At 39.4% G+C, this 72,089-nt stretch overlaps 1 long non-coding RNA gene across 1 annotated transcript; it reads right to left on the reverse strand.

The window, feature by feature from the left end:
- Positions 1-29,639: 29,639 nt before the first annotated feature.
- On the reverse strand, positions 29,640-30,718 carry LOC307164014. Its single transcript, XR_013822189.1, has 4 exons — positions 30,511-30,718; positions 30,059-30,179; positions 29,774-29,910; positions 29,640-29,666 (listed from the first exon to the last, which is right to left on the reverse strand). It is a non-coding gene; the product is annotated as an uncharacterized lncRNA (long non-coding RNA).
- Between the last annotated feature and the right edge of the window lie 41,371 nt (positions 30,719-72,089).

Below are 72,089 nucleotides of genomic sequence, written 5' to 3' on the forward strand. Positions count from 1 at the left end.
AGACAACAATCTGTTACAGTTTGTTCGATAACATGTAAAAGACATTGAAAGTATCAACAATGAATGAACCCATTAGGATTGAGTTATATTAGATTGATATTCCTCTGCTCATGTGGGTTTTGTATAATTATTTGCCTGATTTGTTCTTGTTCACAGAGGCATAAAGTTGACTGCAGTTCTCCTGAGCTCCAGCTTTTGCTCCTCTGATGGAAGCATAAGTCACTTTATCATCACAGCGAACCTGAATGAACATCACAGTTGTTTCAACCCACGATTATTACAGCATGTTGTTTGAGCTCAATTCATGAAGAACTGCATATAATCACACAAATCAAGAAGAACTGCATATCATCACACAAATCAAGAAGAACTGCATATAAGAGGAAAATACAAACTATCATGTTGAGAGAAGCTGGACAACATCGAGGAAGTGTTCGCTCACCTTGTTCTTTTTGCTTCGTTTTTTACTGAACGCAACGACTTCAGTATAAGTCACATCATCTGTCTGCTCCTAAACATCAATGGAAATATGGAAAAATCAAGCTATTAAATGCCATCCATCAATGATATAAATGCCAAAACGCAAAAAGTTTTACATTTTTGGTTGAAAATGGTGTCGCGTGAACAGCCCCTCAATTACAACAAACTGGCAAAACATGAGGGAAAGAAAAAGTAGGCAGTGACTTGTTGTCTCGCTGTCCTATCAGACAATGACTTTGCAGGCTTTTACTTCTGAGGCAGTGTTACGGTTTAATGATCTACAGAAAAATAGAGCAAGCTTTGGTGAAATCTGGTGAAAAGTGAATATTTAATGACACCAATAGTAATTTCTCAATAGAAATGGCATCATAAGTGAAAAACATTGATAAAAAAAATGTACATTTACTAAGGCTGTAACGATATGCGATATGAAATCGAAATCGCGATACGAAGGTCCACGAACCTGTATCGCGATGTGAGAAGACAGAATCGTGACACACCCCTTCCAGCTCCCATAGTTATCCTTCCTGTCCAGATCCAATGCTACCACATCTTTAAATTACTATTAGTATTATTTGAAGTTAACATTATAAAATTCGTAGACCTACACCACAAAACTAGTTGAGGATAAATTCTTTAATTTTATCTGTAAGCGTCCTCCAATTTACGTGTGCTACCTTAAGGTTTCCAATCATGTGACGCGTCACGCGAGCTAGTTGAAGAACGTGAGGAAACATGGCAAACAATCCAGAGATCGCGGACCCTCCTAATACTTTTAAGTCAGCAGTATGGCAACATTTCGGCTACCCGGTGGAGAACAAGGATGGTAACCGTGTAGTTGACAAGACCCACACAATTTGCCGTAAGTGTTTCAAGAAGCTTCCCCAACCGGCCGGCAACACAACCAACATGCAGATGCATATCTTAAGGCACCATCCCGACATCAGTTTAGCTCGTGCACAGAAAACAACCCAACAGCAGCAGCCTACACTGCCTAGTTTATTCCAAGCAAAGTTTCCAGCCAATTCAGATCGAGCACAAAAAATTACTGATGCAATTGGAATTTTTATGTCACTGGATATGCGCCCCTTTTCGGTTGTTGAAAACGAGGGATTCAAGTATTTACTTAGTGTGCTCGAGCCCCGTTATGCATTACCAAGCCGGGCGCATTTCTCTCAAAATGTGCTACCAAAACTTCTGGAGAAAACAAAGGCTAAGGTGGAGGAAGGGTTGAGTACTGCTGAATCCATCGCAATCACCACCGATGGATGGACGTCCCGTGCCACAGACAACTATATGACCCTAACCGCACACTATTTTACGGCCGATTGGAAAATAGCAAACCCCGTCCTCCAAACACGCGCTGTGTATGAGAGCCATACAAGCGACCATTTATCGGAAATACTTAAAGAGGCTGTGATAGATTGGAAAATCAGCAGAACAAACGTCCCCGTTCCCGTGACAACAGACAACGGCAGAAATATTTCCAATGCTGTCAAAGCGGCCAGATTTTCACCGCATATACGATGCTTTGCTCACACTGTTAATCTGGCTGCGCAGAGAGGGATGGGCGTTCACCACATGTCCCAACTCCTCGGCAGAGTGAGGAAAGTGGTCACGTTTTTCCACCGCAGCACAACAGCTGCAGCTGTGTTGAAGGAGAAACAGGTGATGCTACAGCTGCCCTTACACAAGCTGGTCCAGGATGTGGCTACTAGGTGGAACTCGAGACACGACATGCTCGAACGCTACCTTGAGCAGCAGGCTGCTGTTTTCTCTGCATTAACAGACAAGAGTGTCAAGAAGAACATTAAAGACATCGTCACTCTGTCTGATGATGATGTGAAACTAGCTGAGGACGTGGTCCAGGTTCTTAAACCTTTGAAAACCGTGACTACCCTCATGAGCACTGAGCAGATGCCAAATATTTCAATGATCGTGCCATTGAAACACAGAATCCTGGCCTCCATGAAGCACAGTGTCTCTGACTCAACAGTAGTGAAAGACATCAAAGCTGCTATTGCACATGACTTCGAGGACAGATACCCTGATTCGGATAGGGCACTAATTCAGTTTCTTCATATGAGCACTGCACTTGACCCCCGTTTCAAATCTCTACCTTTCCTTGATGAGACCACCCATGACACAATCTTCAAGAGTCTGACTGAGAGAATTCTGGAAGATTGTTCACAGATTGTTCAGGTATTTGATTGTTTTAATATTAATATATTAAATAAAGTGCTGTGTAAATCAGTTAGGCTTATTTAATTAAAGTCAGTATTTAAATATAGTCAGATAAAAATACTTAACTTTATTAAACTAACTTTATTCGTGTAATTGTCCTGGATTTCATATCCTCCATTGTATCTAACATTATGTTGCAAATGCAATTGTGTAATGGATTTTGTCTGTTAGGCCCAGACTTCAATGGAAGAACAATCAGAGATAGCCTCAAGCTGCAGTAACTGTCCTCCTCCAGCCAAAAAAGCACCAATGATGGCTGAACTGTTTGGAGACTTCTTTTCAATGGAACAGGCATCGTCCTCATCCAAGCCTTTGTCTGCAGTGGTGGATGAGGAGGTGCAGCATTACAGAGCAGTGCAGAGCCTCTCATTGGAGTCAAATCCACTTATGTGGTGGAAGGACAACCAGAACCAGTTCCCCCATTTAGCCAAGTTGGCTAAAATGTACCTTGGAATCCCAGCCACATCTGTCCCCAGTGAGAGAGTGTTTTCCACTGCAGGGGACATTGTCACAGCACAGAGAGCAAGCCTCTCGCCAGATAATGTGGACATGATGGTGTTTCTGAAGAAGAATTTTCAACTCCCTTAAATCAAATCCACAACGAGTTTGGTTTTCTTAAGAGAAAGAAGTTGTTTATTTGTTTAATGTTTACTTACTTGATTTGTGGTTTACAGCACAGACAGTAAGCCTCAGTTACCTCAGTGTGAAAAAACAGTAACCATTTAATTTTCTTTGTAAATGTAAGAAGAAGAATTTTCAACATGCTCGAATCATCTCCACTATGGACTTTAGTTCTGTTTGTTTTTCAACAGTATTTTATTACAAAGGAAACAGAAGTGTTATAGCTTTGGCTATATAATTTATTTTACTTAGGTATATTGTTAATAATTTTCATAGTTAATATTGTTATTTGGTGTTCAGTTTATACAGGTTTTTCAAATGTTATTTAATAAAAATATTAATTTTTTCCTCAAAATATCTTTTGAACTGTTTTGTACGGGAGATATTAAATAGTGCGCTCGACTTACTAAATAAAAACCCTCACGATTTTTACTCTAAAACACATTAAAGTATTATTAATTGATTAAATATTTCTTTCTTTCGTAAGTGACCATGGTATAAGCGGGTTAATGCCCTTCGAGGTGTCCATTGTCAGGTATTAATGGACTTCGGCGGAGGCCTCCGCTGCGCGTCGGACGGTTCACGCCTCGCCGTCGTCCATTAATACCTGATAATGGACACCTCGTCGGGCATTAACCCTTACATGGATCAACCTGCAATACTTACCACAGAGTCACCAGTCTCTCTTCTGTTGCCTGAAACATAATGTCACGGGAAAGTTTATGATCAAACACACACACAGTCTCTAATGCAGATGACAATCAGTTTTTAAAAGAGTCTAGAAGAATCTAGTGCTGTAGAATATGAACATTATTTATATTAACTCATCGATTTCTCTTCACTTTTAGAGAAAGAAATTTGTCTAAATTACATATTTATTTTATTTAGATGTTTTTGTCTGTTGTTACAAAATATGAAAAACTCACCCGCTCTTGTTTTACGAATCACCCAGAGAATAAGAGCCAGAAGGAGAAGAGCGAATGAAGCGGCAACAACAACAATCACAATCACAGAGAGAGAGAGTAGGCCTAGAGAGAGACACATTCAGCAGGACTATATTACTGTGTTTAACCAAATACATAAAAACGGCACATTTAATAGCATAATTATCCTTATTTATCATGTAAATTGATGCTTGTGATGATGATTTTATAGAAATTGATATGTATTAAAGCCATCTGTACACTAACAGACTGTACCTCATATGTTCACTAAATGAATGTGACATGATTGTTTAGGATTGTCTGGATGAGAATGATGTGTCTGACATTTAATGACAGTTACTTTTTACATTACGGTATTAGTTTTCATGTTTATGATTGTTGGTGATGTACAAGAGAAAGGAATTAGAAAGTGATGTAGATTACAAATTAAACATGACTTGAGTCAAAATCTGTGATCAGCTAATCGAACAACTCCAGAGAAGGTTCATGATTCTAGAAAACTCCACGAGACCTTATTGGTGTGTGTGTGTGTGTGTGTGTGTGTGTGTGTGTGTGTGTGTGTGTGTGTGTGTGTGTGTGTGTGTGTGTGTGTTCAGATACTGATTCTAGAAAACTCCAGAGAAGATTCATGATTCTAGAAAACTCCATGAGTCGGTCAAATGAGGATGATGTTCATACACACCTGGATTCGAAGAGTTTGCTGTGATATCTGGAGTTGTTTCTATAGTTGATGTTACAACTATTAAAAACAAAATGGAAACAGAAATAGGTCATATTTTAATCCATGAACACAATGTCAAGGCATTTTTTTTTACAAACTGCTGTATGTTTAATAAATCCTCACAATGGGCCCTATTATACACCCCACGCAATACAGCGCCAGGCGAGACGCAAGTGTGTTTTGCTAGTTTCAGCCTGACATTTTTATATTTTCACGTCCTGCGACACGTTGTTTAAATAGCAAATGCATTTGTACCCATCGGTGCGCCCATGGGCTGCTGGTCTAACAGAACGAGCACGAGGTGTGTGTTCAGGCGCATTATCGGTGTGTTGCTATTTTGAGGAACTGAATTAGACTGAGCCATTGACCAACTGAACCCTGCTCTAAAGTCAATGGTGCAATATTTATTTTTTTTATCTAAAGAGGGTCCACAACACGCGTGTACACTTATTACACACACTCTGCTTATTACACGCACAGGGACGTGCAGCAGTCAATGCCAAAAATGTTAAAAAAAAAAAGACTACAATGTAAAAGATTATTATTGTGTACATAAAGATATGGTGAATCCGGCTTGTCCCGTAGATTGTCCCTTTAACCACATGAGGTGGGACGTACCGAGTTTAGTTTTTAATTAATTTAATGCTCGTGGGTAATGTAGTGTCCAATTATATTCCATGAGGGAGCATATAAAAGGGATTCGAATGCACCGTTTGTGTGTGTGTGTGTGGTCAACGCCTGTGCGTCATTGCCGCCCATTCTGGTTTGTTTAATCCCTTCCGCTTGAGTTATGTGTTTGGCTAACTAGTTAGCACACAGATTTGTGACTTTATTGCGCTACTAGGTGAACTATCCCTTTCAGTTTAGTTTTGCATATCATATTTCTCCATTCCCATCTAGCAAACCGTCAGGAATGCTCAGAAAGCTTTCAAGTAACTTCAAAAGTACGTTCTTAATTCAAACTACTGGTGGTGTTGTACGACATGAAAGTGTTTACGCTTGTAAAAATCAATCACTTTAATTCCCAATTCTACCCCATTCTGTACCTAAACAACTCTTCTAACTCCATGAGTTAAGGGTCATCACGTACAGTATTAATGCACATCAGACTTACGTGACACTCTCCAAACCTCAAAACTTAACCACATTACATAGTTAGCACATAGATTTGTGACTTTATGTAACAGTCATTTGGTTTATAGCGTTATGGCGGATGGTTTGTTGCTGGGGGTTGTTGGCGGCGGCTGTTCATCTGACCTCTCCTGCATTCCCGTGCTTCTGTTGGCATGACGATAGTCTTCTGTGTGCGTGACTTGGACTTGCGACCCGCTATGAAATGAAGGTACGTGTAACTACCGCTACTGCGCAACGTTCATTCATAGTTATGTTGGGAGTAATTTTCTGTTTAAATTCTGACAGGAATAATCTGTTCTCGGAGACCGTGTGTTCAGTGAGTCCTGCGGGGCAACACTATTGATGCTGCTGCTTCGTCGATCCTGGTTTCTCCTGTGAAGAACTCGCTCGGTTCATGTGTTTGTGACTCCTGCTTTCCAGCATATATTGTTTATGTGATCGCTGGGTTGCTGGTGAAGTATGAAAGTGGAGTGAATATCCACCCAGTTTTGGTGGCCAATTCTTAACCTCAGCGTGATTTGATGCATGATTCTCTGCTTTATTAATTAAATGTTTTTCTTCTGTAACTTTATTTAAGTTTCAGTTGTTGTTGTTATTTGTTTTGTTTATTTGGAGACCATTTTGTTAATTTTGTTTCTCGTTAAAGGAGCCGAGGCTTCAGGGCCGGCCGCTCATAGGCCCTCGAGTGCGGTGGTGGGATTCTGTCACGGAGTGCTGTGTGTTCATGCTTGACCTTATTGGTGTGTGTGTGTGTGTGTGTGTGTGTGTGTGTGTGTGTGTGTGTGTGTGTGTTCAGATACTGATTCTAGAAAACTCCATGAGTCAGTCAAATGAAGATGATGTTCATACACACCTGGATTCGGAGAGTTTGCTGTGGTATGTGGAGTCAGTGTTGTTGCTGTAGTTGACGTTACAACTATTAAAAACAAAATGGAAATATAAATATTTTTCATATTTTAATGCATGAACATAATATCATGGCATTTCTTTTACACACTGCTGTAGTCTAGAGCAGCTCTGTATCAGTGTGACGCTCAGTTCTGGTGCTGGGATGACATACTAACATGTTATGAGTTGTGTTTAATAAATCCTCACTATGATTTAATTAATTTATCATGTAAGTGGCGTGAGTTACACTAGCTGTATATTATGATTATTTTGCATCAGACAACAGACTGTACAAGACCGGTCATATGTATCAAAACTCACTGACAAATCTGACTAAAGCGCTTTTTTTGATGCTAATATGTGTGATGATAAAGCAGTCTGTGAGAGCCAGTGCAAACCACTGAAGCGAGAGACTGATGATGTGTGACAGTGATCATGTGATCATGAACCTTGTGTAGAAGCTGCTGCTGTAGTTCGGCTTGATGTCTTCTCAGAGTTTGAGCTTCTGACTGGAGTCAGTGTTGTTGAAGCGACTGGAGCTGCAGAAGATGAATGTTCAGACGCATCAGGACATTAACATCATATTTTCATATTGATCATGACATGCAGTTTGTGTTCAATCATCACAGCTTACAGTGGCAGTAGTTGAGAAGAGAGATGTTACTGTATCATTTATTCCTGGTTTATATGAGAGTGAAACACAGTGAGCTGCTTCCCATAAACCTTCAGCTTTCCTGAATCAGTGACATTATTAAGCCTTAGAATTCCTAAAACTGCAAACAAATCCTTATAATTCCCAATATTGACCTCCCTCATGGGTCATACATGAAATATTGCATAAATCAGAAGAGTCTATTTTAGCCTAGTATGACCCATAGGAGGTTAATATTGGGGATTATAAGGATTATTATGCAGTTTATGACTTTGACCACTAATATTTTACAATTGCCAAACGTATGAAGCCATCAGAAAGAGTAGAGCCAGTGTGTGAAAGTTTCCACAAATCTGTCAGAAAAGAGTGTTTTCTCACCTGAATACTTGACAGTGTATCTGACTGAGGTCTGGAGTTGATTTCTGTGAGTAACCCGACATCTCCACTCTCTGTTGTTATCTTCATTCAGGAGTGTTGTAGTCAGAGTGATGATGATACAGCGATATTGATCTGATGATGATGATGATGATGATAATATCTGATATCTGGAGTCTGTCTTCAGATCAACACCAGCCTGATTCACCCACAACAGCTCAACTCCCTCAGAACTGACCCATTGATCACAGGAGAATCCAGCATTTGAATACAACTGACAGGAGAGAGTCACAGAGCGGCCTGGACTGATCTCAGTCTGTGAGGATGAAGATGATGATGAAGATGATGATGATGATGATGATGATGATGATGACACTGAAACTGAACACAAGACACAAATCACAGACTCTTCAATCATCATCTGAGTTTAAAGGGAGAATCTGACCTTTTAAAATTGACCACATAATCATAAACTTACCATGAATAACATGCAGAAAAACACGTGCTTCAGATTCTGGTTTCTGTCCGTTCACATATTGTTGGCAGATGTATAATCCATAATCTTCTTCTGTGACGTTCTTGATGTTCAGAGAGCAGTCAGACTTCAGACTCAATCTCTCATGTCTCTCTGTGTCTTTTTTCTTTATCCCTAATTCAATCAATCCAACTGCTGCTGAATGTCTGAATCTGCTATATAACCATGTAGTTTTAGATTTGCAGTCAGAAAGAGCATTATTACAGGACAGACGAGCATTTTCACCAGAACTGATGAACACATGATCCTCCACTCCACTGATACCTGAAACACAGTATATCTCAGTGATCATTATGATATTAATAAATGAAAATAATAAACCACACCAGCATAAAAAGCAGAAGATTCAAATCATACAGACTTTTTCCGGTGTTTATATTTGTATTCCTTTACACCACCAGTACAACAAAACAAACAAACAAAAGATAAAGGTTATTTGTAGTTCTTTTAATATCTATTGACATCATTAAACACAGACTCATCAGTCAACATACAGTATATTAGAGTAAAATGCCAGCATTACCGTAGCAACACAACTAACACGCCGAGAGCACCTATAGTGAAGATATTTTAAGTTGAACTAAATAGTATCCACCTCTTTTATTTTTGACAGATTGTGGGACATCGAATGCAAGAGCTGTATACATTAAGCGTCACAACCTTTCAGTTTTGGATAATAATATTCTTCCTTTTAATGATCTCTCATTAACCATGAGCTCAATCAGGCCTACACGAAAGCTTACTGGTTTTAAATGTGTTCGTTTGGGAATAAAGGCTACATTTAATCCACAGCACATCTCAACATTATCCTACTGTATATAGAAAAAAATCAATTTCAAATAAAGTTAAAGAAGTTACATATAAGGCCATTCATTTGATTTATCCAGTGAGAAGAGCTCAATATTTTTAGAGACATGGAGACTACATGCATCTTTTATAATTTAGAAGAAGAATCCATAAAACATTTATTTTATGAATGTATATTGTTTTGGATTGATATTGAATATCTAATATTTCAATTCACAAAATCAAATATTCGACTGTCTGGTAAAGATATAATTTTGTTGAATAAAAATAAGAGTTTTGAGCAAAATGTGGAGATTAACTTAATAATTATGTAAAATACCACAAACAGAAATGGACCAATAATAAACAATAGCTCAGACTCGAAGAGCCAACAGTGGTGTGTGTCAGATCGTCTCACACACAGTATTACAGAGAAGAGCTCGTACTTCAGAACGCTAGAGGCTGAAAGACCTGTAAAACGATAGTTATGAAAACTTAAGGGAGGCACTGACAACAAAATAGGTCAGGTAAACTTTATTTTAATATAAAACACACACACACACACACACACACACACACACACACACAAAAGTGAACGGATGTATATAATTTTTGAATCCTTTTTAGAATTTTGTATTAATTTTCCACTGTATCGTTTTTTTCTTTAGTTTCCTTTGATGCTCTAATGAATGTAATAGATAACAGTTGAACACACTGTGATCCTCTGATATGTGTATGTTGTTCTTGTAGCATTTAAGCAGATTTAAACTATCTCATGTTTACCAATATCTTATACAAGATGTTAAGGATATACTGTAAATAAATGCTGTTTTACTTTTGTTCTTTACTTATGTTATAAACATTAACACTTAGTACAGAAATGTAATAATGAGAATTGTCTATGCAATATATTTGTGAATTTTACAAATGCTTTTTTTTTGCTCACTTGTTCTTATATTGTACTTATCTTATATTATTTGACTTTTATCCTCAAAACCTTTAGTTATATTTAATTACAATTCTTTCTAATTATATTTAGCTATATATAATTTGTTATATTTGTAATTTTATGCTACACAATGAATATCAGAAAATCTACAAGTAAAACTAAAAAATGGCATATAACAACTAATTAAATTAAATTAAATTAAATTAAAACAATAACCGTAGCTGCATTTGATCTGTTTGTCAGTTTCTGGCACTGTCATGTGAAGTTTCTCAGTCCTGATGTGTGATGATAATGTTTTCCAGCAGGAGGCGCAAAATATATATTATTGAAAATTATTAGTAACAGATTGACTAAACAAATCACTGAACAAGCTCTGGTAAAACTAACTAACCAACTAACTAACTAAATAAATAAATAAATAATATATATATATATATATATATATAATTACATGGCTTGGTTGAATTCCAAAGTAGAATGTCTGTTATTTCAGACCGCTGCGAAGTATAACACACCGTTGCCATGAAAAACAGAGCGTTGCTATGGACGCAGGATTATAACCGTAGAGTCAGAACGGACTATTTTCTTTAGCGGAAGCAATACAATCGTTTTTAAATCAATAAACTCCTTTTTAAATCAATATTTTGTGTCAAATTATTAATTTATTTGGTATATATAGTGTGCGTCTAGTGTTCTGTAAACACTGAAAATAGTTTTTTTTTCTTTTTAGCTATAAGTGTCTCACCAGAAAACGATCCTTGGTTACTCACGTAACCTCGGTTCTCTCTAGAAGAGGGAACGAGTATTTTGCGCAAGCTAGCTTACGCTACGGGAAAAGTCATCTTTTTCTCGAGATACTGAAGCCAAAAATTATCCTTAATTTTCATTTATTGTCAACGCAGTGCAGCAGGCAGCTTAGCAGAGCTAGAGCGTGCTTGTGTGTAGACATGAACACTGGGGCGTGGGCATATTTACTACACTCATAACACTGTCAGCGTGAGCCGAATGACCAGACATTATGCTCTTTTTGCGATTTATCTGGGTCGCCGTAAAAACGGCGTTTGGGTGCAGGCGAGCGAGTTGTGGAACTGGCTCGTTGGCTGCGGAAAACACTACTGCAGTAGCATTTACTAAGGGGACTGGCAGAGGAAGGCAAATGAGCTTGGACGGTGGTCCGGCCGCGGCGGGACTCAGCCGTCTTTTCCTCCCAGCGTGTGCTAGGAGGACTTCGCAGGCTCAGGTTTCAGCGAAATCCTAGGCTGGGGACCCCGCGGGGGATGCGGCTTGTGCTGGCTGGTTGAACGCGACCTGGGGCGGCCACGCTGATGCTGCTGCGAAGGCGGAGGGTGAGACGAGCGCTGAGTAGAGCTGCGTGCAGGAGGCTGTGTTTGAGAGCGGCCTGCAGCGGAACTCGAGCGGCGAGGCAGGAAGAGATTCATGGCCTGCGAAGCTTTCTGCACCTCCGAAAAACGATCCACAAGGCTGCTCACTGCAGGGCCGAAGAGGCCGGTGGGGGAGAGCGGGGCGTTGAGGAAAACGGACCGCTCAGCTTCTCCCATGTCGGCGAGCGTTAGCCAGAGGTGGCGCTCTGTGACGGTGAGCAAGGCCATGGAACGCCCGATAGCCTGTGCTGCAACCTTTGTAGCGTGAAGGGAGAGGTCCGTCGCGCTGCGCAGGTCCGTCAGGGCGGTCTGATCCGGGCCCTTCTCGTCCAGCTGACGGAGGAGATCGGCTTGGAGGATCTGAAGAACCGCCATCGTGTGCAGGGCTGAAGCGGCTTGACCAGTGGCGGAGAAAGCGCGGCTGACAAAGGCTGAAGTGGCCCTGCAGGCTTTAGACGGGAGGGCAGACTTTGAGCGCCATCTCGCGGATGGGGGGCAAAGGTGCGCTGCGACCGCCTGTTCAACCGGAGGGATGTGGTTATATCCCTTCTCCGCGGCTCCGTCCACGTGCGAGAGGGTCGACGAGGCTGGAGAGCGGAGTCTGGCTGAAACCGGAGCGTCCCACGACTTAGAAAGCTCGGCGTGGAGCTCGGGCAGGAAAGGCGCTGGTCTGGACGCTGGCGAGTGGCGGCGGCTGGGGAGGAAGAACCCGTCGAGCCTGTTCGGTGCGGGCACCACAGGCGGGGACCATTCGAGGCCCAGGTTGTCGACGGCCATAGTGAGGAGGCGGAGAAGCTCGGCGTCCACACTGGCATGGGTCCTACCAGACTCGCGTGTAGAGGAAGAGGCGGAGCGGTGAGAGCCGGACCACCCTTCTCTGTCTGACGCCAGTAGAGAGCAGCTGTCCAGTAAAGCGTCGTCCTCTGCTTCATCCCCTGAGACGACGGCATCGCGGGCGAGAGCTGGCGGCTGCGCGTCGGGAAGCGGGGGAGGAGAGGGAGAGAGCGAGGCTCGCGGGAGGGGCTCCGGCGAAGGCCTGACTCGTGTCTCGGGCTCCGGTGGTCTCTGTGAGCGGCGCTTCTTCTTGCGCGGCCCAGAGACTGGAGCGGGTTCTGTGTTGAACAAGGCGAGTCGAGCCCGCAGGGTCGACATCGGCAGTTCTTCGCAGTGTTCGCAGCCGCCCGTAGACATGGCAACGGCTGCGTGGTCACGTCCCAGGCAGAGAGCGCAGATCACATGGCGGTCTCTGTCGCTGAGGTGAGAGCGGCACGAGCCGCAGGAATTACGAGGCATTTTGAAACAAACGCCTCTGCTCTTTTAGTAGTGTCGCGTGAGCGAACACACGCACGCAAACACAAGCAGAGAAAAGGATATATGTCGCCGGATAGCTGAGCTGGCACGGCAGGCTGAAGGCGGCGAGAATTCGTCCTCAGGCGCTGTCCTACGCTGGCTTGATGCTTTCTCGACGGCGGCGGCTTCTCTCGGAGAACAGCGATGCGGAGAGCTTCACTGAAGAGACAGAAATCAGAGTTTTAGCCTCCGAGCCCTCTATATATACGCTCTGACGCCGCCCACTCTGGCGAGCTGTGACGCGTCAGGGCGCGCGCGCCCTCATTGGGCGTGACGTCACGCCGGGCTCACTTGTAGGTTTAAGCAGTTGCCGCGCGGCAGCCAATGAGCGCGCAGCGCAGTATATCCCCTCTAGCTCTGCTAAGCTGCCTGCTGCACTGCGTTGACAAAAAATGAAAATTAAGGATAATTTTTGGCTTCAGTATCTCGAGAAAAAGATGACTTTTCCCGTAGCGTAAGCTAGCTTACGCAAATACGAGAGAACCGAATTGATAATTATAGTCATGTTTGCATGAGTTTTAAATTGGGAATTTTCCAGGAAGTTATGTACAGTAATTAACTGTATTGTTTAGTTTTTTAATTATATATGCTTTTTAATAATTGTATATGCTTCAATTAACTTGTGTACGTGGCATATTTGATTGTAAATGTGCCTCGTGTGTGTCTTTACAGGTATGTTTGGGCTTTAGTTTGAGTCCTCGGGCCCTATTTTAACGATCTGAAACGCAAGTGTCAAAGCGCAAAGTGAAAGTAACTTTGTGGGCGGGTCTTGGCGCTGTTGCTATTTTCCCGGCGGGATAAATGACTCTTGCGCCAGGCGCAAATCTAAAATGGGTTGGTCTGAAGTTGCTTCATTACTCATAGGTGTGGTTTGGGCGTAACGTGAAATAAACCAATCAGAGCGTCATCTCACATTCCCTTTAAGAGCAGGCGCGTTTGTTCTAAAGCGGATTCCTATTATAACGGCGGATTTGCCATCTATCTATCTATCATAATAATGTATGATTTGCAAAAATGAAAACTGCTGCTTCTGTGTAGATGAGAGAATCAAAGTGTATGCGCGTTGTGCACACGCTACATTGATTATGGCCAAGCATGCGCCCTTAAAATAGCATATGAATAACATGCGCAACGCGCCACTGACTTTAAACTATTTTTTCCTGGTTAGTTGCGCAATTGTTTTCTAAACCTGCAAAATAGCATGAAGGAACGTTTGCGCTGGAACACGCCTCCTTTTTTGCGCTGAACCGCCCAGGGAGCGCAAGTTCATTCAGTTTAGCGACGTGCTTCTGTGGAGGGAAAAGCACGCTTTGCACGGGTGCAAAATAGGGCCCTATATGTTTAATGATGTAAATAAATAAGTTTTTTTTTTTTTTTTTACTGGTGGTGTAAAGGAATACAAATATTCTCCTAGTACATGTTTAATCATATTTTATTAAATTATTTGTTAATGCATTATTTCGTCATGCCTTTACTTGCCCAGTCAACACTTTAATCTCACAGTGATCTCAACATGTGGTCACAACGTCATCAATGTGAGTCACAGTGAGCTAAAAGTGTAACTCTAATGGGCTGTTTACACCAGGCCACTTCATGCGTTTTCTCAGATCGGATAGCTGATCTGATTTATCAAAACGAATCCATTTACACCTGGTCACATAAATGTGTTTTTGCGAAACGGATTTGAATCCGATCTTCAATTCCCGCGCTATATGCAGATTTAATGGAGTGCACGTCACCGAAAGCAACCGATATGAGCTGCATTTTATAGATCATCAGCTAAAATTTCAAAATCAAAGACCGCAATAAGAGAGAGCGGCAACAGCCCTGGTAAGATCATTGGTTTCTCTACTTTTAATGATGATGATTGTGTGTTAAGCGTCTGCGACTTACTTTCACTTTGATTTGCGATTGTTTGCGCGTTTGGCTTAATGAAGAGATGCTGAGCTTCTCATCTGCGGCGATGCGTGTCCCATTAGTGGCGTCATATCTGGCTATAACATTACATATAGCCTATAACACGCTCTCACACGTTTATTTTTTAGCATTTTTGGGAGGAGTACAATTTACATATGTGGTTTCAACAACCAGATGCATTTACACTTGTCCAGTTTCATCTGGAATGCGGCGCAGAGCTCCTCCTGAAGTGGTTTGAGTGCGATCTGATTCAAATCCGTCTCGAATGCGTTTATGAGGGCATTTACACCTGGACTTTTCACGATCGGATAGCTATCCCATCTGAGAAAACGCATGAAGTGGCCAGGTGTAAACGGCCCCTAAAAGTGTAACTCACAGTGCACTCTCTGTGGCCACAATATGAGCTCATCCCAGATAGAAATGTTGTTGTTCTATCAGTGCTGTTATGTTCTTGTAATGGTTTCTGTAGATCATTTTATTTTTGTTACCAGAATGTTCTCCTAAAGGAAGGATAACACTCTCTAAAACATTTTAAACATGTTTAGTCCTAACATTGATAGAACATTATCCCCTAACATTCCTAAAAAGTTTTAGCGGGAAGTTTCCCAGCAGACACAGGACTGAACCTCTTAAAAGAGGTTTAGATGTTGAAGATTGTTTGAAAGTAATAGTTTGTTTGGTCACCATTATGGTGATCAGTGTTTGCTTTGGTTGGGCTCTTTGGCCTTGACTATTTGATGTTAGTTTTTCTCTGGCTGCTATAATTGTTTATTATAGCAAGAGAAAATGTGATCAAGTATGCTGGCTACTTGTTGATCATAATGTGACGGTCTGATTTCACCCAGGGACTAAATCTTAAAGGCTGTCTTAAAGCCTCCTGTCCACTATCTAGCCGGGATCATTTAGATGCAGCCTTGGCACTTCACCAGGCGAGGTCGCTGTTACTGTGGTTCAGTGCTTCACCAAAGCTTCATTTGCCCATCACTACCACCAGTGTTTTAATCAGAAAATATGGAGTATTTATTATAAAAACAAAAACTGTGCACAATAAGATTAAAAACGTCTTCAACGAGACAAACACAAACCTCAAGAATCAATGTGTGAATCTCAATAACGGTGACGTGCTTCGTGCAGCAATGCATTCTGGGTGCATCATACAAACTAATCAGTGGCTCCCAGAATGCATTGCTGCATGAAGCACGTCACCGTTATTGAGATTCACACATTCGCTGATTCTTCAGGTTTGAGTGTGTCTAAGTGAATCAGTATTTCAAAATATTTAGTGTTTTTATACACATTTTTTATTACATTTTTTTGGATGTCATCCTATAGAAACATTACTATAATCAATTATATGAAATTAATTACACACATGACAGTTTAGAAGAGATCAGCTGATCAGAACCCAACATGATGATTATATCATTATCGTCATCATCAAGTAGATGACATCATCTGATCACATTTCCTCTTACTGTTCTTGCCATAACACACAGTTCCAGCAGCCAGAGAAAAACTAACATTAAAACATCAAGACTCAAACTGACCAACTAAAGCAAACACTGATCATAATAATGGTGACATCAAACCAAACTATTAATTTCAATAAATCATCATCATCTAAACCTCTGTTAATCTCAATATGTTTGAGATGCAACAAGTATTCAGCCCAGTTCAGTTGTTGTGTGACTTTTCCAGAAGTCAGAGAACGGAGGTGCAGTCAGGGTACTTCTTATTCCTTCTTAGAGGCACTTTGATTTGGTTTATCCATAAATGTTAATGAATGCATTAACTATCAAACATGTACTAACATGTAGCTAAGGCTGCCGCTATTCATGCGTGAATCCATAATGACTCCATTCGTAGTTCAGGATAACTCTTCAGTGGTTCATGATTAGTTCATGCTTTCAGTTATCATTAGTATCAAACTATTAGTCTTTATCAGAGAGCTGTTCAAATCACTGACACACTCTTAATATGAAGATAATTCTTCATCATCAGATGTTTGAGTGACACTATGTCCAGTATCAGGAATAATACAGTATGATCTGTGTGTATCAATACACAACTCTGAGATCACAACGTGAATGTGTGCAAGAATAAACTGAGCATGTTCAAATGAACTCTTTCCAGACTAATTCCACTAAATGTCTTTAGAGAAAATACAGATTTCTTTACCTGTGAGAAGTGAAGAGAGAATGATCAGTCCCAGCAGACACAGATCACACTTATCAGCCATTTTGTGTTTCTGTCAGTCTTTCTCTTCATTATATATAGTTACAGCTCTTCCTTTAAACATCATCAGCTCCTCCTCTGGTTGGTAACTTCCTCTGATCTCTTCATCTGAGTGTTTAGTCCTGACTCTATGACACAGCTGAAGAAGCGATCAGAAAGATCTCTGGTGTAAAACTGTGTTGACTTTGAAAAGCTCTGGATCAGAAAGTGAGCTGAACTGTACAGTGGCGTCCAGAAACCAACCAAGTCCATAAAGAAGTGTTATGTTTGACACTGAACAAAGTGCTTTGAATGAACAGTTCCACACAAATCAATACAAACATATATTTATTCTCTCATTAGCTATGTTTCCATCACCCTGTTTTTATGCATATTTTGAAGGATTGCATCAGAAACGAGTGATGGAAACGCTAAATGTATAAATTTTACGTTTGGATGGAAACCCAGCTATTGTAGCTACTGATTATTTGTCAGAGAAAACTATTTCAACATAATGAAATATAGTTATTTTTAAGTGACCCAATACAGTGTCCTTAGATTTTTATGTTTTTTAATAATTGTTCATTTTTTTTCATTTACACTTTTTTTATCACATCACTGTGTTGCTATATGGGTGTGTACCATGAAGCTTTTATTAGGCTACTAAGTTTGTGCTTGTGAAACCACAAATTCACAACCTCCAGAAGTGTTGCACTGACAGATGCGTCAAGATCATACTTCATCTATTTATACACAGCAAAAACTCCAGTGTTAAATTAACTCTCCTGGGAATTTATTTCAGATCACACTCAAAAGTGTTAAAATAAGGGTACATTGAAAAGTCAAGGGCCCAACTAAAGCAAACACTGATCACCATAACGGTGTTATTTTATCCTTCAGTGATTCTACTTGTTAACATCAGGTGTCTTCAATAATTGGTCTCTTCAATATAACTATATCTTAAATATAACTTTAACACTGCTTCACTGTTACCTAATAACGCAAATGTTTGAAAACGGGTTTCAAAGTGCAAGTTTTGGAAAACAGTCTCCTTGTAAACAATCAAAATATAAATCTCTGTAGACGATGAGGTCATGCACATGCGTATTATGTGTTCAGTCTATAGTGTTTCATCGCCATCTGATGGCCTGGCAGCAGAATACAGTGTTTTTAGCCGTTTTCGCGGATCCGGGTGAATGGGGGTCGTTTTGACAACGGTGTCGTCTGTACCCGGGAAACTCAAAGAAAAGACTTCCCCGTTTAAGCATAACTGGGTTGTAACAACCAGACAAGATAAAATGTGATCAGGTGGTGTTGGTTATGTTTCGACATAATCATTATTTGACCTGAATGACTGAACTAATTTATAGTCTCTATCTCTGTAGCACCCCTGAGTGTGTCACTTGTTAGGGCTATGCCCACGCAAGCCACATCTGCATGTCTCACTCTCCTGCTGGAGCAAGCACAGTGCTTAAGGGTCTGCAACTGAAAAAGATGTCTCTCCCCTGTGGCTATCAGGGACAATTATTGAGCATATTACTCTCTAAAGAGCATCTTTAGCCAGTGGTTGTTATACAGCCCCGTGCCAAGTCACTTGCCAGGGCTGTGCCCACGCAAGCCCATTCATCAAGGATGAACACTCATGGCAAAGCGAAAGTCTCGCCTCTCTGCGCTCGTGCTGTTACTGCAGCTCAGCCCCGAAGCAACGCCGTAAGCCGCACCTCCGCCAGGCCAAACGCTACTTCTATGAACACCAGTCCCCGACCCAGCGTGGCGAGCTGCCGTCTGAACGAATTCAGCCCTTAGCCACCCAGGCTGAGGCTTGGAAAGCTATCCCCGGTGTGTCAAAATGGGTTCTGGACATGATGACATGAGGTTACTCGCTCCAATTCCCTCAGAGACCACCGCGCTTCACGGACATAGTCAATGCTTCAGGCATGAAGCACGTGGCTCACGTCCTCCGCACTGAAGTACTGAGCTTACTGGCAAAAATGCTGTCAGGCTTCTATGGCTGTTACTTCCTCGTTCCCAAGAAGGATGGCGGCATCAGGGCCATCACAGGCCTCAGACATCTAAACTACGCCCTCATGAAATGGCTGTTCAAGATACTAACTTTGAAACGAATCCTCATGCTAGTATGCCCAGAGGCTTGCTTTTTCTCAGTGGATCTGAAAGATGCATACTTTCATATCCAGATTGCTCCCCTTAACCATTCTTGAGGTTTGCAATCGAAGGGGTTGCATACCAGTATACAGTCCTACCATTGGACTGTCTCTGGCACCACACATGTTTAAGAAGTGCATGGGTGCGGTGTTTTTCTCCTGAGACAGAAAGGAATGCACATCCTCAACTACCTTGATGACTGGCTCATTCTGGCCCAGTCAGAGGCGGAATTAAACTCTCTCAGATCTGTGCTCCTCAGCCATTTGGAATGCCTAGGACTCAGAATCAACGTAACCAAGATCTCACTGATCCCCAGTCAGAGAATCTCTTCCTGGATGCAGTAATAGACTCAGCCGAATGAAGGTTTGGCTGACACCCAAGCGCGCTCAGACCATCCAACTGCTTTTGACTTGGTTCAGAGTAGGGGCCCGTTTCCCTATCAGAACCTTCAAAGGATGCTAGGCCTCATGGCCTCGACATCAACAGTCCTTCTGCTGGGTCTGCTGCATTGCGCCCCCTGCAGTTCTGGCTGAAACCCCAACATTCAATAGTATTCCTGCTAGAAAATTAGTTTGTCCATGATAAACCTGTGATATTACTTGCATACTAGTCATAATCTGAAGATATAGTACACATGCAAGACAAGGCTTTAGTGGTGACATGTTGATATACAAGATAAATTGCTACAGTCAGTCATGTTATGTGACATCAAATACACTTATTGTATTACATTTTAACATTTATTCACAACACATACCATGACTGTTCACAAACATCTCTGTACCCTACAAACTATGGTAAAAGCACAATAACACAAAGAATGAAATGGCAACTATATTTATATATAAGCAGACAATACTTTATTAGTTTAAATTAGTAACAAATGTGTACATGTCAAGACTGCTAGGTTTTCGGTCATTTGAGAGTTTGTTGCGAGTCCACATCAGGGAATGCACATCTCAACTTTCCTGCATGGGAAAATAAATAGTACAGTGTAGCTGAATGCCACTGCATAGTATACTAGAGGAATCATTGGTAATGGGTCATTGAATTACTGAAAAATTCATTTTCAATAATTCTACAGTTTAGAGAAATTTAAGATTTCTTTTTGTGTTTGATAAAAGTCATGAATTTAGAGAGCATGTTAAAATACCATGTAACAACTTTACAAAAGAACTTTAATGTGTACAATTAAAGTACACATTTAAAATACACTTTGGAGGGGAATTAAAAAATTATATAGTTTGTCATGTATGTGTACATGTTGTAGTGTAATTGTGTGAACACTGTGAGGTGCCATTGCTTCACCAGCTGTCTAGAACAACAACACACGAGTAAAGCGAGTTCAGTTCAACCACATGCGGTCTCCTGTCTTCAATACATTACATGGTGTCAGAAGTGGTTAAAAGTTATAAATTATGGATCAGCTGAAGCCCCCGGGAGCTTTGTGCTTGGAAGGAAACCTAGCCGAAAACTGGAGAGGTTGGATCCAGCGATTTGAACTGTATCTAATCGCGAGTGGAATCTCAGAGAAGTCGGAAAAGATAAAGTGTGCCACTTTTCTGCACGTCGCAGGAGACGATGCAATCAAGGTATTCAACACGTTTACATTTGATGATGATGTTGACGACTTCGAGGTATTAAAAGAGCTGTTTGCCAAATACTGCGAACCACGAAAAAACCTGACATACCTGAGACATTTGTTCTTTATTAGAGCACAAGGCCAAACGGAGTCGATTGATGCTTATGTGACAGATTTAAAGAATAAAGCGAAGGATTGTGAATTTGGAGAACTTACTGAGTCACTGATAAGGGACAGAATTGTTTGCGGTATTACAAATGACCAGATCAGAGGCAGGTTGCTACGGGAACCCGATTTAACCCTACGTAGGTCAGTGGATATTTGCCGTGCCAGTGAAGTGAGTCAAAACCAATTAAAGTCACTGCAAGAAGAAATAGAAATCCCAGTGCACAAAATTCACAAGCAGAAAAATGTGAAAAAGGAAAAAGAGTTTATTCAGCCCAAGAAGTCATCAGGAGAATGCACAAGATGTGGATACAAACACGAACCAAAAAAATGCCCTGCATATGGACAGACATGCAAAGCCTGCAACAAAAAGAATCATTATGCAAAGAAGTGCATGACTCGTGTACAAACAGAGAAACAAAGAAGAGTTCATGGAATCAATCAAGACGAGGAAATGTTTCTTGGAACCATTGAGATGGAGACTGAACTGTATCAAATCAGTGATGAAGTGAAAAAGAAAGAGCTGCAAACTGGAGTACAACAGTGGACTGAAACACTCAAGGTAAACAACCAGAAGCTGATTGTAAAGTTAGATACAGGTGCAGACTGTAATGTCATATCAGTGCGAGACCTGGATGCATTAAAGATTGACAGAAATGACATAAGAAAATCAGGATGTAGTCTAGTGACATATTCAGGCCACAAGATGTCGCCCTTGGGTCAGCAATGCCTTGAATGTCAGTACAAAGACAAGCTGTACACTCTTGAATTTCAAGTCATAGAGCAAAATGCCTGTGCAATTCTGGGAAGAGAATCATGCAGTGCTTTAGGAGTGATAAAAAGGATGTACGAAATAACAAAAGACACATCAAAAGATATTCTGAGTGAATATGAAGATTTGTTTACGGGGCTGGGTTGTGTTCCAGGGGTCTACCAGATTCAGACAAACCCTGAGGTCCGGCCAGTGATTCATGCACCCAGGAAAGTTCCAGTGGCATTGAAAAAGGACATTGAAAGAGAACTGAAACGCATGGAAGAGATGGGTGTCATCAAAAAACAGACTGAGCCCACAGAATGGGTAAATAGTATGGTGACAATAGTAAAACCAAACAAGATTAGGATCTGTATTGACCCCCAAGACCTAAACAGAGCAATACGAAGGGAACATTATCCTCTTAAAACAATTGAGGAAGTCGTCGCAGAAATGCCCAGAGCCAAAGTATTCTCTGTGGTTGATGCAAATCAGGGATTTTGGCAGATCCGTCTGGATGACGACAGTTCTAAACTCTGTACATTTAACACACCCTTGGGGAGGTACAGTTTTACAAGACTTCCTTTTGGGATTTCATCCGCTCCAGAGGTGTTCCAAAGGTGTTTGTCTCAGCATCTGGAAGGAATGGAAGGAGTAGTTAACGTAATGGATGACATTCTGGTGTGGGGAGAAGACAAAAACTCACATGACTACAGACTGAGGAAGTTGTTTGAAAAACTGAGAAGCATAAACCTGAAATTGAATAGAAACAAATGCAAGATTGGCCTAAGTGAAATCAGCTACATAGGTCATGTGCTGAGTAAAGATGGACTGAAACCTGACAATGAAAAAGTGAGAGCTATTCTTGAGATGCCGGAGCCAGCGGACAAGGCAGCCCTACAGAGGTTCTTAGGCATGTTGCAGTACTTAGCAAAGTTCATCCCAAATCTTTCAGAAGTGACTGCACCTCTCAGGAAGCTGCTGGAAGAAAAAACACTCTGGCACTGGGAGAGTAAACAACAAGACAGTTTCAATCGACTGAAAGTGCTAGTGAGTACAGCACCAGTGTTGAAATTTTATGATGTGAGCCAGCCAGTTACCTTGTCGGTGGATGCCAGTTCAGAAGGTTTAGGAGCTGTGATTCTTCAGGAGGGACAGCCAGTAGCATACGGCTCAAGAGCACTAACAGATTGTGAAAAAAACTATGCACAAATTGAAAAAGAGCTTTTAGCAATTGTGCATGGCTGCGAAAAATTTCACCAATATCTGTATGGACGCTGCATTCAGGTTGAGTCCGACCACAAGCCGTTGGAGATTATTTTCAAAAAGCCACTCCATAAAGCTCCGTCCAGACTTCAAAAAATGATGATGAGACTGCAAAAGTATAGCCTGATGGTGAGATATGTTCCAGGAAAGGAGTTGCACATTGCAGATGCATTGAGCAGAGCTTACCTTCAAGAGCATTGCAATCAGGACAACAGAGAAGAGGACGAGATGGAAGTGAGTTTTATACTTCACCAGTTACCTGTTTCAGAGGAGAAAAAAGAACAGTTTCAGTCAGCGACTTTACAGGATGAAGAACTGAGATTAGTCAGAGAAGCGGTTCAGTCTGGGTGGCCAAACTCAAGAAGCCAAGTACCAAAACCTATCCAGCAGTACTGGACTTTTAGAGAGGAACTGAGTTTCACAGATGGACTGTTATTCAAAAACGGTAAACTAGTAGTCCCAAACAAAATGCGAGATGAAATGCTTGAGAGGATCCATGAAGCACACATGGGTATCGTAAAGTGCAAGGAAAGAGCTAGAGACGTCTTGTTCTGGCCAGGGATGGCAAAGCAGATCGAAGATGTTGTCAGCAAGTGTGACATCTGCAATATGCACAGAAACAGCAATCCCAGAGAGCCACTTGTGTCACATCCTGTCCCAGAAAGAGCATGGTCAAAGCTTGGAATGGATTTGTTTCACTTCAGAGATGCGGATTACCTCCTCGTTGTGGACTACTTTTCCAAGTACCCTGAAATCGCTAAATTAAGTGATATGACAAGCAAGTCAGTCATTGCGGTTCTCAAATCAATGTTCGCCAGACATGGAGTGCCAGATGAACTTTTTTCAGATAATGGTAGTCAGTTTGTAAGTGTTGAAATGCGAGCGTTTGCAGCCAGCTGGGAGTTCATTCATACTACCTCAAGTCCTGGATTTCCGCAGTCAAACGGTCAGGCAGAGAGGGCAGTGCAAACAATAAAAAATCTGCTGAAAAAAGCACAAGACAGTAACAGAGATCCATACATTGCTCTCCTGGAGTTTAGAAACACACCGTTGAGTGGAATAGGCCTTTCCCCTGCACAGTTACTCATGGGAAGAAGACTGAAGTCAAAGATTCCAGTATCAAAGAAACTGCTGATGCCCAAGGTTTTCAGACAGGTGCGTAACAGACTGGGTCACAGACAAGTCAAACAAAAGCAATACTTTGATCGTGGGACAAGAAAGCTGCCGGAATTGAAGAAAGGAGAAGGAGTGAGAATTAGACAGGATAACAAATGGCAACCTGCAGTTGTTCTCGACAAACTTCAACAACCAAGATCTTACATTGTTCAAACACCAGAAAGTCGCATCTTCAGAAGGAATAGAAGAGATTTGCTGAAAACAAAGGAGACAGTGTGTCCTTCTTCACATCAAACTGAAGTTGAGGATGATTTACCCCTTCCATCACCAAATTCTGAGCTGAATTCAGAGCAAGAAAACAATATGAACAATAACGCCAGTGCAAGTTGTTCATCTACTGTGAGTGCCAAGAGTTCACCTGTGAGAAATAGTCCATTTCGTGGAGTGGGTAGTGAGAGACTGTCAAGATTTGGTCGGCCTATCAGAGTGCCTAGTAGGTACCGGGAGTAATGCAGTATAGCATCAAGTCCTAAGAGTAACTTAAGTTTAATGTTGTGTGCAAGTTATATGTAAAAAAAAAAAAAAAAAGGGAGATGTCATGTATGTGTACATGTTGTAGTGTAATTGTGTGAACACTGTGAGGTGCTATTGCTTCACCAGCTGTCTAGAACAACAACACACGAGTAAAGCGAGTTCAGTTCAACCACATGCGGTCTCCTGTCTTCAATACATTACATAGTTTATTTTATTAAAACACTTTTGGAGGTCATACTGTAGAAATATTACTATAATCAGTTGTATGAAATTAATAACACACATGACATGACAGTTTAGAAGAGATCAGCTGATCAGAGCACTAAATGAGGATTATATCGTTATCTAGGGCTGGGTGATATAGGCAAAAAAATCATATCTCTCTATTTTTTGGTTAAATGGCGATATATGATATATATGTCGGTACTTTCTACGTTTTTCTATTTGGATAAAGAAAATCTGTATTTATTTAAAAAAAAAAATTCACATCCTGCCTAATGATACAAACAATGTTGATATTGAAGGATACGGAAACAAATATAGTGCATGTAATGTAAGTAATGTAATGTATATTATGTGCAAAAAGGTGGTTCAAATCACATTACATTCTAGCATTGTAGCATTACAATCTAAAAGTAAAAAATAATGATTTTGTTTTTAACCCTTTAAGTGTCACCCCCCTTTTTTTAACAACCTGGTCTCACAGGATTCCGTGAAATGTCCACGGGCCCTTAACTCAAAATCCGTGGAGCCATCACGGAATCGCCCCAAATTCCGTGATGCGGCCACGGATATAACTCCAACGCAAGTCAATGACACTGACCTTCCGTGGTCCACACACGGATACCCGTTTCAATGACGGAATACAGAACTCACTCAACGGACGTGCTTTCTCATTTGGAAACGCCACATTTGAAGTATTTGTTTCTTTTCCGACATCAAATGCCATAATGACGTTAACCTGTCTGTTATTGTAGCTATTGCATTGTCCTGTCATCATAAAATTTCAGTTAGCCTAACCAAAGTCCCGTGATGGCACCACGGACCTCAACACCCGGACCTCTCTCATGGACGATGTAATTTTTCTGGCTTGTTTAGGAACTTATAAGCTTTGGGTCAACTGTGTTGCAATGGCATGTAATTAACTTGACATTTTGTCTCGTCCTGTCATCATAAAATCCTGCTTGATGGCGTTTTACACCTTGCTCGCTTGGCTAGTCAGAACTAAAATCTGTGATAGGAGCACGGAGTGAGTCTGTGGTGAGACCACGGATAACTCCAACGCAAGTCAATGACACTCATCTTCCGTGGTCCACACATGGATATTTGGTTCAATGACAAAGAACAGATCTCACTCAATAGACGTGCTTTCTCATTTGGAAACACAACATTTTAAGTAGGATATTTATTTTCCAACACCAAATACCATAAAGACGTTAACCTCTGTGTTATTTTAGCTATTGCATTGTCCTGCCATCATAAAAATTCATTCTGATTCTGTTAGCCAAACTGAAGTCCCGTGATGGCACCACGGACCTCAACAACCTGACCTGATCACTGGATGTTGTAATGTTGCTCACTTGTTTAAACACTTAAAAGCTTTATTTCGACTGTGTTGCAATGGCATGTAATTTAGTTGACATTTTGTCTTGTCTTGTCATCATAAAATCCAGTTTGATGGCGTTTTACACCTATTGCTTGCTTGGCTATAGTCAGATCTAAAATCTGTGATTGGAGCACGGACCCACACAGCAAAAGGACTCCGCAGCGGATCGGCCGCGGAGGTATCGCGGCTTCCGGAACGGACCCGTGAAACGGACCCGTATCGGAGTCCACTTGCGCGCAGTGACGGATCCGCAACGAAGGCGGATCGCGGATCCGCTGTGGCTCCGCGCTGCATCCGCTCCGCATCCGCGATTAAAACCTTGCATCCGCGGCGGGTCCTTTTGGGACCCGAAACGGACTCATAAAAATTCTGGCTCATCTGGCCCGGGTCCGTTTTGGACCCGTTTATCTCATTTTCAAAATCCCTTCTTTTCTTGCTGTAGGATTAACTAAACAATAGGATAAAACCCGAACTATCACTGGGTCTATAGCCTAGGCTACTACAGCAATATAGACCTATATTAAGCTTAAATCTGCATTGCCTTGTATTTTTAACCTAACAATATTGTAAATAGGCTTAACAGAAAAGTTTCAATACAAGACATCAATTTACTGTACACAAATAATCACTACTCAATGGAAATATAAAATTGACATTTACATTTATGGAAAGTTATAGGTTATAGCCTATTCTGTTTTCAAGTAGCCTATGTTGGCTAGGCTAATCTACATTAATTTTGTGGTCAAAACCTAATTTAGTGCTTTATATGCCTAGGTCTGTGCAAACATAAAATATTTTATCTATTAAGCTACAACTTCAATGAAATGCTGCACTATAAACAGCTAAAATATCAGAAAATGAATAACTGGTGAACGACAAGAAGTTCAATAAAAACATGGTTTATTACTCCTATTAATCAGTTTGTCTGGATGGAGGCGGGACACGTCTTCTCGTAGCCCGATCTGTCGCCAGGTTGAACCACCTGATTGCATGCTTGGTGACCTCCGCATCTGTAGCTGAGCGGGTCACAGTATTTTTTCTCACAGCACCTGTAATCAAACAGACAGATATGTTTATGTTTATGTAGCGTCCAAAGCCAAGTATGCTTACACAATACAATATATGAGATAGGTATTAAGGAGATTAAATTTAAAAAGAAACATGACTTAAAAAAGTTATAAACAGGGCTGTGGTGGTTAAAATAAGAGGTGGGTAAACTATGAATTCGTGATCAGGGTAAGGTGTGCCGCGCCTTTCGCTATCGGATGTTTAAAAAAGACATCCAAAATGTTCAAACAATATCAGTGGTATTCAATGGTTCCTTGTAGAGCTGTAATCGGGCCTTAAAAGTTCGGCCCGAAAAGGCCCGAGCCCGACAGAGTTTTGCCCGAGCCCGACAAGTACATTTTGATTGACAGCTTTTTAAAAGCCCGAACCCGTTTACAGCCCGACTGTCCAAAAGGCCGTCTATCAGCAGTGATAAGAGTGTCGGAGAAAAGCGCGCTTCACACCGCGAGCCGGCACACGCACCACTCGGCGGAAAAGGGAGAGAAAGAAAAAAAGAGACTGCGCCGCACGCACACAGCAGCACCTTTGTCTTTCGTAAAAAAAAGAGTAATTTATACATTTTTTAACATCATTTATTCATGACTAACGGAGCTAGAGGCCACTTGGAAGTTGTAACAAAGAAATAAAATAAGTCCTTCAGAGACCAGCCTCCATTTCACCTCCTCAAGATCCATTTTCACGCTAATCTAAACACATCACCTGACCGCTCATTTACCACGCAACCCAAAGCGCGAGCCCGAGCCCGGCCCGAGCCCGTGTAAAATAATAGAAATTAAGACCGAACCCGACCGAACCCGACCAAACCCGTCGGGTCCCGTCGGGTTCGGGCAAAGATCTTCAGCTCTAGTTCCTTGATCAGAGGACATGTTGTATGTGGATAAATCAGCGTGGTATATTTAAAGTGTTACCAAAAAAGGACATCAAACATCAAAAAAGTCTATGGTATAGTAGCCAGTCTAAAAAAGGCTACACGGTCATATTGGCAAGACCGTTGCTGCGAGGCCGCCCTAAAATTTACAAACTATTTACTTTGTATTAAATATTACTTCGAATTATATACTTACTGAAAAGCAAGGTCTTTGTTGCCATTCTACTGAAGGGCTTTTTGTTATGAACACCCTTCCAGTTTATCTGATGGGACACCTCATCTGTGAAGAGCCTGCCCAAGATGTTCCAGGTCACCCTCTTCACATCCTGGCCTCCAATGGTGGCCAAAGAAGAAATCTAAAAGTCAAAGACATATTTTTTCAAATAGACAGCAAGGTAAACATTTCTAAGCTCAAGTTGAATTTAAAGGTGCATTTAAAATGTTTTGTTCCTTTTGAAAGTGTCCAGAGACGTAGAAAAAGATAGAAAACTTCTATGTTTCTACTTTTTCCATTAAAGAAAAAAAACTGGAAAACTTTTTCTTTTCTAAATGATGTTTTATTAACAAAGTTCGGGAGGAGCACGTTCAGATAATTAACACGAGTGGAGAGCACTAAGCAATCAATGGTAAAAGGTGTATATATACATTCAGCAGTCTCACCTCAATCCATTGACAGTTTTGCAGTATCCCTCCACCTCCACGGGTAGTTCACCTTTGCCATAAGCTGGTCTTGTTGCTGTTTAATGGTTTCCAGCAGGCTTAGGATGTGTACCTCAGCTGCTGTTGACAAACATGAAATATAGCTAAAATGCAGTGTATAAAATATATCAGTGTTTCAGTGTTTATCCTCATTACTCATAATACTGACATTAGTTATTGACATTAGTTAATGACAAAAGTTATTGACAAAGTTTGAAGAAAACATGTAATGGTTGTATTTGTCAGTTATTGCTCACTAGAGCAGGGAATGGTATCGGTCATTCTTCCCCCTTGCCATGTTGGTCTATACGACAGGCTTGGGCAGGCTTCCTCTGTTCGCCGCATGTTGATGGCTGGTGCGGGGGGTGGAGGGAGTTGTGGAGGGACTGCCATTCCTAGCCCATAGTGAGGTGGGTGGTGTGCGAGAGGGGGGATTTTTTTTATTAAATGGTAGTCATCTGTTAACCATGACTGATAATACACATGGGTTATTTTCTATTCACTAATATTTCCGAAATCAGTCCCTACCTTGAGTAACTCTCCGCATGTTAAATGCCGGTGCAGGGAGTTGAGGTGGTGAAGGGTGTTGCTGTCCTGCCCCATGGTCAGGTGCTATGGGAGAAATGCTATGCTTGGCACTCGGCGAGATGGTGGCGCTGAAGGAATGGATACAAGGAGAGGGGAATATCTTTAGCACTAAGAATGGTAACCATAATATTAATATTATGATTTGTTATTTCAATGTTAAGAGATTATTCCTTACTCTGCCAGTGCAATTGGCTTGGGTTTGAGGCTTCAACTGATACACCAGGCAAGTTGGAAGGTTGTGGCATCCTCAGAGATGCAAAGTCACCATTTTCTGGCTATTTTTCACTCTCATCAGAGTCCCCAAAACGATGGCTGTTAAGTAACCATTATGGTTATTGCAATCCCAAAATTGCCAAATATACATATAGTACAAGCATCTCTGGCCTATTTTTGAATGCTACGGGAAATAACCTTCCTATTACTGTAGAAACAAAACAAAAACAAGACAGAACACCCTTACACTGGCTTCCTGGCTCTTTTCTCTGGCAGCGCACCGTCCTGCTCTGCATCAGACTGTAGCTCAGAGGTGTTGCAGCCGGTCTGATATTGAGTCATAAGCCTAATGGCGTCTTTGTAGTTGTCTAAAATTGAAAATGTTAAAATGAACATGAGTTTCAAATTAGCTGTAGAGCTGCACATAATATTATTATTATTGATGATGATGATTTTAATAATTATTGTTATTGTCATCTTATTTAACCAGGTTGGTATCATTGAGAACACAAAATATATCTTACAAAAGAGACCTGGCCAAGAATATCATCAGTAGATATAAATGGAAAATTTTAAACACTACAAGGCAAAGACAATTTCATGTGCATTTTCAGAACATAGAAATAATACGTTATTCCAAGCAGAAGGAGAAGCAACCATGAAATTATTTTTAAACAAGAATTTTATGAATTGGCATACCACAAGTTCTGACGACCTTTACATCATATCTTGGCCAGTTTGGCTCATGCTTCTTCTTGTTAGCAGCTGCCCTTTTCACACGTTCAGTGCTCTTAAAGCTGGGCCAGTACACCATCCCGTCGTCGTACCAGTCAATTGGCACAACAGCAATGTACCGCTCGCTTGAAATTCAATTAGATGAAAAGGCATCCTTAATGTAGAAAGAAAGAAAAGGGGTATTTATTAATCATCAAAAAAAGAATAACATGGACTAAAGCATGCACAAGTGTCCAGTGGATGCCGCTTTTAGCCAGGCAAATAAGTTATATCAATTTATATACAATTTTAGCACATATTTAAATAAAATAGGACTTCTTCTATTAGTAATTATTTTATATTATTTGATTAAAAAAGCTTTATCAAATATAAATCAAGTAACGAAGATCATAGACATAATACAAAAAAAAAAAAACATTAAGCTAAACTTGAAATTATAAATTTGTACATTTATAAATATAATTTATGAATGAGTGTACATTGTTAAATAATGAAATATATGTACAGAAAGAAATGCCTAGTATGGCGTAATTGTATATTTATTAAAATGTCGCTTGACTTCCAGTTACATGTGATTGGTTGCTGCTACGTTGGACGATACTGATTGGATGCCACAAAATAGCAGGTCCCTCCTAATTTGGCAGGGCTTCCGATTGGGCAGCTACCCATTTTGGCGGGCAGCTGTCCTGATTGGTTCAAGCGTCTGAGCCGCCTCGCCAAAGGTCCATGCAGTTGCTGCGCAACAGCCAATGACCGCGCTAGACACAGTTGCTGTGCAGCTTCACTGCGTTATTTAAAAATGTGGCTTCAATATTCTCGAGAAAAGGAGTTTTGCCTTACGCAATATACAAGAGACCTCTCGAAAGGGAACACAAATTTAATTGAGAAGGGTCATAGCACTTGTTGTCCTACTGTTAGTTTAACTGCTTTTATTTGTCTTATTTGTAAGTCGCTTTGGATAAAAGCGTCTGCTATGAATAAATGCAAGTCACAGGTCTTCAGCTGTTTATGAAAAGTCATAAAGTCGTAATTACACGACTGCAGAGCTGTCTGCTCTAACGTTACTGAATGGCGAGTACTACTTGTCACTCAATCTTATTTATATTAATATATTAGAATATATATAGGCAAAGTGACAGCGACGAAAGCCGCGACATGAAATCCGCACTCACGTGGGTCCCGTGGAGTATGACATGGAAAATAGCATTGTGGACACTGAATTTGATGAATTTACTGTTTATCAAACCCCGACGACACAAGAAAGTTAGTGAACTCCACGTTAGTGAACTCTCTGCGGTCCCTCTGCCCGTGTCTCCCCGCTGCGGGGGAGACGCGCTCAAAACCAACATGAAAAACGTAGCTATGTTCACTTAGCGTTTTGTTTAGTTTTTAAACTGTGTAAAATGAGCGGTGACGTTAATCACATACAGTACCGTCAATTTGCTGGATGGTTTCAAGGTAAGACGGTAACGTTAGCTAACATTAGCAGATAAGCCCGTAACGTTAACGTTACTTTTTGACGTTCAAACAGGCGCCAATACCCATTAGTTGTCTGAACCGACTCAAACAGTGATTAAAATGCCGAAGCTTAATTTTCAGTATAAAGAGGATGGCAGATAGACACTACACGGGACAAAAATTGCCAAAATGCAAACTTAATAATGCACAGCTAGCTAAAAGCTATAGCGCTAAACCATTATACCACGAGTGAACATGCTAAAGTTGTCCTAATGTCAAACAACGTCATTACAATCATTAGTACACGACGATTAAAAAACAATGTTTACTGTGAATGTCGCAATAAATCAATACTTACTCAAAAGAGGGTTCAGCGCAAACGTGTCCCAGCGAAGAAAGTCTCGACTGATATCGGCTCTTGGTGTGTGTGCGTAGTCCAACCGTTACAGAAAAGGCGCGTGCGCGTCCGAGGATCCGACATGGGTCCGCTCTGGATCCGCTGTTTGACAGTAGATTTTACGGCGCCGCCCGGAGGCGGAGCTGATCCTCTGGGCGGTGCCATAACGAATGTGACAGTCACAATGGGTTTGGCGACTTGAACGCGGATCCGTTTAGGAGTCTCCTGCTGTGTGGGGAGTGAGTCTGTGGTGAGACCACGGATAACTCCAACGCAAGTCGTCTTACGTCAGTTCGTGATATGGTCACGTAATTTAATCTTTTGATTCGTGCCACGTTTATTTATTCGTTTTATTTATTTACGTTTATATTTTCGTACAATACCAGCACGTTTTTTAAACTAATGTATTGTCAATGGGAAGCGTCTTTCGTGATCACAGCACTTTCTGCCTGTCGGCTGCAGCTGTTTAATCATTCACGAGATCTTATCTTATCATGGTTTATGTATTTTTTAATGTTATTATTTCGGTCTTATTGCCAGGGAAGCTGGATTGCTTTGCTGTTTATTGATATTTTTAAAATTATATTTTATCAGTAGGAAATCGCGCTGAAGAAGTCTCGTTCCGAATACATCGCGATATTTGGCATTAGGTCACGTTTGTCAGATGTTGGTAAGTAGTAAATACCTAAATACGTTGTCTTAATACTGTGTGTACTGTCTTTTCTGTTGGTCGATATTAATCTGCCATTATATCTGCCATCTCCACGGAGACTTTGCGTTTCATTGCTTTCTAATTCAAAATAGGGTGATTAATAAACACTGCCTCCTGTCACGTGACGTGCTATAGGCCTAGATATTCATATCAGATTAAAAATAGTAGGCCTACAATTAGTTCCAAAGCTGTATTTGTAGTAGAAGCACAGTAAAAACAACACTTACCATGCTTTTACCACAGTAACATTAGTTTTACTGTGATAAGTGTAGTAAAAAGACAGTAATCACAAAACTTACCATGCTTTTACCACACTATTGGTAGATTTAATGTGATACTTATTGTAAATGCACAGCAATCACAACACTTACCATGCTTTACCACAGTAACCCTAGTTTTACTGTGATAGGTGTGGTAAAAGGACAGTAACCACAAAACTTACCACGCTTTAAACCTCAGCAACCTTAGTTTTACTGTGATTGGTGTAGCAAAGGACAGTAATCACAAAACTGACCATGCTTTTACCTCAGTATTGATAGTTTTAAAGTGATATTTGTTGTAAATGCATATTAACCACAACACTTGCCATGCTTTTAATGCTTTACAATGTAACATCCAACATTTGTAAGGTAAATCAGTACTTTTTCCTTTAAATAATCCTATATATTATACATAATGATATTTTCTTTTCTCTTTTTTCAGCTGAAAAGACCAAAAGGGCCTTTCGGACTCAGTCAGCCTATTATTGTTTGAGGAGAAGTAAACGGAGGAGACGGAAAGCTGCAAAGGCAAATATTCACAATGGTGTGTATGTGTTGGTTTTAACCCTAAATCAAACATTTTATCAAGCATTTGTTGTTTCTTAAAACTTTTCTCACAAAACCCATAGCCCAATCAGTACAAACATAGTCTGAAAGTCTTAATAATTCACAAGTTTTAAGAAGTTGTCAAATTCGTATGATACTCGTACATATTTGTATACTCGTACACAATCCTGCAGCTTTCACTCCTAGTGCTGTCATTGGCTACTTCCTCAATTCCTGTACATATTTATCACGATATTTCAGTTGCGCCACTTCTTGGAAAGTTGTCGGATGTCACACACACTGTCAGAAAGTTTATATTAATTGCAAATTGGTCCCCGTCTGTTAATGTTCCAGTGATACATGATGTTTCTCCACACCTCATAACCTACCTCTGTTTGCAAGAGTGGAAAAGCTTATGTGACTTGGCACATGACATCAGATACTCGATTATTTTGTCATAATCAGATCAGTTACACTGCTAATAACTGTCCCGTTTGCATGTAAATCATTTTCATATGATTTTTGCTTGCTATTAAAGACATACTTTTATTCATAGAAATGCCCACATATCAGTGAACTTATAACATAAAAACGTTTTTAAAATTTAATTATGCAACACTCTTTACAGAAAACATATCCCACAGTTATGGATAAACTCGCAATGTCATCAATTGCTGTGCTGGGCACGTTGGGCAACAAGTGTCCTCCAACGTATTAGATCCGTGGCCAAGTTCTTCACATCTTCCCATGGGACACTGACATTCTTCAGGTCTTCGTGAAACATCTGTCTCCGTGTCTTCCTTGGTCTTCCCTGTCTCCTGCATCCTCCTGGTGGTGTCCTCTTCATCACTGTGTTTGGGTGTTGTTGTTTGGGCATGCGTAGGATGTGTCCAGCGAGGTGCACCCTTTGCTCTGTCTCAGTTTCTGAAAGTCTTCATGTGGAGTCCCACTCCTCCTCGTGATCTCTTTGATTATGCAGAACCAATATTGAAAATAGTCATTTATCTTTTTCCATATTGTAAAAGCATTTTGTTTTCTCTTTCAGCTTCATAAACTGTACTTGATTTCTGCCTAATGCCTTTATAAAAAAGGGTCAGTGCTCATCAGGTGTTTTGCTAAAGGTCATAATCATTGCATAGTTACATTTAGTGACCAATAATCACAGGGATATAGAATGAAAGTTGAGAATGTAAAATGTTGTGCTTATGTTTTTGCCTATTTGTTCTTTAAAGCGAAGAAACAAATGTATTTTCACATAACAAAGTTGAATCTCATCTCTTGGTTTGTAAAAATATAACTTCATCATAGCAATTTTTTAACGTTAATGTATGTGTCACTATAATAGATTGCCCCTGTATCTGGATATTTTTAATTAACTGATTTTTATTCTGTTGTGCAGTAGTTTTGGCGCTACATTTGTCTTTAAACAGTTTGACATTAAATATTGGAATATTGCTTTCAAAATTGTGTCCATTCATTGTGCGTTTGTTACATTTATATAAATATAATTGATATACCTTTAATATACTATACATACACTGTAAATGTTAGAAGCACTTTAGTACATGTAATTATCTTTCATTAAAATACTGCAAAACTACCCTGCTGTAGGACATTGCTTAGAAAAAAAGTTTCTCTTTCAAATGTATTTATGCATCAGTCTAATCAAATGAGCAAATTTGTGTCATTGATCATGTGACCTCGTTTTTGGATGGTAACCACACAAAGGAGTCTTTTGTTTTTAAATACAAGTTTTATATTAATAATTTAATTAGAAGGAATACATGTTTAACAGCCTAAATATAAAATATTTAAGGTATCTATCTGTACGAAAGCCTGTCCTAGGGACTAAAGTTGTTGGCCACACGGACTGATTATAGTGTGACGCGCAGGAAGACGGTTTGGTGAATGTTCATCTCTGCACACTTGTCTTTGCTCTGTATAATGCGTTTATGCCTTGATGTAAGTACATTTGCATATGTATGTTTATTGAGTATGTTATTGATGTCCCGCGATCGTTCTGCGGTTACCATCAGCGAGTTTTGAGCGCCGTAGCGGCCGTAATTTGCCGCGAGAGAAACACGCTAATCAGTATTAGCCTCGGCAGTATTCTAAACTGCGTCACCAATGTTGTTTACATTAATAATGTATCATAGCACAATTTATCATGACTATTTGCATTGATAGGGCTGTTATTAATGTTAAGAATGCAGACTTGAGTGTTTAATCATTGTTTATTGCATTTGTTCGACTATCATGCCAGTGTGTAAATGATTCTCAGAATATGATTGTAATTATATTTCTTTATTGTTCTTTTAGACCATTAATACAGACATCATTGCCAAAGAATAACTGATCTAGATGACAACGCAAAGACTGTTCAATAAATCCATCTTTGTGAAGATCTGTTTTCCGACCCTTGATTCTCTAACCGGAATCCCGTCCATATTTGGCCGCCTCAATCAGCATATTATAAAGTTGTAGCACGCCTCCGCTACACTATCCCTGCAGCCGGAACCAGAAGAGAGCTGTCATCATTTACCATAAATGGGCATGTAAGTGTGACGCATCTGTTCAGCTGGGTTTGTATTGGCTGTGACTTTATCGCAGAGCTCGCTGTGATTGGACTATCGTTTAACCCATATAAAACGGCGCTTCATGTTACAAAGTATGGTTTGGTGTTATTATTACGTTAGTTATACATTAAGCTAACTATAAAGTGTCTCTATGTTGTGAGAAATTACGCCTTTACCGAGAACCTAACCCTAACCCTAAGCATGTCTGCACATTTCAATGAACTACAGCTCCATGCTTCCTGTTTCATTGATAGAATGACAGAGATATCTGGGTAATGTAGTTTAAAACGTTTAGTAATAAAACAATAAATGTTAAATAAATAATATATTTAATGGACAACTGGATATCTAAATTTGTTCATTGTGCAAACCTTTATGACATATATGAGGGACAGACTGAAATTTTATATTTTACTGTGAGCACTTTAAAAATAACCTTTATGCCAGCTTTCCATATATGTCTGATAACTGTGGCCAATATTATTTATTAAACATAGCATAAGTAGTTGTCCAGCTGATTTTCTCTTTGATACATTAACCGAACTTTGAGTTACAGTCATTTGAAATGTGCATTTGTTTGCTCTTCTGGGGGCCGTTGCTTGGCCCCTGGGGGTGGAAGGGCAGTATAATCTACACAGATCTACACACACTATTACTATTACACACACAAGGATAATGCACCATTCAGTAAAACAACAAAAAAACAGTGCCAACATTTCCTTTTCACCCCCTCTGATTGCTGCTTATATGCCTGACATCAGTGATATATGCTTTCATTCGAAAAGCAGTAGTAGATGTACTAGAATGATCAACATGGATCATCTTCAATTAAGTGTTAAGTATTTATAGCAAGATAGCCCACTGCAGCCTCTTCATGCAGGTGCATTCACTTCATTCACATAGCTTTCTTTTATTTCACTGCTAACTGGCATACATGCAAGTATGTATGTGCAACATTTGTTGCATTGTTGTCCCAAATATCATTAACCAGATCTACATTTTTTATGTCCCAAGTAAAAGAATCATGGTCATTAATTATATGTAGTTATTTATAAGTTATTAATTATATGTAGTTATGTTTAAATGAACCCATGTATGGTGTTCAGGTCTGTTGGACCCGTTTTCATTTTTTATCAAAAGAAATATTATACGATTAATTATTTTTTCAACCTCAGACTCATTGGCCTTGGCTCATTTTCTGTGAAGAACATATATCAGAACACATTTTCAATGACCACACACTGTACACCCCCCCTACACATTTATATTACACAAAGGATGTTCGGGTCCACTGGACCCGGGACTAATAAAAGTGTGGAAATGTTTAGGTCCGGTTTACCTATACTCTGTTCTCCTCTTGTCAGGGCTTGCTGTTATTGTGTGTGTGTGTGTGTGAGTGTGTGTGTGTGTGTGTGTGTGTTGCGTGTGTATGTGTGAGAGAGATTTGAAGTGTAAGAGAGTGTGAGTGCAAAAGTGAGTTTTGTTTCTACCCCTGCCGTTCCCGCACAAGGCTGCAATTCTCAAATGTGATCTCACAAAGCTAAAGAGGAAATATTAACCATAAAGGCTGTTTATATTGCTTGTAATTGGGATGAAGTAAACATCTGTTGAGAGTATTTTAACATAAATTGTTTGATTATGTTGAATTAAAAACCAAAAAATGCAGCGGGTCCACCAGACCCACAAACACTGGCTGAATAACAAAAATATGAACACCACACAAGGGTTAATTAAACTAAAGAAATAAGAAATTAAAATTTCTCAAATAAAAATGTATATTTACTGTACAAAACACCACTTTCAATTCACAATAGTCACCATACTTTATTAAACACTTTATTGGAGGACAAAGCATAAAGTTGATAAAGTAGCATAAAGAAAAATGAGATTCAAGATAAATAAAAATGTGTCTTCAAAATTATGTTAACATCATATGAATCCATTCACAGCTGCTGAAGCCACAAAACGAGTGCCAGATAATCATATTCAGTCACCTATGATACAGAAAACAGATTTGATATTGTGTTGGAAAATAATGATTCATTATCACAGCTAAACTGGTTTCTTGCTCTTCCCTGTACGTCTCTATAGTGTTCTTCTTCCTCGTCTAAACAGTTTGTTCAGTTGAAGAACAGAAGAACAGAAGATGCAATCACTGATGTGGTGTAGCTTTTTCTCAACCAGAGGAAGAAGTCTCAACATCCCACTGTCAGGCGTTCTCCAGTCCTGGTCTGAAAGTAAAACAAAAAACACAAACCATTCAAATAAAGTTGTTTAATGGACAGTCGGGTCAGCATATGTTCTGCGTTATTTAAAGCAGTGATGGTTTACTCTGGCCCTCAGCGTCCACTGTCCTGCAGGTTTAGCTCCGACCTCAAACCCTCCTGCCTATTGTCTAGACTTTGGTTAAAATTTTCAGATGTGCTTGATTAGGGTTGGAGGTTGACTCTCAACCTCAAAAAGGAGAACGCAAAAGGGCCAGAGTTGCCTGTTCCTTACATAAATTTACAAAGCAGCAGTCAGTACATGATATATTATACACATTGAAGTATTATATATATATATATATATATATATATATATATATAATATTGCAGCACATAATATAAGTTAAGTACTGAACAAAAACAGTTTTACCCATATCAACAGCAACCTATTTTAAAAGATCTTTTAGAAAGGCATGGTCTCTTTTGAGCCTTTGCCAGTGATGCTTTATTTCTTTCCAGACAACATACTCTTCTGTCACTTGTTTCAAGAGCTTCACATGGTCAAAAACCAAGTGATAACCTGTACAATGTAAAATTATCAACATCAAATTATGTACTACATATTACAGCATGGTTTCAATACAAGACATACCAATGGACTCGCACACTTTTCGGTCTCCTTTGGGCACCAGATGTTCCTTCCTCACCCGAAACAAAGGACTTATTCGATTAGCTTGCGTTTATATAAGGACTGGTCTTCCTTCTCGGCTGTAAAACAAGAAAGTTTCGACTTACTCTATGTGCAATTACTATTGTTCTTGAAACACAAATTAAGACAGTTATAAATAAGTAATTTACCATATGATTCAGGAGAGAATATTTGATGAGTAAATACTGATTGCAATATTCTAGAAACTTCACCTGGGAAGGGCTGATCACAGCAAGATTCACTGCGACTCACTAGTAGCTCTTGTAATGGTTGGCTCTTAAAAGAGCTGTTGAGTTTGATATTGGTAGAGCTTTAAAAAAAGGACTAGTAATCCTGCAAAACAGAAAGGAAGGCAATTTTAATACATTACTTGCAAATAGTCAGTTTATAACTGTGGGATATGTTTTCTGTAAAGAGTGTTGCATAATTAAATGTTAAAAGCGTTTTTATGTTAAAAGTTCACTGATATGTGGGCATTTCTATGAATAAAAGTATGTCTTTAATAGCAAGCAATAATCATATGAAAATGATTTACATGCAAACGGGACAGTTATTAGCAGTGTAACTGATCTGATTATGACAAAATAATCGAGTATCTGATGTCATGTGACAAGTCAGATAAGCTTTTACACTCTTGCAAACAGAGGTAGGTTATGAGGTGTGGAGAAACATCATGTATCACTGGAAGATTAACAGACGGGGACCAATTTGCAATTAATATAAACTTTCTGACAGTGTGTGTGACATCCGACAACTTTCCAAGAAGTGGCGCATCTGAAATATCGTGATAAATATGTACAGGAATTGAGGAAGTAGCCAATGACAGCACTAGGAGTGAAAGCTGCAGGATTGTGTACGAGTATACAAATATGTACGAGTATCATACGAATTTGACAACTTGTGAATTATTAAGACTTTCAGACTATGTTCGTACTGATTGGGCTATGGGTTTTGTGAGAAAAGTTTTAAGAAACAACAAATGCTTGATAAAATGTTTGATTTAGGGTTAAAACCAACACATACACACCATTGTGAATATTTGCCTTTGCAGCTGTCCGTCTCCTCCGTTTACTTCTCCTCCAACAATAATAGGCTGACTGAGTCCGAAAGGCCCTTTTGGTCTTTTCAGCTGAAAAAAGAGAAAAGAAAATATCATTATGTATAATATATAGGATTATTTAAAGGAAAAAGTACTTATTTACCTTACAAATGTTGGATGTTACATTGTAAAGCATTAAAAGCATGGCAAGTGTTGTGGTTAATATGCATTTACAACAAATATCACTTTAAAACTATCAATACTGAGGTAAAAGCATGGTCAGTTTTGTGATTACTGTCCTTTGCTACACCAATCACAGTAAAACTAAGGTTGCTGAGGTTTAAAGCGTGGTGAGTTTTGTGGTTACTGTCCTTTTACCACACCTATCACAGTAAAACTAGGGTTACTGTGGTAAAGCATGGTAAGTGTTGTGATTGCTGTGCATTTACAATAAGTATCACATTAAATCTACAAATAGTGTGGTAAAAGCATGGTAAGTTTTGTGATTACTGTCTTTTTACTACACTTATCACAGTAAAACTAATGTTACTGTGGTAAAAGCATGGTAAGTGTTGTTTTTACTGTGCTTCTACTACAAATACAGCTTTGGAACTAATTGTAGGCCTACTATTTTTAATCTGATATGAATATCTAGGCCTATAGCACGTCACGTGACAGGAGGCAGTGTTTATTAATCACCCTATTTTGAATTAGAAAGCAATGAAACGCAAAGTCTCCGTGGAGATGGCAGATATAATGGCAGATTAATATCGACCAACAGAAAAGACAGTACACACAGTATTAAGACAACGTATTTAGGTATTTACTACTTACCAACATCTGACACACGTGACCTAATGCCAAATATCGCAATGTATTCGGAACGAGACTTCTTCAGCGCGATTTCCTACTGATAAAATATAATTTTAAAAATATCAATAAACAGCAAAGCAATCCAGCTTCCCTGGCAATAAGACCGAAATAATAACATTAAAAAATACATAAACCATGATAAGATAAGATCTCGTGAATGATTAAACAGCTGCAGCCGACAGGCAGAAAGTGCTGTGATCACGAAAGACGCTTCCCATTGACAATACATTAGTTTAAAAAACGTGCTGGTATTGTACGAAAATATAAACGTAAATAAATAAAACGAATAAATAAACGTGGCACGAATCAAAAGATTAAATTACATGACCATATCACGAACTGACGTAAGACGACTTGCGTTGGAGTTATCCGTGGTCTCACCACAGACTCACTCCGTGCTCCAATCACAGATTTTAGATCTGACTATAGCCAAGCAAGCAATAGGTGTAAAACGCCATCAAACTGGATTTTATGATGACAAGACAAGACAAAATGTCAACTAAATTACATGCCATTGCAACACAGTCGAAATAAAGCTTTTAAGTGTTTAAACAAGTGAGCAACATTACAACATCCAGTGATCAGGTCAGGTTGTTGAGGTCCGTGGTGCCATCACGGGACTTCAGTTTGGCTAACAGAATCAGACTGAATTTTTATGATGGCAGGACAATGCAATAGCTACAATAACACAGAGGTTAACGTCTTTATGGTATTTGGTGTTGGAAAATAAATATCCTACTTAAAATGTTGTGTTTCCAAATGAGAAAGCACGTCTATTGAGTGAGATCTGTTCTTTGTCATTGAACCAAATATCCATGTGTGGACCACGGAAGATGAGTGTCATTGACTTGCGTTGGAGTTATCCGTGGTCTCACCACAGACTCACTCCGTGCTCCTATCACAGATTTTAGTTCTGACTAGCCAAGCGAGCAAGGTGTAAAACGCCATCAAGCAGGATTTTATGATGACAGGACGAGACAAAATGTCAAGTTAATTACATGCCATTGCAACACAGTTGACCCAAAGCTTATAAGTTCCTAAACAAGCCAGAAAAATTACATCGTCCATGAGAGAGGTCCGGGTGTTGAGGTCCGTGGTGCCATCACGGGACTTTGGTTAGGCTAACTGAAATTTTATGATGACAGGACAATGCAATAGCTACAATAACAGACAGGTTAACGTCATTATGGCATTTGATGTCGGAAAAGAAACAAATACTTCAAATGTGGCGTTTCCAAATGAGAAAGCACGTCCGTTGAGTGAGTTCTGTATTCCGTCATTGAAACGGGTATCCGTGTGTGGACCACGGAAGGTCAGTGTCATTGACTTGCGTTGGAGTTATATCCGTGGCCGAATCACGGAATTTGGGGCGATTCCGTGATGGCTCCACGGATTTTGAGTTAAGGGCCCGTGGACATTTCACGGAATCCTGTGAGACCAGGTTGCTTTTTAAATATACATGAAAATTCACATTTCGACTTTAAATGGTTGTAATTAAAGAATGCTTTGGAGTATAGACGTAAAATTGGTCTTGTTTTAAAGAAGACATTTGGCAGATTTTTGTTGAAGTGAAATAAATTAAGAAAGTGAAACAAAAAAAAAGTTATAGAAGTTTGAGTTTATGAAAATGTACAATGTAAAACATTTAATTATTCATATTTTACATAAAATATATATTTTTAAAACCTGGCCGACTCTAAAACTGCTAGAAAATCAAAGCCAAAAATCTGAATAAGTTGTGTTTCAAATTTTAGGTTGATATCTCAAAAAATGAGCTTTCAGTGAGATTTTGTTTGGGCGCAGTACCAAACATTTTCACTAGGTGACAACCGGACTCCATTACTGCCCATATAAGGGCGCCTCCATTTCCATATGTGTTATTAAAAACATTTTAATATCTTTTTTAATAATTTAATGGATGATACCTTTTGAACTCTTGGCATGAAAACAAACTGAGGTTTCAACCATTCTTTCATGATTTTTCATGTTCATTGCTATTTCAAAATAAAGGTCTGAACACGCCTTAGGAATATGAAAATATTGTTGTTGCAAATTGATAAATTACAGCTCCTCTCTAATTTATTTTGAAAATCATTCACCAAATATGAAAACTAGAGTTTGTAAGCTTTCAAATGATATATAGTTTGTCAAGATTAGTTTATGTTTATTATAGGATATTACTGTTTTAAATATGTAATGATTTTGGGCCCACCGGTGGGCCGGATTAAAGGCTAAACTAAAAATGAAAATAAAAACAAAAGCACAAACTACTGTAATTTTATTAGCCTGCATTTGATTACCCCATTATAATGGGCACTTTCATAAAAATCTACTTGTAGGTTTAAAATTCCACATATGGCACATTTATTGTCTCCAACAACAAATAATTTAGCAATATGTATATTTTAGTCAGAATTTTTGCGCTACTATTCTAATGTGCTCTGTCTGTTTGGCGCGCATGTGCATCCGAAGCTTGAATTTTAGCGGAGATTCACTTGCAGAAGTTCATCCTCTCCTGACAGTGAAATGGACATATTTGTTTAACTTTCTAACATTTACTGATGGAGAATATACCTGTGAAATGTAAGTTAAGCACTGAGGAAAGCACCACATCTCAAACGCATTAAACAGCGCAAGTATGTAGCCTACTGTATCTGTCAGTCAACAGATCTGTCAAAGCATCTGACTGTGCAAGCCTCTGGGTTAAACTTGTTAACTATATCTTACCAGTTATTTTGAAGCTCTAAATATAAGCTTGTGTGATATTTAGGACAAATTGTACAATGTACTTTCACTGCAGCAGCTCATACGGCATCCTCGGCAATTTTTCAGATGTGCTCGTATCAAACTACTGTATTCACCCTGGCCCCACACCACATAACAGCCAATCACAAAATTGATGTGATAATCAATTCAGCTCCAGATATGTTATTTTCTGTTTTCTTCCCAACCCCTCTTTTTTTCCTCTGAGACAGACAGCTCATTCACTTCGCTGCCTTTGAGGTAAATGGACGTGCTGAAAGAAGCAATATTACGCCAGTAACAGCCAATTAACTTTATTAGAACTATTAGTGAACTTGTTTACCACACTCTTGTAGCCTAATAAAACACAACATGCACAGATTTCTTGTTCCGAAAAGGAAAGCCTTGTGCTTTTAGCTCATGAAAAAGCAAAAACACATGACCTGGACATGGATGAGTTTGTAACAGAATTCTCTAAAATGAGTAGAAAGCTAAAGCTAAGAAAGCTGTAAATATTATAGATATAAGTAGATCTTTTTCAAGACCTGCCCTGTTTTCCTCAAATCTAAAGTTACTAAACTGATACAAGATCTGTTGTGTGGTTAAAAAAAAAAGAAAAGAAAAAAAAATCTAAATATACATAAGAATGTAAAAATAAAAATGTAAACAATAACAATGGCCAAAAATCTGTAATGTTATACTATATTAACAGACGTGAGAACAATTCTTAAGAAAAACAGCATTTCAGATAAACTTAACATTTTTAGTTTGTAACAGTTTTCTAAAATGAGCAAAAAGCTGATATTGTAAATGGTATAGTGATGTATTTTAAAGTTATTTTAAAAGACCTGCCTCTTTTTATCAAATCTAAAGTTACTTAATTAATACAAGATCTGTTAAAGGGATGGTTTGGAGTAAAATCAACCTAGGGTCCTTTGCACCATGACCTCGAGCCAAAAAAAAAAAAAAAAAAAAAAGTAGCTTATTTAAAAGAACTCATGAGTAGTGAGTACTGAGCTGCAGATTCTTCCCCATTATAATAAACACTGCGCACTACAATTAATAAAGTAAAAAAAATAAATAAAAAAAAACCTTGTTCAACTTCATACTGTAATTCACATTATGTTTTTGTTATTTGTCAGAAAGATTGAATATATATATATATATATATATATATTGTGCATTAAATCGGGAAGTATATCCGGGAAAACTTTTACAAAAGAAACACACACAAACAAATGCATGTCTCTTTGTAGTCTCGGCGAAGCTGTTTTATCAGCAGCATCCACAACAACAACAAATGTTGAACTCGAAAAATGTTTTTGCGCAAGTGCACTTGCTAAATGAAGGCGGATTGTTGGCTCGAGGTCATGGTGCAAATGACCCTAGGTTGATTTTACTCTGAACCATCCCTTTAAGAGGTAAAGAATATATATATTACAAATGCAAAAAAGAGGGAATATAAAAATAAACATGTTAAACATTTTTATATATATATGAAGACTTCAGATGCAAAAGCCTCTAAGTGCCATCTGAATTTTTCCTCTAGAATGATCGTTTTTATCAAGCTTTATGTTCAGTTATTTCACTTCATTTTCATTACCTATTAATTGTCATTAAAGTGAAATATACGAGATATACCTAAATATATGAGCTTGATAAAAATGCTCCTTTTAGAAGAACATTTTAGATGGCAACATTTAGAAGTCTTCATATATATAGTTACTAAATAGTTGCAAAATTTAGACAAAAAATATTATAATGAAGAAAACACAAACAAACACAACAATAACAAACAAACAACCCTTACAATTGCCTTAAATGTATGATATTAAGCATTAAAGAACACCCTCTCACCCCCTCCCCAACCCCCCAATCCGCCCGGCCCAACTTTCATCTCATATCTGGAGCCGGGCCTCCTGTGACTCACATTGTGATCATATGGAGAGATCACTGTGAGATCAACGTGTTGACTGGGATGTTAATGAAAATAAAATGGCCTTTTATTTGTAAAAACAAACAAATATAACACATTTTAATCTAAACTCGGTGTCACTCTTTCTTCAGGGTGATCAGAGTTTTTTCTTTGTTTTCTGAGAAGAAAATAAAATGATAAACAATCCTCTGTAAGTTTTTGCTATTGTAAATATTGCTGCAGATTTGCTCTAAACTCCTCAGTATTTTATTGTAATATTGTCGGCATCTCTATTTCCTCTGGGTGCTTCGAGTCCTTCCTCCCTGCAAAATAAAAGCATTGACTGACCTCTCGTATGTGTTTTTATCATGATTGCAGATTGTTCCAGATCAGATGAGTGTGAATCATCAGATTGTGTGCGGCTCAAAACTCACCAGCTCTTCTTGCACAGATGATCTGAAGAAGAATCACAGTAGGAGCAGCAAACACTGCCATCTCAACAATAGTCACAATCACTGCAGGAAACATGAGAGGAAGAAGAGAAACTGTACATGACTGAAGTCAAGGGTATTCAACTATCAACAGTTATTGATGAAGCTTTTACAGACTGACTGATAGTTTAATGTTATAAAGCTGTCAGTATAAATGAACGTGTCGTACCTCTGTATAATGATCCAGCAGTCACACTGACTTCAGTTTCTCCTGGATCTGTGGATCACGTCTGTTAGTTCAGTTCAACACATAATGCCACATATACACAACATCATCATCACATAATACTTGAGCTTCATATCACAGAAATGATGAATATGTGCACGAGTCTGTCATCATTATCTTCTTACTTCAATCTCAAGGTGTCAGGAGGAGAAAGACTATCGCCATTGACCAAAAATAAATCTATATTCATAGATATTCATGTTATAACTTATAATGAGTTTCTAGCACACTTGCATTTCTAAGTTTGCAGAAACATTGAAATGTTGAATATCTATTTACTGACAGCATCTAAAACATACAACGTTTCCTGTATGAAAACATTAAAATGCACAAATATTCAGGAATCCTTCGAGGTTGATGTGTGTGACAGTGATCATGTGATCATGAACTGTGTGTAGAAGCTGCTGCTGTAGTTCGTTCATACACACCTTGATTCAGAGAGATTGCTGTGGTGTCTGGAGTCAGTGTTGTTGCTGTAGTTGATATTACAGCTATTAAAAACAAGATGGAAACAGAAATATGATTACACAATGTACATAAGGAATTTATTTTACACACTGTTGTAGTCTAGAGCAGCTCCGTATCAGTGTGACGCTCAGTTCTGGTGCCGGGATGACACACTAACATGGGAAGAGTTGTGTTTAAAGGGCCCCTATTATGCTATTTTAAAGTTTCCTAATGTTGTTGTAGAGTCTCATACAACAGGTTTACATGCATCAAAGGTAAAAAAAAAAACTGTTTAATTTCCTCATAATATACATTTGCACATCACCACATTTTCAATGATTCTCAAACGACTCGTCAGATGAATCAATCTCTCAAAATCCCTCCTTTCCGTGAGCTGCTCTGCTCTGATTGGCCAGACAGCTCAGTCTGTTGTGATTGGCTTACCGTGTACAGCGTGTCGAAAACAAAAACTCCCATTGCCATAACAACGTCGGCTCTGTGTGTCCTGAGGCTTCCGACACTGTAAACTAAACACAGTAACGAACAATGACATCGATTTGACCATATCAATGCGAGCGCAAGTCCAATGATGAAACATTGAAATAACTAGTCATTCAACACGAACCTCCATCGCAAGGACGACTCGAGCAGGACTCAGTGTTTCTCACTGATACACTACTCAGTTTGAGGTACATTATGAGATGTTGCAACTGTAATTCCTCACCATCAGCATTAACAACTATATGTCCATTAGAGTGCGGATCGGAACTAATTTTTCTGTCCAAGCCCGGCCCGCGTCCGACAGAGCAGTAACCGAACCCAACCCGAGCCCGACAGGCATAAATATATTTATGTCCGAGCCCGACCCGAGACCGACAGTTAAAATCCCATTTTTTTTCTCATACTAATGACACATGTACGTTTGTTTGTGTGGAAAGCCCGCTTTTATTAAGCAACTGTAGGAAGGCATTCAGAAATGTCAACAGGATGAGTGCATCAGCGCGCACGGAGCAACAAGCGCACTTAACACAGGCGCGCATGCACGTGTTTTGTTGTCACGGCTACATAAACAAATTTCCGCACACAGGAAGACAGATGTTATGGTAATATTTTAAGTGAAAGCATCAGGCACACTGGCTACCTACATAATAAGCTGTTTTAAATTTAAAATGTTCAATGCCTTATCGCGCTGATGTGACCGAGCCCGACCCGAACCCAAACATAATTTCTAAATATCTGTCCGAACCCGGCCCGGCCCGGCCCGTTGGGTACCGGCGGGTCCCGTCGGGCTCGGGTCGGGTATCCATCCTCTAATGTCCATCAACAAACCGATTATTTTACTTGTACTAATTTATTTACATTTACATTTACATTATTTTTCTAATATATTGCGGTGAATACGTGGAAACTGTATCAATAACTGTGCATGTATGCAATGTATACATTAGCCGAGCTCTAGAGTGAGTGATCTGATGTAACATAAACGCTGATAAAACAAATATTTCCACAAAGTAGTGAGAACGACAGACAATCTGCATTAATAGACACAGTTAAAAGTAATAGTGGTCCACAATTGATTAGCAGAAGTATTTCAGTAAGACAGTGATAACGTGAGTTAGCCAGCTAGCAGGAGGCCTACACAATATAAAACTCAAAACTAAGTTTTTTGAACACCATCTTTCAAGAGTAAGTGGTTTTTTAACATCATATTTTCATATTGATCATGACATGCAGTTTGTGTTCAATCATCACAGCTTACAGTGGCAGTAGTTGAGAAGAGAGATGTTACTGTATCATTTATTCCTGGTTTATATGAGAGTGAAACACAGTGAGCTGCTTCCCATAAACCTTCAGCTTTCTTGAATCAATGACATTATTAAGCCTTTGAATTCCTAAAACTGCATACAAATCCTTATAATTCACAATATTGACCTCCCTCATGGGTCATGCATGAAATATTGCATAAAACAGAAGAGTCTATTTTAGCCTAGTATGACCCATAGGAGGTAAATATTGGGAATTATAAGGATTTTTATGCAGTTTATGACTTTGACCACTAATATTTTACAATTGCCAAACGTATTAAGCCATCAGAAAGAGTAGAGCCAGTGTGTGAAAGTTTCCACAAATCTGTCAGAAAAGAGTGTTTTCTCACCTGAATACTTGACAGTGTATCTGACTGAGGTCTGGAGTTGATTTCTGTGAGTAAGCTGACATCTCCACTCTCTGTTGTTATCTTCATTCAGGAGTGTTGTAGTCAGAGTGATGTTACAGTGATATTGATCTGATGATGATAATATCTGATATCTGGAGTCTGTCTTCAGATCAACACCAGCCTGATTCACCCACAACAGCTCAAATCCCTCAGAACGAACCCGATCACCACAAGAGTATCCATAATCTGAATACAACTGACAGGAGAGAGTCACAGAGCGGCCTGGCCTGATCTCAGTCTGTGAGGATGAAGATGATGACGATGATGATGATGAAGATGATGATGATGGAGACACTGAAACTGAACACAAGACACAAATCACAGATTCTTCAATCATCATCTGAGTTTAAAGGGAGAATCTGCCCTTTTTAAATTGACCAGATAATCATAAACTTACCATGAAGAACATGCAGATAAACATGTGCATCAGGTCCTTGTAGTCTGTCCGTTCACATATTGTTGGCAGCTGTAAGATCCATAATCTTCTTCTGTGACGTTCTTGATGTTCAGAGAGCAGTCAGACTCCAGACTCAGTCTCTCATGTCTCTCTGTGTCTTTCTTCTTTATCCCTTTAGTAATCAGTTCAACTGCTGCTGAACGTCTGAATCCGTTAGTGTAAATCCATCCAGTTGATTTGCAGTCAGAAAGAGTTTTATTACAGGACAGACGCACATTTTCACCAGAACTGATGAACACATGATCATCATCCACTCCACTGATACCTGAAACACAGTATATCTCAGTGATCATTATGATATTAATAAATGAAAATAATAAACCATACCAGCATAATAAGCAGAAGATTGAAATCATACATCTTTTTCCAGTGTTTGATAGTTAATGCATTAATTAACATTTATGGATAAACCAAATCAAACGCCTCTTTAAGAAACAATAAGAAATACCCTGAGTTTGAAACAAATTTAAATAATTGAATATCATCATATCTTGAACTCTTGATTTCAGCTTTGTCATAAACATTACTGGACGGCACAGGATTAGTTGATCCTCCTCTTCAACCGTAGAAAATACACTAATAACTGCCCTTAAAAGCTCTTTATCTGTTCTGTGTTTCTCTCTCTCCTTCAAACTCACCCTACTGTGACTTATGCACAGCTAAATACAAAATAACAATTCAAAACCCACAAAGAATATTTGTGGAACAGTTCCCAAAGGAAGGAGCAAAACTCAGGGAAGGTTTGCTGGGATCAGTAGTTCACTCTCCATCCAGACACAGTCGTGATGATACTGTACTTCTGTTCTCTGACCACACAACATCACTTCACTGAGCTGAACACTCGTTGTGTGTTTGATAGTAAGTTTATGATCAATCATGAGCTGAGTTTGGGAAGTAGTTAACAGTGAATTTGATCATGATTAGGGCCCTCTCAAGTAAACGTCATGACAAAATAATGCATTAACAAATCATTTAGTACAATAAGATCAGACTGGCGAGGCTGTGTCCGTGAGATCCACGTAAACCCGAGGCGTGTGACTCTGTGCGGCATAGGGTCCCTTAATGAATGAATAATTGAAAGTATGGGATGCTCAGAATAAGATCTAAATTAATTAATAATCAATATTTATGACTATTTTCTAATAAGAAACACAATCTTTGAAAATTTGATTATAATTTGAAATTGTCAGAGTCAGATTAAGCGTAGAGCTAAAGTAATATTGAAACTAAATTCCAATAAATTAAGTGAACTTCACTGGAGCGCTGAAAAGACAAACACACATTATCCCTTCACCCAGGCCATTGGATTCCGTCTTTGGACCAATGGGTGGTCTTTACAGATCTATTAAATTAATGGCAAAATAATCTTGCACCGTTCTAATTAATTAACATATATTAGAGTAAAATGCCAGCATTACCGTAGCAACACAACTAACACCAGGGCTCTCAAGTTTTGAAGACAGGAAAGAGTGACATTTCCTCTCAGGGCGAATGAGAGGATGCTTAATTGCTTTTTACCTGACATCTTTGAAAGACAGATGCAATGATTAATGCATACATGGCCAGGATATAATTATAAAATATATGATTTTAAAAGTGATCTATAACACTGACTATGCAATACATTTTAATTTATTTAGTGCTAATAAAATTATTAAGCCTATTTGGAGAGAGAGATGTTTATAATGTGACTATGTCAGTCATCGTGTGATAACGAATATATGACTATGACTGTTGTCAGTGAACGGACTGTAAAACTGTTGGCTAAGTTACAGACACTCATGAAAAACTGATGCTAATTATCTGGGAAATATTCTCTAACAGCAGTCAAGTTGTCATTGTTTGTGTCAAACAAGTTGTGAATTTGTTGTAACATTAAAACAGGAGATCATGACTTACTCTGTGTTCAAAGTGATGCTTGGAGCTCCAGTGGTTTCCTCTGTGGGTGAACGAACTTTCAGAAGATGCTGACCTCGAGCCAAACACCCCCCAGAAGCCTTTTTTCCCTTGGTCGAACATTATTAAAGTTAGAGCTTATTTAGAGATATCAGCCAAACGGCTTAGTGCATGCGTTAACAGATCCTATGAGGTATCTTGTAAATTACCCCACTAATAATGCCCAGAATGGTACTAAACTTTTACAGTAGTACAAATAGGTTCTGTACTCATAAAACGAGGCATTGGAAAGTTTGTAAGTACATCTGAAGTTTATTTAAATAAAACTTGCCTGATGGCTAATGCTACCGCTAACCCGGATGTCGAGGTAGAGTCCTGCACGGGTACCCGACGGGTGACCCGCAAATTTTGCTCAAACGGGTGAAAAATATCCAACCGTGTCGGATACGGGTGCGGGTCGGGTCGGGTCGGGTCGGACACGGGGGAAACACGGGTCTAAACACGGGTCTAAAACAATCACATGCAAACGTAAAAATATATGCATATTTTTAGGAACACATCTGCAAAAATATGCCTGTATTTCAAGTTGATAAAATAATTTCAAATCCACATCAGTTTATTTGTGCCGACGCGCCACGCCCTCCCAGGAATCTATAACGTTACCTAGGCTACTTTCACTTTTAAAAATGCATCATAACCGCGCGCGCGATCTGCTTGCAGTCATTGAGATGGATGCTGAGGAGTTGAAGAAAAGAATAACTAGTGGAGATTGTAAAGTTGTCAACAATACGTCATAAAAAATCAAATCCACTATGTGGGAGAAATTTGGAGTTATCTGAAGAAAGTATTGTGAAAGGCTTATTTGCTGCATGCATTTTCGTATTGGATAGCCGCAAATGTGGAACTTCATCGCCGAGGAAGCACGCAGATACTCTGGTAACCAAGCAGTTCTATCGAACAGTATTTTTCAAATTTAACACTGTTAAGTATGTGTGGTGTGCAGGGCGTGTTTGAACCCAAAATTATCAGATGTAGGCTAGACGAAATTGCGTGGCATATAGTGTTGTAGCCGCGTCTGTTCGATTGGTAAAATGTTATAAGGCTACTCAGTTTTGTGGTAACGTTTGCCATGTTCTTCATGTACCGGCCTTTTGACAGCTTCGGCTGAAGTTGTCCTTGTGTTAATTGTCGTGTAATAACTTCTGTATGGCCTGGCAATAAACATTTTTGTAATTGTGTCTATAATGTGATTGGCTAAACTGATTTTATTTCAGGTGCGGGTCGGGTATCGGTTCTGTTTTAAGTGGGTCGGGTGCAGATTTTAATTAGTGCTGCTGTCGGAAAACGGGTCGGATGCGGTTTGAAGCACTGCGGGTACGGGCGGGTGTGGATTTATAAAATCGGACCCGCGCAGGACTCTGCGTCGAGGTCCGCGTGCATGCTAGAAATAGAACCGACGCCTATTTTTCACGCGTCACGCAAGTGTAAACGTTCCACTTCGTGAAGTGGATGAGGGAAGTTTATATAGACAGACCCTCGTTCCCTCGATTTTGACAGAGGGAGCGAGTCTACTTCATATGTGCACTTCAAGCACCTATATGTCCCACAATGCAGTACGACTGTGACGTCACCACATATCTCGTCTAATCACCACCACAACAAACAACTCGATTCATCCATCCATCTTCTGCTTATCCGGGCCGGGTCGCGGGGGCAGCAGTCTAAGCAGAAATGCCCAGACTTCCCTCTCACTAGACACTTCCTCTAGCTCTTCCAGGGGGACACCGAGGCGTTCCCAGGCCAGCCGGGAGACATAGTCTCTCCAGCGGGTCCTAGGTCTTCCTCGGGGTCTACTCCCAGTGGGACATGCCCGGAACACCTTCCCGGGAAGGCGTCCAGGAGACACCTGGAACAGATGCCCGAGCCACCTCAGCTGGCCCCTCTCGATGTGGAGGAGCAGCGGGTCTACTCTGAGCTCCTCCCGAGTGACCGAGCTTCTCACCCTATCTCTAAGGGATCGCCCAGCCACCCTACGGAGAAAGCTCATTTCGGCCGCCTGTATCCGGGATCTTGTCCTTTCGGTCATGACCCAAAGCGCATGACCATAGGTGAGAGTATGATCGTAGATTGACTGGTAAATCGAGAGCTTCGCCTTGCGGCTCAGCTCTTTCTTCACCACGACACTTGAGGCAGGAACTCTCCACCAACCTGAAGTGGGCAAGCCACCCTTTTCCGACTGAGGACTATGGCCTCGGATTTGGAGGTGCTGATTCTCATCCCAGCCGCTTCACACTCGGCTGCAAACCGTCCCAGTGCATGCTGAAGTTCCTGGTCTGAAGGGGCCAACATGACAACATCATCCGCAAAGAGCAGAGACGAAATCGTGTTGTCCCCAAACCCGACACCCTCCGGCCCCTGGCTGCGCCTAGAAATTCTGTCCACCCTCCACAGGCCACCGCGAGGGACACAGTCGAATGCCTTCTCCAAATCCACAAACAACTCTATGATATATTAATTATATATTTTTTATTTAAAACAACCCAAACACACTTATATACATTTGGATGCTGCATTAAACAAATTCTTAAAGGGAAAAAAATGTAAATAATTAAACTCCATAGCTGATTCCAAGTGATCAAGGGCTTAGGACGTTCCAATTCAGCCCACCGCAGTTTCCGCCAGTAGTGGGCACTCATGCAACGTAAGCAATGACGTACATCCGAGTGAACGAGACGGAGGGAAGTTAGCGAGTAAAGGGCATGACAATTTTGGACTGGAACGCAGCCTAGGAAAATATGTTGATGTCATTTTCATGCAGTTGACACGCAACAGAAATGCCACGCTCACGCCACGCAGCCAGTATAGATCTATTAAATTAATGGCAAAATAATCTCACACCGTTCTAATTATTTGTCATGAATAGGTGCTCTCGGCATGTTAGTTGTGTTGTTTTACGGTAATGCTGGCATTTTAATCTAATATATGTTGACTGCTTTGGTAAACCGAATTGATAATTATGGTCATGTTTGCATGAGTTTTAAATTGGGAATTTTCCAGGAAGTTATGTACAGTAATTAACTGTATTGTTTTGTTTTTTAATTGTATATGTTTCAATTAACTTGTGTATGTGGCATATTTGATTGTAAATGTGCCTTGTGTGTGTCTTTACAGGTATGTTTGGGCTTTATTTTGAGTCTATATGTAGCCTAGAAATCTAGATGCACCCTAGCGGCAGCAAAATTTATTTTGCAGCTGTTGGAGAATTTCCTTGATTCATGTCTAAGTATGATGTAATGAAAAATGACAAGCATGACAAAATAGGTCTGAGAAAGATGAGAGAATGGAAAATAACCAGCTTGCATCAGCAATGTAAAGTGTCAAAATATTGAACCAACAGAGCACCATTGTGTGAGGTTTGACCAATAGAGAAGTCATGTTTGGCTGTGCCAAGGTCACCAGGCGTAAGAGATAGGTCTTAGGGTACCCATTGGAGACTTGATGATATGAAAAAGGTATAAAAATGAATGCTGAATATTATAACGTCAGATGTCCAGCTGGCTTCTCCTTTGTTGTTTGTACAATAAAGTAATTTCTTCTGACTTGGAACCTCGACTCCGAGAAAGCTTTTTTGAGACCTGAACCAAAAAGAACTTTGAATTGGCCACAACATAGCCAGGGTAGTCTAGCAACTCTCCGTTGACTTTCGGAGCTGTAAAAACCTAAATTGGGTCAGACCAATCACATCGTGTATAGAGTAGGTGGGGCGGGCTTAACATAATGACGACAGAGTTGTGACGGTTCCCTGCTACTTGAAAACAAAGAAGAGCTGCTGCTGGAGAACAGTCTTTCGAATCGGCTTTGGCCGCGACTCTGGAGGACTTGGAGTTAAGTTTTTCTTTGAGAAAAGAGCAAAGAACGGCACTTAAGTCATTCTTAAAAATGGAAGATGTGTTCATAGTTTTGCCGGTCAGATTCAAAAGTTGAATCTATCAACTAACGTTAGCTCCGCTGTTGGGAAAACGCTCTGGTTGGTTGAAGCGCTGTCCTATTGCGTGCAGAGTGAATTTGAAAGACAGCCGTTTATCCCGCCCCTCGGATTGAGCCGTGTCTATGGAGAGTTGCCATACCTAACATCTGGATGTAGGTCTGGCTTGCCAGGCTAGTCTATATGTTTAATGATGTAAATAAATAAAATCTGTTTTTTGTACTGGTGGTGTAAAGGAATACAAATATTCTCCTAGTGCATGTTTAATCATGTTTTTATCAAATTATTTGTTAATGCATTATTTTGTCATGCCTTTACTTGCCCAGCCAACACTTTAATCTCACAGTGATCTCACCATGTGGTCACAACGTCATCAATGTAAGTCACAGTGAGCTAAAAGTGTAACTCTAAAAGTGTAACTCACAGCGCACTCTCTGTGGCCACAATATGAGCTCATCCCAGATAGAAATGTTGTTGTTCTATCATTGTTGTTATGTTCTTGTAATGGTTTCTGTAGATCATTTTATTTTTGTTACCAGAATGTTCTCCTAAAGGAAGGATAACACTCTCTAAAACATTTTAAACATGTTTAGTCCTAACATTGATAGAACATTATCCCCTAACATTCTTATAAAGCTTTAGTGGGAAGTTTCCCTGCAGACACAGGACTGAACCTCTTAAAAGAGGTTTAGATGTCGAAGTTTGTTTGAAAGTAATAGTTTGGTTTGGTCACGGTTATGGTGATCAGTGTTTGCTTTAGTTGGGCTCTTTGGCCTTAGCTATTTGATGTAAGTTTTTCTCTGGCTGCTATAAGTGTTTATTATAGCAAGAGAAAATGTGATCAAGTATGCTGGCTACTTGTTGATCATAATGTGACGGTCTGATTTCACCCAGGGACTAAATCTTAAACGCTGTCTTAAAGCCTCATGTCCACTATCTAGCCGGGATCATTTAGATGCAGCCTTGGCACTTCACCAGGCGAGGTCGCTGTTACTGTGGTTCAGTGCTTCACCAAAGCTTCATTTGCCCATCACTACCACCAGTGTTTTAATCAGAAAATATGGAGTATTTATTATAAAAACAAAAACTGTGCACAATAAGATTTGAACGTCTTCAACGAGACAAACACAAACCTCAAGAATCAATGTGTGAATCTCAATAACGGTGACATGTTTCGTGCAGCAATGCATTCATTGCATCATAGAAAACGAATCAGTGGCTCCCAGAATGCATTGCGGCATGAAGCACGTCAGCGTTATAGAGAGTCACGTGCCAATTCTTGAGGTTTGAGTGTGTCTAAGTGAAACAGTAGTTCAAAAATATTTAGTGTTTTTATACAAATTTTTTTATTACAAATATTTTGAATGTCATCCTATAGAAACATTACTATAATCAGTTATATGAAATTAATTACACACATGACAGTTTAGAAGAGATCAGCTGATCAGAACACAACATGAGGATTATATTGTTATCATCATCATCAAGTAGATGACATCATCTGATCACATTTCCTCTTTCTGTTCTTGCCATAACACACAGTTCCAGCAGCCAGAGAAAAACTAACATTAAAACATCACGAGTCAAACTGACCAACTAAAGCAAACACTGATCACCATAATGGTGACATCAAACCAAACTATTAATTTCAATAAATCATCATCACCTAAACCTCTGTTAATCTCAATATGTTTGAGACACAACAAGTATTCAGCCCAGTTCAGTTGTTGTGTGACTTTACCAGAAGTCAGAGAACGGAGGTGCAGTCAGGGTACTTCTTATTCCTTCTTAAAGAGGCAGTTTGATTTGGTTTATCCATAAATGTTAATGAATGCATTAACTATCAAACATGTACTAACATGTAGGACTTCCGTTATTCATGCATGAATCCATAATGACTCCATTGTTCATGCTTTCAATTATCATTAGTATCAAACTATTAGTCTTTATCAGAGAGCTGTTCAAATCACTGACACACTCTTAATATGAAGATCATTCTTCATCATCAGATGTTTGAGTGACACTATGTCCAGTATCAGGAATAATACAGTATGATCTGTGTGTATCAATACACAACTCTGAGATCACAACGTGAATGTGTGTAAGAATAAACTGAGCATGTTCAAATGAACTCTTTCCAGACTAATTCCACTAAATGTCTTTAGAGAAAATACAGATTTCTTTACCTGTGAGAAGTGAAGAGAGAATGATCAGTCCCAGCAGACACAGATCACACTTATCAGCCATTTTGTGTTTCTGTCAGTCTTTCTCTTCATTATATATAGTTACAGCTCTTCCTTTAAACATCATCAGCTCCTCCTCTGGTTGGTAACTTCCTCAGTGTAATTTTTATGTGTCTATTTTTTTTTTTTTTCATTTACACATTTTTTCCCATCACATCACGTACACATTGTGTTGCGATATGGGTGTGTACCATGAAGCTTTTATTAGGCTACTAAGTTTGTGCTTGTGAAACCACAAATTCACAACCTCCAGAAGTGTTGATGCGTCAAGATCACACTTCATCTATATATACACAGCAAAAACTCCAGTGTTATATTAATTCTCCTGGGAATTTATTTCAGATCACACTCAAAAGTGTTACAATAAGGGTATATTAAAAGTCAAGGGCTCAACTAAAGCAAACACTGATCACCATAACGGTGTGATTTTCTCCTTCAGTGATTCTGCTTATTAACATCAGGTGTCTTCAATAATTGTCAATTATCACTCAATTAATCACTGAATAATTAATTATAACTTAATTATATCTTAATTATAACTTTAACACTGATTCACTGTTATTTTAACTCTCTTAGGGGCTGTTTACATGACACCGTTTTCAACGTTACACTTTTTACGTTCATTTACACGACAATGGTGTTTTGGGGCCTGATAACACAAATGTTTGAAAACGGGTTTCAAAGTGCAAGTTTTTGAAAACGGTCTCCTCGTAAATAATCAAAATGTGAATCTCTGAAGACAATGAGGTCATGCACATGTGTGTTCAGTCTATAGTGTTTCATCGCCATCTGATGGACTGGCAGCAGAATAGAGGGTTTTTAGTCATTATTCATATTAATTCAGTTCAGTGGTGATTTGCTTCAATAACTGTGTAAGGTTCATCAATTATGAAATGATTCGGCAACTCTTCCCCTCATTCTTCAGCACTGAAACAGGGCTGAATAAACGGGACTAAGTGAGCTCACGTCGGTCTATTTCTCACTATCTCTGTAGCGGGAAAGCTCCAAAAACAGTGAAAGCGAGCACAACGCTGACTACGCTCAGCTGAGCACAGTGCTAAGTGTGATGTTCTCCGCTGTGATTATCAGTTGAGACTCATTAGAGCGTCTTTCGTCGCCGTTTATTCTTAAAGTGAAGTGAATGTTTATTCTTAAAGTGGCGCGCCTCTGAGTGTGTCTATGCCCACACAAGCCACATCCTCTCTCACTCTCCTGGAGCAAGCACAGTGCTTAAGGGTCTGCAACTGAAAAAGATGTCTCTCCCCTGTGGCTATCAGGGACAATTATTGAGCATATCACTCTCTAAAGAGCATCTTTAGCCAGTGGTTGTTTTACAGCCCCGCGCCAATGTGCGTGTCACTTGCCAGGGCTGTGCCCACGCAAGCTGCATTCATCAAGGATGAACACACATGGCAAAGCGCAAGTCTCGCCTCGCTACACTCGCGTTCTGCAGTTCAGCAGCGACCCAGGCCCCGACGCAAAGCCGTAAGCCGCGCCTCTGCCCGGCCAAACTGCTAATTCTATGAACGCCAGTCCCCGACCCAACATGGCGAGCTGCCGTCTGAACTAATTCAGCCCTTAGCCACCCGGGCCGAGAAAAGCTATCCCCAGAAAGCTATCCCCAGTGTGAGCTTACTGGTGAAAATGCTGTCAGGCTTCTATGGACGTTACTTCCTCGTTCCCAAGAAGGATGGCGGCATCAGGCCCATCCCAGACCTCGGCCATCTGAACTACGCCCTCACGAAATGGCTGTTCAAGATGCTAACTTTGAATCGTTCTTGTGGTTTGCATTCGAAGGGGTTGCATACCAATATACAGTCCTACCATTGGACTGTCTCTGGCACCACGCACATTCAAGAAGTGTATGGGTGCAAATGTATTTCCCCTGAGACACAAGGGAATGCATATCCTCAACTACCTCGATGACTGGCTCATTTTAGCCCAGTCAGAGGCGGAATTAAACTCTCTCAGATCTGTGCTCCTCAGCCATTTGGAATGCCTAGGACTCAGAATCAATGTAACCAAGATCTCACTGATCCCCAGTCAGAGAATCTCTTCCTGGGTGCAGTAATAGACTCAGCCGAATGAAGGTTTGTCTGACACCCGAGCACGCTCAGACCATTCAACAGCTTTTGACTTGGTTCAGAGTAGGGGCCCGTTGCCCTCTCAGAACCTTCAAAGGATGCTAGGCCTCATGGCCTCGACATCGACAGTCCTTCTGCTGGGTCTGCTGCATTGCGCCCCCTGCAGGACTGGCTGAAACCCCAACATTCTATAGTATTCCTGCTAGAAAAGTTGTTTGTCCATGATAAACCTGTGATATTACTTCCATACTAGTCATAATCTGAAAATATACTGTAGTACACATGCAAGAAAAGGCTTTAGTACAAACTAGGGTACAAGCAACAATACTTTTATTAGTTTAAATTAGTAACAAATGTGTACTTGTCAAGACTGCTAGGTTTTCGGTCATTTGAGAGTTTGTTGCTAGTCCACATCAGGGAATGCACATCTCAACTTTCCTGCATGGGAAAATAAATAGTACAGCGTAGCTGAATGCCACTGCATAGTATACTAGAGGAATCATTGGTAATGGGTCATTGAATTACTGAAAAATTCATTTTCAATAATTCTACAGTTTAGAGAAATTTCTTTACTCCATAAACATTTTTCAGGTTTATGTGTTTTTTGTCCCTAAAATTATTTTCTAATATTGTACAATACTGGTTCCTGACAATTCCTAACCCTCACTGATATACAATTAGTTAAAACAATTATTTAATGCAATCTGCAATTTTGGGCCGAAATCTAGGCTGAGATATGAGAAGTGAATCAGCAAGTGATTTCTTTTTGTGTGTGATAAAAGTCATGAATTTAGAGAGCATGCTAAAATACCATGTAACAACTTTACAAAACAACTTTAATGTGCAAAAGTTCTACCACTGGACCATTAAAGTACACATTTAAAATACACTTTGGAGGGGAATAAAAAAATTATACAGTTTATTTTATTAAAACATTTTTGGATGTCATATTGTAGAAACATTACTTAAATCAAATGCATGACATTAATAACACACATGACAGTTTAGAAGAGATCAGCTGATCAGAACACTACATGATGATTATATCGTTATCTAGGGCTGGGCGATATGGGCAAAAAATCATCTCTCTATATTTTTTGGTTAAATGGCGATATATGATATATATCTCGGTACTTTCTACGTTTTTCTATTTGGATAAAGAAAATCTGTATTTATTTAAAAAAATGTTCACATCCTGCCTAATGATAGAAACAATGTTGATATTGAAGGATATGGAAACAAATAGTGAATGTAATGTAGGCTATGTAATATATTATGTGCAAAAAGGTGATTCAAATCACATTACATTCTAACATTGTAGCATTACAATCTAAAAGTAAAAATAATGCTTTTGTTTTTAAATTGATTAAAGGCTAAACTAAAATTGAAAATAAAAATAAAAGCACAAACTAATTTTATTAGCCTGCATTTGATTACCCCATTATAATGGGCACTTTCATAAAAATCTACTTGTAGGTTTAAAATTCCACATACGGCACATTTATTATCTCCAACAACAAATATTTTAGCAATATGTATATTTTAGTCAGAATGTTTGCGCTACTATTCTAATGTGCTCCGTCTGTTTGTTTGTTTGTTTGCATGTGCGCGGCGGCGCTCCGAAGCTTGAATTTTAGCGGAGATTCACTTGCAGAAGGTACCATTCTGGGCATTATTAGTGGGGTAATTTACGAGATAAAAGTAAAAGATTTTTTTATCAAATACTCCAAATCTCCACCCTCCATAATTACAATTAATAATTTTAGCTAACTAGCTAAACAAGATGTCAACACAAATCCACAAATCTTCCGCTATTTTATTCATTCATTCATTGACGATGATAACGTGATGTGATTGGCCTGATGCCAACAAGTTCATGGCTTCCCTTGACACTGTCCTGACCAATCACAGAGGAGCAGTGTCGTGACAATAGCGTCACCTGATTGGTTAATCATTCTTTTTTTTTTTTATCAAGGGATGCCAACTCAGCCTGGCCTCCTCACAGACACAGGGTGCAGTACCATGTTTTCAACGCTCATTCACCATGTCACTTTTATAGGGGCGCTGTTTTACACATCATAAAACGCTCAGTAATGAATGAAGAGAGACAATGAGGAGATGACAGAAGGATTACGTAAACTATGAAAAAAAGTGTTAAGTGTTAAGTGTTTTAAAGTGTTTATTAAATGACGATTATATTCTGAAAAAGTGAGGAAGCCTGGCTTCCCTTGGCCTCCGCAAGAAAACACCACTGGTAATTTACGAGATACATCAGAGGATCCATTAGCACCTGCACTAAGCCATTTGGCTGATATCTCTAAATAAGCTCTAACTTTAATAATGTTCGAAGGGAAAAAAGGCTTCTGGGGGGGTGTTTGTCTCGAGGTCATGGTGCAAAGGACCCTAGGTTGATTTTACTCTGAACCATCCCTTTAAAGGCAGCGTAGGCAGGTTTTTTCTAAAAAACGTTTCTCCAAATTTGTTTAAACTGTCTTTATATACCAATACATAATTAAAATATAAGTACTCTGAAAAAGAGAGTATAAAAATCGTAGTCCTCTCAGGCTGCAATAAACACAGCTACTTATTTCCATTCGGAATGAAAGAAATGATTGGCTGGGCGACTGTCACTCTCCCTCGCTACCATGGCTACCACCCCTGCTGCTACAGGAGCTGCCCACATGCGCGCACCCGTTTGACTCGAGGAGGGGAAGAGGCACGGAAGCTAGGAAGAATCACAATTATGGCAGAGAAAGAGCAGTCAAAATCCCCAGTACCTGCATATACAGTCAGCGAAGGCAAACAAGGCAGAAAAAGGAAGACAGTATTCAAAAAGGCTATGACCAAAAAGTCTTTGGATAAAGCAAGAAGTCAGACAAGAGTCAATATCGGCGTCCTCATCAGAGCCAACAGTGCTTTTCATCATGGAAGCTCTTACATACAAAACACCGCATATGTTATGAATCTTACACGAAATTCACCTTCATCACAGTGTAACTGATGGTAATTCGAACACGTGTATCAATGCAATGTTTTTAGCTTTGCCTTATGTTACTATCTCGTTACCGAATCAAAATCAATATATTTTAAACTTTACCAGTATCGATATGCTAGCTTGATAGTGAGTAGTAACAGCCATGTTAGTTGTTTATATTCATAATGATAAAGTTAGGTATTTTATTACATGTGATTCTGACATGATGTCACTACATGCACTGCACTCCTCTCTGCTCAGCGCTGGCAAACGCGTCCTCCAGCTGAGCGGTCGGCATCGCGCGTTCATGTGTTTTGGGGGCGTGGCTTTGGAAGGAGCCCAGAAGGGAGTGAATGGAAATAAGTAGCTGTGTTTATTGTGTCCTGAGAGGACTACAGACACTCGATTTTTATACTCTCTTTTTCAGAGTACTTACATTTTAATTATGTATTGGTATATAAAGACAGTTTAAACAAATTTGGGAAAAAGTTTTTTTAGAAAAAACCTGCCTACCCTGCCTTTAAGGGGTAAAATATATATATATATATATATATTACAAATGCAAAACGAGGGAATGTAAAAATAAACATGTTAAACATTTTTATCTATATATGAAGTCTTCAGATGCAAAAGCCTCTAAGTTTTCCTCTAGAATGATCGTTTTTATCAAGCTTGTATGTTTATGTTCAGTTATTAATGGCAATGAAAATGACCTATTAATTGTCATTAAAGTGAAATATACGAGATATATACCTAAATATACAAGCTTGATAAAAATGCTCATTTTAGGAGAAAATTTCAGATGGCACTTAGAGGCTTTTGCATCTGAAGTCTTCATATAAAGTTACTAAATAGTTGCAAAATATATACAAAAAATATTATAATGAAGAAAACACAAACAAACACAACAATAACAAACAAACAACCCTTACAATTGCCTTAAATTTATGATATTAAAATTATATCAACAGACATGTGAGACTAAAGCATTAAAGAACACCCTCTCACCCCCTCCCCAACCCCCCCAATCCGCCCGGCCCACCTTTCATCTCATATCTGGAGCCGGGCCTCCTGTGACTCACATTGTGATCATATGGAGAGATCACTGTGAGATCAACGTGTTGACTGGGATGTTAATGAAGATAAATCTGGCCTTTTATTTAAAAAAAACACATTTTAATCTAAACTTGGTGTCACTATTCTTCAGAGTGATCAGAGTTTTTTCTTTGTTTTCTGAGAAGAAGAAAATAAAATGATGAACAATCCTCTGTAAGTTTTTGCTATTGTAAATATTGCTGCAGATTTGCTCAAAACTCACCAGTATTTTATTGTAATATTGCAGGCATCTCTATTTCCTCTGGGTGCTTCGAGTCCTTCCTCCCTGCAAAATAAAAGCATTGACTGACCTCTCGTATGTGTTTTTATCATGATTGCAGATTGTTCCAGATCAGATGAGTGTGAATCATCAGATTGTGTGCGGCTCAAAACTCACCAGCTCTTCTTGCACAGATGATCTGAAGAAGAATCACAGTAGGAGCAGCAAACACTGCCATCTCAACAATAGTCACAATCACTGCAGGAAACATGAGAGGAAGAAGAGAAACTGTACATGACTGAAGTCAAGGGTATTCAACTATCAACATTTATTGATGAAGCTTTTACAGACTGACTGATAGTTTAATGTTATAAAGCTGTCAGTATAAATGAACGTGTCGTACCTCTGTATAATGATCCAGCAGTCACACTGACTTCAGTTTCTCCTGGATCTGTGGATCACGTCTGTTAGTTCAGTTCAACACATAATGCCACATATACACAACATCATCATCACATAATACTGGAGCTTCACATCACAGAAATGATGAATATGTGCACGAGTCTGTCATCATTATCTTCTTACTTCAATCTCAAGGTGTCAGGAGGAGAATGACTATCGCCATTGACCAAAAATAAATCTATTTGATGCTTTATTCATTCATAGATATTCGTGTTATAACTTATAAGTGAGTTTCTAGCACACTTGCATTTCTAAGTTTGCAGAAACATTGAAATGTGGAATATCTATTTATTGACGGCATCTAAAACATACAACGTTTCCTGTATGATCGTTGTTTCCCCGCCTCCTCAGACTCGACGCTTATGTGGGTTGCCAGTTTGAGGACATGCAACAGAACGAGTGCAATTGACAATGAAAGCCGAGGAGACTTACACACTGAAAGTGGATGAGTTGATTTATCCATGTTTTAATATACTCTCGTTCATAGAGATGTTTAGATGGATACAGAGGCTTTATAGGTTGTGTGGAATCTGCAATCTCTGACCCAGTTTGTTTGATGGCTGCGATACGCTGTGTTTTCCTGCTATCTGGCATCCCGGGGTGTGGGAATACTATTGGCTGAACTGGCAGTGGGCGGAGTCACACAGACCAAAACAAAACCCGACTGACAACATGGAAATTGTAATCCAGAGAAGATTCAGAAACTGATTCTAGAAAACTCCACGAGTCGGTCAAATGAGGATGATGTTCACACACACCTGGATTCAGAGGGTTTGCTGTGGTATCTGGAGTCAGTGCTGTTGCTGTAGTTGATGTTACAACTGTTAAAAACAAAATGGACATAGAAATATATAATATTTTAATGCATGAACATAATATCAAGGCATTTATTTCACAAACTGCTGTAGTCCAGAGCTACAGTATCAGTGCTGAAAGATGCTCACACTAACATGGGATGAGTTATGTTCAAAATATCAGAGATCGTAGTTTCCCCGCCTCCTCAGACTCGACGTTCACACGGGTCGCCAGTTTGAGGACACGCAACAGAACAAGCGCAATTGACAATGAAAGCCAAGGAGACTTACACACTGTAAGTTGATGAGTTGATTTATCCATGTTTTAATATACTCTCGATCATAGAGATGTTTAGATGGATACAGAGGCTTTTAGGTTGTGTGGAATCTGCGATCTCTGACCCAGTTTGTTTGATGGCTGCGATACGCTGTGTTTTCCTGCTATCTGGCATCCCGGGGTGTGGGAATACTATTGGCTGAACTGGCAGTGGGCGGAGTCACACAGACCAAAACAAAAACAGACTGATTATAAATTCTAAGTTACGGAAGCCCTGAACCGCAACGTAAAAAAAAAAAAAATCCCCCCCAAAAAATAATAATTACGTAAAAAAAAAAAAAATTATGTAAAAAAAAAAAAATTGCTATCATTTCGAGATTAAAGTCGAAATGTTTCGAGATTAAAGTCGAAATGTTTCGAGATTAAAGTCGAAATGTTTCGAGAATAAAGTCAAAATATTTCGAGATTAAAGTCAAAATATTTCGAGAATAAAGTCTTCTGTAGAAGTTGTGTGTGTTCTTGCCGTTAATTCACATTGCCGCACAGGCATTCATGTGTGTGTGTGTGTGTAAACTGGATCTACACAAAATAATAGCTTTTTACTTTTATCTGGGCTTTCAACAAAGGGATATTCTACAGGTCTACCAAGATGACATTAGGCTATAGGACGTTATAAAATATACTGGCAGACTGGATCAAGATATCCAACTTTATGAATAAATGAATGAATGCATGAATGAGACATTTAGGCTATATAGCGCTTTCATATGTCTACTGTAGGCCTACACTTAAAAGCGCTTTACAATCATTTCAGGGAATCTTTCCTCAACCACCAGTGGTTATTATATTTGAGGAAATCACGGGATCCGGCCAAATGATTGGATACAGAATGATGCACTTAAAATGTATCCAGAACGTACGGTGTCTATTATAGACGGCAGTTCGACTTCACAAGCGCATGTCTTTACACACACACACACACACACGCACGCACGCACACGCACGCACACGCACGCACACACATGAATGTCTGTGCGGCAATGTGAAATAACGGCAAGCACACACACACTTCTACGGAAGACTTTAATCTCGAAACATTTCGACTTTACATTTCGACTTTAATCTCGAAACATTTCGACTTTAATCTCGAAATGATAGCATTTTTTTTTTTTACAGATTTTTTTTTTTTTTTACAGATTTTTTTTTTTTTTATGTTGCGGTTCAGGGCTTACTAAGTAAATAACTGGCAGTAAAAGTGTTTTTCAGAGAAACGAGAGTGTGAACTTAATATCTGCAAACATATTATGGTATTTTTAGAGAGAAAAAGTTACATACAGCACCTTTAATACTGACGTCCTCTGAGGTCATTTTCACTACAATATTCCCCCCACCCCCTTGTTGAGGCTGCAACCCGATTGGTCCCTATCCCTAAACTCCGCCCCCTCCGCCAACAAGTAGTCCAGAGAGTTGTTTATATGTGCTGAAACAGACTGTACCTCATATGTTCACTAACATATACAACGATATTAGTTTTCATGTTTATGGGTTGTTGGTGATGTACAAGAGAATTTAATTAGAAAGTGATGTAGATTACAAATTAATCATGGCTTGAGTCAAAATCTGTGATCAGCTGCTCGAACAACTCCAGAGAAGATTCATGATTCTAGAAAACTCCACAAGTCGGTCAAATGAGGATGATGAACACACACCTGGATTCGGAGAGTTTGCTGTGGTATCTGGAGTCAGTGTTGTTGCTGTAGTTGATGGTACAACTATTAAAAACAAAATGGAAACAGAAATATGTCATATTTTAATGCATGAAGACAATGTCAAGGCATTTATTTTACAAACTGCTGTATGTTTAATAAATCCTCACTATGGGCCCATTCACACACCCGCGCAATACAGCGCCAGGCGAGACGCAAGTGTGTTTTGCTAGTTTCAGCCTGACACATTTTTATATTTTCACGTCCTGACACGTTGTTTGAATAGCAAATGCATTTGTGCCCATCGGTGCGGCCATGGGCTGCTGGTCTATATGAACGAGCACGAGGAGTGTGTTCAGGCGCATTATCGGTGTGTTGCTATTTTGAGGAACTGAAATAGACTGAGCCATTGACCAACTGAACCCTGCTCTAAAGTCAATGGTGCAATATTTATTTTTGTTATTTAAAGAGGGTCCACAACGTGCGTACACTTATTACACACACTCTGCTTATTAAACGCACAGGGACATGCAGCAGTCAATGCCAAAAAAATAAAAAAAAGGATTATAATGTAAAAGATTATTATTGTGTACATAAAGATATGGTGAATCCGGCTTGTCCCGTAGATTGTCCCTTTAACCACACACACACACACACACACACACACATTCCGTAGTGAATCCGCAAGCACAACTGGCTTTTAAAGGGAATGGCAGATGAGACTCTGATTGGTTTATTTCACATTGCGCCCAAAACACACCCATTACTCATTAAGAGAATAAGGACACTTTTAGACCATGAGCTTAGATCGTTAAAATAGGGCCCTATGATTTGATGTTACAACTATTAAAAACAAGATGGAAACAGAAATATGATTACATAATGTCAAGGCATTTCTTAATAACCTGCTGGGATGAGCAGCTCCGTATCAGTGTGACGCTCAGTTCTGGTGCTGGATGACACACTAACATGGGAAGAGTTGTGTTTAATAAATCCTCACTATGATTTTATTAATTTATCATGTGAGTGGCGTGAGTTACACTAGCTGTATATTATGATTATTTTGCATCAGACAACAGACTGTACAAGACCGGTCATATGTATCAAAACTCACTGCCAAATCTGACTAAAGAGCTTTTTTTGATGCTAATATGTGTGATGATAAAGCAGTCTGTGAGAGCCAGTGCAAACCACTGAAGCGAGAGACTGATGATGTGTGACAGTGATCATGTGATCATGAACCTTGTGTAGAAGCTGCTGCTGTAGTTCGGCTTGATGTCTTCTCAGAGTTTGAGCTTCTGACTGGAGTCAGTGTTGTTGAAGCGACTGGAGCTGCAGAAGATGAATGTTCAGACGCATCAGGACATTAACATCATATTTTCATATTGATCATGACATGCAGTTTGTGTTCAATCATCACAGCTTACAGTGGCAGTAGTTGAGAAGAGAGATGTTACTGTATCATTTATTCCTGGTTTATATGAGAGTGAAACACAGTGAGCTGCTTCCCATAAACCTTCAGCTTTCCTGAATCAATGACATTATTAAGCCTTAGAATTCCTAAAACTGCATACAAATCCTTATAATTCCCAATATTGACCTCCCTCATGGGTCATACATGACATATTGCATAAATCAGAAGAGTCTATTTTAGCCTAGTATGACCCATAGGAGGTCAATATTGGGAATTATAAGGATTTTACACACAGTTTATGACTTTGACCACTAATATTTTACAATTGCCAAACATATGAAGCCATCAGAAAGAGTAGAGCCAGTGTGTGAAAGTTTTCACAAATCTGTCAGAAAAGAGTGTTTTCTCACCTGAATACTTGACAGTGTATCTGACTGAGGTCTGGACTCGATTTCTGTGAGTAAGAAGACATCTCCACTCTCTGTTGTTATCTTCATTCAGGAGTGTTGTAGTCAGAGTGATGATACAGGGATATTGATCTGATGATGATAATATCTGATATCTGGAGTCTGTCTTCAGATCAACACCAGCCTGATTCACCCACAACAGCCCAAATCCCTCAGAACTGACCCAATCATCACAGGAGACTCCAGTATCTGAATACAACTGACAGGAGAGAGTCACAGAGCGGCCTGGACTGATCTCAGTCTGTGAGGATGATGAAGATGAAGATGATGATGATGATGATGATGATGATGGAGACACTGAAACTGAACACAAGACACAAATCACAGACTCTTCAATCATCATCTGAGTTTAAAGGGAGAATCTGCCCTTTTTAAATTGACCAGATCATCTTAAACTTACCATGAAGAACATGCAGATAAACACGTGCATCAGTTTCTGGTCGGTGTTGTTGTCCATTCACAAATTGTTGGCAGGTGTAAGATCCATAATCTTCTTCAGTGACGTTCTTGATGTTCAGAGAGCAGTCAGACTCCAGACTCAGTCTCTCATGTCTCTCTGTGTCTTTATTCTTTATCCCTCCAGTAATCAGTTCAACTGCTGATTGACTGAATCTGATAGAGTAGATCCATGTAGTTTTAGATGTGCAGTCAGAAAGAGCATTATTACAGGACAGACGAATTTGAAAAAATTTTGATTTGATCAATGATTTATCCTTTAAATTTAATGATATTCAGAACAGAACAAGAATAAAAAAATAACTAAAAACAAGCCAAAACGAAATAATTTAAAGCGAAAGTGAAAGCGGCGTTGGGCTCACGTATCTCTCTCATTAGAATCAAAATGTTTCAACATTCGCAATGGATTTGGATGGTAAACTATTCTTTATTATAGGCTTCTTTGTACTTCACCCACGTTCCAATATCGAGGGAAAAAAATCATTCTCTTCACATGCGCAAAAATGTGCTTGAAATCCAATATCGAGGGAAAACAAAATCACTCTCTTCACATGCGCAAAAATGTGCTTGGAAACATCACAGTTGAGCGTTGCTTAGGCTATGCAGTGCTGAATAAGAATTGTAGGCTTATTTAAACAGAGCAGTGTAATTTTTATATGTTAGGTTGACTATTTTATTATTATATTTTATTACGGCTATAACGAACGGGCTGCGATGTCAAGATTGCAATGCTTGAATATGTTGTGTGTGTGTGTGTGTGTGTGGCACGGGCGCGATCGAACAGTGGAAACATAAAAACATACTCCGTCATGTTCATACAAGACATCATTCAAACTGCAGTGTTGCAAAACGTTTGAGGATATTTTGCAATATAAGTTTTTTAATATGTTTTGTGACAATTTGTTCTCAGAAGTTTCAAAGAGTTAGTAAAAGAGTAAAGAAAAAGTTAAAACATTTTTAAGTATCTATTTTTTATTAAATATTTATTTTGTATTAATACATAACCTCATTGTATTCATTTATAATGTAACATTATAGAGTGACATTGTGTCAATAATCGTCAAGCACAGGTGACTCCGTGTGGTGGGAGAGGGCCCCCAAATCAAATTCTGCTTAGGGCCCCCAAAAGGCTCGGGCCGGCACTGACTGTTGCATTAATTTGTAAAGTGCTGTATTATGTCATTATTTGTTTCTTTTGTCAGAATGGATGCTTTTGACTTGGGGAGCAAATTGCACACAATAAATGTTTGAAAATTTAACATGTATTTGACCGATAGAATTATCAATAGAATTAATGAAATATAAGATAGTTATATAAAGCAAGTAATAACTATTTATTTGAAATGAGTAAAGCTTAATTAATACACAATCTTGAATCACAGTTCATTAGTTCACATAACCATTTAATTCATTCATGTCAACTGAACATGATGGTGAAGCTTAAATACAATGTTAACTTTTACGTTGGATTTATGTGATTAAATTGGATGGAAAATTGGAAAAGTTAAAATTTTAACTTTTGGGGTTAAATATTTTGAGTGTATGGGCCCTATTATACACCCGCGCAATACAGCGCCAGGCGAGATGCAAGTGTGTTTTGCTAGTTTCAGCCCGACACAGTTTTCATTTTCACGTCCTGCAACACGTTGTTTAAATAGCAAATGTATGTGTGCATCTGTGCACCCATGAGTGTTCAAGCGCATTGCTATTTTGAGGAACTGAAATAGACTGAGCCATTGACCAACAAAAACCTTTTCTAAAGTCAATGGCCCAATATTTTTTTGGATTACAATGTAATCTTTTTACATTGTAATCCTTTTACATTGTAATCCTTTTACAATGTAAAAGGATTACAATGTAAAAGGATTACAATGTAAAAGGATTACAATGTAAAAGATTATTATTGTGTACATAAAGATACGATATGGTGAATCCGGCTTGTCCCGTAGATTGTCCCTTTAACAACACACACACACACACACACACACACACACACACACACACACACACACCACAAGCGCAACTGGCTTTTAAAGGGAATGGGAGATGAGACTCTGATTGGTTTATTTCACGTTTCGCCCAAAACACACCCATTACTCAAAAGAATCGAGACAAAACTTTTAGATCATACACTGGGCGCACAGATAATTTTTCCTGTCGTTAAACTAGCAAAAGTGGATTCAGACGCCCTAAGTGAACT

Source organism: Squalius cephalus, assembly GCF_949319135.1.
Source record: "Squalius cephalus genome assembly, chromosome: 1".
Taxonomy (NCBI): Eukaryota; Metazoa; Chordata; class Actinopteri; order Cypriniformes; family Leuciscidae; genus Squalius; species Squalius cephalus.